Source organism: Chenopodium quinoa, unplaced genomic scaffold, assembly GCF_001683475.1.
Source record: "Chenopodium quinoa cultivar QQ74 unplaced genomic scaffold, ASM168347v1, whole genome shotgun sequence".
NCBI lineage: Eukaryota > Viridiplantae > Streptophyta > Magnoliopsida > Caryophyllales > Amaranthaceae > Chenopodium > Chenopodium quinoa.
The window spans coordinates 1007-71425 of record NW_018743431.1 but is presented as its reverse complement, the minus strand read 5'-3'; the positions used below and the strand labels follow the sequence as shown (position 1 = coordinate 71425).

At 33.5% G+C, this 70419-nt stretch overlaps 6 protein-coding genes and 1 pseudogene across 6 annotated transcripts; 3 read left to right on the top strand and 4 right to left on the bottom strand.

Annotated features, from left to right (window-relative positions):
• Positions 1-4421: 4421 nt before the first annotated feature.
• LOC110739074 (proline-rich protein 1-like) lies at positions 4422-5253 on the bottom strand. Its single transcript, XM_021919526.1, has 2 exons — positions 4959-5253; positions 4422-4735 (listed from the first exon to the last, which is right to left on the bottom strand). The coding sequence occupies exons 1-2, from the start codon at positions 5251-5253 to the stop codon at positions 4422-4424; spliced, it is 609 nt and encodes a 202-aa protein (XP_021775218.1).
• A 14762-nt stretch (positions 5254-20015) lies between these two features.
• LOC110739078 (ethylene-responsive transcription factor ERF071-like) lies at positions 20016-21427 on the top strand. Its single transcript, XM_021919531.1, has 2 exons — positions 20016-20342; positions 20453-21427. Exons 1-2 carry the CDS (start codon positions 20180-20182, stop codon positions 21196-21198), a joined length of 909 nt encoding a protein of 302 aa, XP_021775223.1. The 5' UTR covers positions 20016-20179; the 3' UTR covers positions 21199-21427.
• A 5150-nt stretch (positions 21428-26577) lies between these two features.
• Positions 26578-28790, top strand: LOC110739073 (subtilisin-like protease SBT1.5). The gene is made up of 3 exons (XM_021919525.1): positions 26578-27129; positions 27173-28544; positions 28600-28790. Exons 1-3 carry the CDS (start codon positions 26578-26580, stop codon positions 28788-28790), a joined length of 2115 nt encoding a protein of 704 aa, XP_021775217.1.
• Positions 28791-31881: 3091 nt separating this feature from the next.
• LOC110739077 (60S ribosomal protein L19-3-like) lies at positions 31882-33931 on the top strand. The gene is made up of 5 exons (XM_021919530.1): positions 31882-32092; positions 32659-32781; positions 33073-33386; positions 33489-33559; positions 33665-33931. Exons 1-5 carry the CDS (start codon positions 31981-31983, stop codon positions 33684-33686), a joined length of 642 nt encoding a protein of 213 aa, XP_021775222.1. The 5' UTR covers positions 31882-31980; the 3' UTR covers positions 33687-33931.
• A 1426-nt stretch (positions 33932-35357) lies between these two features.
• On the bottom strand, positions 35358-45332 carry LOC110739076 (probable ethylene response sensor 1). Its single transcript, XM_021919529.1, has 6 exons — positions 44899-45332; positions 38642-39566; positions 37204-37506; positions 36851-37117; positions 36469-36581; positions 35358-35675 (listed from the first exon to the last, which is right to left on the bottom strand). Exons 2-6 carry the CDS (start codon positions 39542-39544, stop codon positions 35570-35572), a joined length of 1692 nt encoding a protein of 563 aa, XP_021775221.1. The 5' UTR covers positions 39545-39566; positions 44899-45332; the 3' UTR covers positions 35358-35569.
• A 7037-nt stretch (positions 45333-52369) lies between these two features.
• LOC110739075 (replication factor C subunit 2-like) lies at positions 52370-62127 on the bottom strand. The gene is made up of 12 exons (XM_021919528.1): positions 61405-62127; positions 61241-61319; positions 61039-61118; positions 60070-60192; positions 59817-59886; positions 59672-59745; positions 58100-58220; positions 57945-58007; positions 54678-54737; positions 53605-53730; positions 53433-53516; positions 52370-52677 (listed from the first exon to the last, which is right to left on the bottom strand). The coding sequence occupies exons 1-12, from the start codon at positions 61446-61448 to the stop codon at positions 52579-52581; spliced, it is 1023 nt and encodes a 340-aa protein (XP_021775220.1). The 5' UTR covers positions 61449-62127; the 3' UTR covers positions 52370-52578.
• Positions 62128-68810: 6683 nt separating this feature from the next.
• LOC110739079 overlaps positions 68811-70419 on the bottom strand; it is a 1939-nt pseudogene continuing 330 nt past the window's right edge.

Here is a 70419-nt window from a genome sequence, read left to right as displayed (position 1 = left end):
CTAATGGGAGGGATTTCTGGATTTTGTATTCCCTTCTCTTTTCTCACGCCTCTCCTCCTCCCTTTGTTCCTTTCGGATTTTGGTATAACGGTTTGAGCAACAAATGAATTTGTGTTCATGGTCAAATTTGACCCTAAAAATTCCAGATCTAGAGTTTTCATGGTCAAATTTGACCCTGAAAATTCCAGATCTAGAGTTTTCATGGTCAAATTTGACCATATAACCCCAAAGAGGAAGAAAATTTTGGCTAAGGTGCGTTGTTTTTTCTGAAAATGTAGTTTTGTTTTAATATATTTTCGATTTTTGTTGTTTTATTTCGTTTTTATTCAAAATTTGTTTGAGTTTTTTTCGAATTTCGTTGATTTTAAGTAGTTTTTGTTGGTTTTGTTCCATTTTTAGGGTGGGTGAAGGGTGTTTTCGTTGATTTTGTTTTCGAATTTGCTTGTTTATGATGTTTAAGATTTTCGTTCAATTTGTTCGAATTTTTAGGGTGGAATCGAATTTCCTGATTTTGTTCGAATTTCACTGAGTTTGTTTGACTTTAATGTTTTTTCTGGGTTTGTTGGAATTTTATTTTTTTCTGGGTTTGTTCGATTTTTTTTTTTGAGTTTGTTCGAATTTAATTTTTTCTGAGTTTGTTCGAATTTATGTTTTTTCTGAGTTTTTTTGAATTTAATTTTTTTTGGGTTTGTTCGAATCTAATTTTTTTTTTTCTGAGTTTAATCTAAATTTAATTTTATTCTAAGTTTGTTCGAATTAATTTTTTTTTTTTTTAAGTTTGTGGTTTTTTTTTCCGTTTGATTTTTGGTTTGTTTTGTTATTTGGTTTTTGTTTGATTTTCGGTTTGATTTGTGATTTGAATTTGGTTGTTTTTTTTTTCTAAAACCTGAATTTTGTTATTTGTTTTTGGGCTGATTAAATTTCGATTTGATTTAGATCTATTGGGTTTCGTATATGGTTGATTTCTACTGGGTTTATTTAATTATTTTTTTTGATAAAAAAAACCTGCAGGGTTCATTTGTGTACAATTTTTTTTTTTAATTACCTTTAGCGACCGCCTATAGCCGTCGCAAAACTCAATTTTTGCGACTGCCTGTAATCGTCTCAAAATTCTGTTTTTGTGACCGCTAATATGCCGGGCGTAATTAATAGCATTTGCGACCGTTTTCTTAACGGTCGTTGAAAATAGTAAAAACAGTCGCAAAAAATCTGCGACCGTCAAACGGTCGTAATATTGTTTTTTTGCGACCAAGAGAATAACGACCACCATGTTACAAACGTTGACGATCGCAATTATTTTTTGCGACCGTTTTTTGCTATTTTGCGACTGTTTAAGGCGGTCGCAATTTGGTCGAATTTTAGTAGTGTTTCAGTCCAAAAATTATATTACTACCAAATTGATTTCAATCTAAATATAGGACAAAAAAATCTATACTACAACCGAATAATAATAAGTAAAAATTACATTTTACAAGCCAAAATTACTACTCAAATAACATATTACAAACAAATGGTACTATAAAACTATTATTTAACTTCATGATTTTTTTTAACTTATTAATTGAAAAGCTTTAGAAAAAAATCAAAAAATTAGTTGCACACATATAAAGATATAAATAGAAGCAAGAAAAAAAGAAAAAAAAAAGGAGATAACTTGAGAGACCGGTTATAAAAGATAATCACTCTCTTTAAATATAAACAATCAAGAGTAAGAGCATGTTCTCATTGACTGAACTCAGCTGAACTGAACTGAACTGAGCTGAGCTGAACTAAACTGAACTGAAGTGGAATGAATATTTTATAAGAGAAGGAAATTAGGAGTTGAACTGAACTGAACTGAACTGAACTGAGCTGAACTGAACTGAAGTGAGCTGAATTGAACTGAACTGAACTGAACTGAACTGAATTGAATTTCAACGTAAGAGAACATGCCCTAAGTCTTGTATGGAGATAGCCACACGATGTGGTCACATTGATTAATAAGAATAATCCTTATTTATGTATATTAGATACCCTATTTATTCATAAGTGTAAAGTAACTCCAATTCATGATATGAGTAATATCTCAACTAATTTAGAAATGGTAATCTTATTTGTTTATTCGAGTAATCCCTATTTTTCGTGTTAAAAGTTGAAAGCTGATTCCACTTTTGTAAGAGGGTAACCCCTTTTTTCATTTAAGTAACCCACATACAAACTTCAAGATAACCCCGTTTTATCATCATCGTAACCCTTATTACTTAATTAATTGTCTTATTGTGAAGTGGTCATACCATGTGGCTAGCCACATATAAGACTTCTTGAACAATAAAAAAGACCGATTATTATAGTTGATCGGTCTCTTTAATATTACAGAGCTAGCTTCACGCTCAGTAACGTAGCAGTATCAAAGAGACTCATTATCTATAATAACCAGTTTTTTTTTTCAAAGGTTGAACTTCATTTTTTTTAACCGATGATGCACGTACGTACATCTAGAGCTGTGCATCGGTCCAAAACCGGATCGGAACTTGAAATTGACTTTTTTTGGGGACCGGACGGTAATCAATCTGTCCGCCCTGTTTATTCCGGTCCCATCTGGTTCTGGACCGGAATAGACCTTTGTTTTTTTTTTTTTTTTGCATTTTAGTATCTTAATATATACATACATTTTTAACGTCTTGTTTTTGTTTGCGTTCTTTCCTATTTTGCACCTAGAATTTATAAATTACAACTTTTGTACCTAAATTTTTTAGAAGAATAAACATTAAATTTATATTTTTATCCAAAAATTAAAAAAATACACTTTTCAGTCCATTTCGGTTCGGACCATAATATTTCCGGTTTTTACCCGAACCGGACCGAAAACCCGGAATCGCAAATTTGTGAGGACCGAAGACCAACCCGGAATCCCCCGATCCGGTCCCGGTCGGTTTTCCGGTCTAGGTCCATTTATGATTTATGCACACCCCTACGTACACCAATGTGCACACACATAGATCCGCCAATGCCAACATAGCATAATTTTGAATAATTACTCTCCTAAATGACTAATATCAAAACTAATAAAATTGATACCTTAATTTGCTAAAAAGGCAGACTAAGCAAGGAACTTCTTGAATAGCTGCTTAACTTAGCTAAGCTATAAGCATTAAGCAACACCATTCCCAAATCTTTTGACAAAAGAAAAAGCACAAGAAAGACATTGCCTAGACAGCCAGAGGATTTCTTTAATCACATTTCCAAATGCGTTATGTTGCCTTTCTCGTTGGTAAAGTTATACTATGTAATGAGTTATAAATTACGGAGTGCGTTCCTTCAAAAAAAAAAAAAAAAAAAAAAAAATTACGGAGTGCGAGTAGTATTGTTTAACCCAAGACTAAGGTGTTGTTCACTTAATCTTATTTTGGTTGAAACGAAATTACTTAAGTGAATATTTTTGCTAAACTTAAATATTTTTATTGAACTGGATTTAATTTTGGTAATCTATAATTTGTAAAACTAATTCAATAGTAACGTTAGTTAAGCATTTTAAATAAATATTAACCATGGTTAATTTTTTTAAAAAGGGAGAGAAAAGAAAAATGCCTAAAACACACGTATTAAAAAAAAAAAAAAAAAAAAAAAAAAGGGTTGGCTTATAATCGAGGAAAGAGAGGGTCAGCGGGGCCAAGCTAGGGAAGGGAAGGAGAGGGTCGTCGGCTACAGCTGGCAGGGTTGGGGGGGCTCACAGTGGGTTGAAGTTACGGTGGCTGGGGTTTTAATTTTTAACTTAATTATATAATAGGGTTATATTAGTCATTATGCCTTTAGGCTTTAGTTAACAAGGATTAGCTTCTAATTATAATTGCATATTTATATCATTAATATCACCGTTGAATTAGAAATGGTAATTAGCTAGTGAGTACCAAAGACAATTTCAAAACCTTATTAGAGAGTACCACTGAGAATTTCCCTATTATTTCTACAGGCGTAAACTTATTTTACTGAAGTAAAATTATATATATTCAACTCTAGTTTATTTCTTCTCTTCTTCTCACTCATCAAATACTCAAAGTTGATATTAAATAACCTTCAAACTTAAGAAAACTACTTCTCTCTACGTAACAATATATCTGATTTTGATACAACATAACTCAATTATTCTCAATAATCAGAATTAAATGACAGTTTTGATGCTACAAAAGAAAGATTTATCTCTTTTTCTCCCAAATATCACCCAATAACATTCAAACTACACTTATATTAACTAATTTAACAATCATCCCAGTTATGGCGATTGATGATCAATTAAACATAAAAGAAAATTTAAAGGTCAAAGACCAAAGAGAAATTAAAAGGGCTACTTTTGAACAACCCTATTTGGTAAAACATAAATTAAATAAGGTTAAATTAAAAGACCAAAGAGGAAAGAGCTTCAATTCCTCTCAACCCAATTACTATTACTTTGAGGATAATTTGAAGACAAAAGGTGCAACAGAGTAGATGATAGCATTGTCCGAAAGGCGTCTAGGTTTGGAAGGATGAGCACCAGAAAGGCCATCGTTAGTATCAGTTGGGACATTGCAGTCACAGTAATCGGCGGGTTCATTAAGGAACACCCTGCAGCTGCCGAGGGTGTAGCCTGGAGGTGTGTAATTGGCTAAATTGATAAGGAAGTAACCCTTTTTATCTGTGACTGGTGTCTTTACTGAGAAAGGTGCCTTTTCATCTCCATATTTGTCCTTTAACATGCATGTAACCCTTGCTGTTGCCCCTGTAATGAATTGTCGTACATATTAATGGTCAAAGTAAAGTATTGACATATGTGTTGATCAAAGTGTTGTGATTATTATGAAATAAACGGAGTATTCTTTTTTCTTTCTCATCACCCTATAGTTATTTCTTGCTATAGTTGTGAATTCGTAGAAAAATTTGTGATATTAATGGCAATACAAAAGATTATGCTATCAATTGCTATGCATGAGACTATATATTACCTTGCATGGGAATCAAATCCTTGGATTCTCTACAATAGATCATTCCTTGAATATTTATAGCATCATCACTTTTTTCAAGGGGTTTGTATGAATGTAGGCTATGACCAGACTTGTAACTTGGAGCATTTTCTTCCGGTTCGTAAGTCTCTAAGCTACGCCCAGCCTTGTAGGATGAACGATCATCGGATCGGTACGGCTTCAGGCTACGGCCGGACCTGTATTCTGCTGAAGCAATGCTTAGTAAGGCAAAAACAACAATGGTTGCTAATAAGAAGAAATGAGAACAATAAGCCATTTATTTTTTTTTTCAATTTTGTTTTATTTTTTAAGTTCCACTTCTTATATTATGCCTCCTTTATATTTATAACATCATTTAAGCTTATCTATTTCAATATTTCTTTAGCTTCGTGCGGTAAGTCGATCGCACGTTTGCTGCCGATGAGACTTTAAGATTTGCACCGCACTAATAAAATTGAATTGGTGTATATTTTGACAAAATGATCAATTAAATATTTGTTATATTTGTTTTGCTTACTTTAGTCAAATTAAATTAATAGCATTTAATTATGTTCATGTACTCCGTAGTTGTGCATTGTTATTAACCTTTGACTTAGCACTATATTTATTGTTTGAGTATTAAATGGTTATATCCTAAGGTAATCCTACTCGTACTAGTCTAAGGACTCATTATTGTCCATTCATATTTTATTATTACTATATATATATACATACTAAAAGGCTCACAAGACCCAAATAAGCCAAATACACTAATAGGACTCATTATTGTCCATTCATATTTTATTATTACTATATATATATACTAGTTTTGTGCCCCGTGCGATGCCTGAGTTGTTTATTGAAGATAAAATTTTAATCTATATGTCAAAATTTTAATTTTATCATTGATACAAAATTAGTTAGGAATTGATGTGCTTTTATGACGATTTGATATATTTAATCGAAAAATTTTTAACAAAATTATAATTCAATTTGTACCTCTGAAATATTGGTATTTTATTGAAAATAAAACTTTAAACTAACAATTTTATCCTAAAATTATATCCAAATAGAATTTTAAATTAACTTTTAAAACGTCTGTTTAAATCTATCCAACATGGCGCGACACTTGGCGAAAAGTTGAAACGCCAAGTGTCGATGCCTCGTGACCTGGCTAAAAGTTTAGCTTTATATATTAGTTATATGATATACACAACGCATATAAATATACTCGGACATGGTAAAAGGAGGTCACTCTTATCATCTAAGAAGACCAAGTATCTCTCTAAATATATTAAAATTATACATTGTTTGACGCCTAATTTAAGCGTTAGAGGATTCACCCTCGGCTAAGGGTTATCTTACAGGTTTACTATTTGAAATCATAATAAAATGTAATTAAATAAAATCAATATAAAATGTAATTTTGAGAAGTATATTTTTTTTTTGGTTTTTATTTTTTTTATTTGGTAAACTTGAGAAGTATGGGTATAAAATTATTACAATTTGCTAAATATTTCTATTAAAGAGCCAAATTTGACAGCTTTTTTTTTTTGTCTATACTATCTCCTTTGAATCACTGAATGTATAACCCTCTTTTATTTTTAGGAAAAATTAGAAATAATGATCCCAACTTTCATCAATTTTGGTAGAATAATCCCAACTTTAAATTATACTGGAGTAATTCGAACTTTGGGGGTCTTTTTTTTCTTCAATCTCAAACCGGTTAACAAAATTCAATGACCTACTATTACAGGTTATGTGCTACGTGTCAAGTTAAAATTGGTCCAAAAAAAAATAAAAAAATTAATTTTTTTTTTTTTTGAAAAAAAAAAAACCAGAAAGCCCTTATCCTCTAGATGACCACTGTAACCACCACCACCTGCCATCGCCGCCCGCGCATACCCCTCCCTTCCTTTGCCCCAACAGTGTACCGCTTTCCCCTCGAACCTCATGTGCCTTCGTTGCGACCCACCTCCACCCCTAATCCCCTCTTTTCCCAATTTGGATTTCCGCCCTCCATAACTGGAACTCCCTTTAAACCCCTCCAACCATTCGAAACACACTCAAAACCCCTCCTCCACTCTCGAAACCCCCGACAACCACTTCCTCACCGTCAAAAACCCTAGCCGCTAGGGTTTTGGGGTAAGTGGAGTGGTGGTTGGAAGTTTTCAAAACGGGGGATGGATGGGTTTTATATGTGGTTATGTGGGGGGGGGGGGTTGGGGGGGACTGTGGCTTAGGAGAAGCGCCAGAGCGGAGAGTCTAGTGGTGGGGGAGGGACGACGGGCCAGTTAGCGAGGTGGCGGGTTGCCAGAGTTCTAAGGGTGGTTGAGGTTTTGCCTGTTTTTTTTTTTATATTTTTTAACCAATTACTTTGCAACACGTGTCATTTTAACAAACAAAAAAAAATTAACTCATTAAACCGGTAACTGGTATTTGGGATTGAAGAAAAAAAACAAGACCCCCCAAAGTTCGGATTATTCCAGTATAATCCAAAGTTGGGATTATTCTACCAAAATTGACAGAAGTTGGGATTATTATTTCTAATTTTTCCTTATTTTTATTTATTTATTTATTTATTTTTACCAAAATCACATCAATTCTTCCATTAAATCATTTTGAAACAAAACTAGTATAAAATATATTTCCTTACTGTATAACTAAGGTCCAATTCATTTTACCTTATTTTTGCTAGACTGAAATTATTTTTTACTATGTTGAAATTATTTTTATTGAAATGGAATTATATTTTCTGAACTTAAATTAGTTTTACTGAATTAAAATTATTTTTGCTAAACTGAAATTATTTTTGTTGATTTTATGTTATATTTCTTTCTAAAAGCTAAGTTATTGATTATTACTTAACTAAACTTATTTTTACTTAACTAAACTTATTTTTGAATTTAAATTAATTATACTGAACTCAAATTAAATATTAATTTTGTAAAGTGAAGTTAATAAGGTGTAAATATGATCAGTCCGCACAAAATATAAATAAAGAAAAATATTACACAAAATTGTCAATACGTCAATTTAAAGATAAATTTTTTTAAAAAAGATTAATAATTCTATCCTATATATAAAGTGAAAGGGGGTTTTAGATAGGGGTGGCAAAAACTGACCCGACCCGAAAACCCGACCCGAACCCGACCCGAAAACAGCGGGTTAGGGTTGAGAATTTCGACACGAAAACTTAAATGGGTTGACACGAACCCGACCCGAAATTAAATGGGTTAGGTTAAGGTTGAAAATTTCAACCCGAAAATGACCCACGTAACCCGAAATTATTTTCGGGTCAAAATCAAGTCGGGTCAACCCGAACCCGACCTTATAACCCGAAAAAGTCTTTTTAAAAAAAATATATATATATGGCATTATTATGGCCCAACCAACTAACCAAGCCCAACTGCCCATTGCCCAAGCCCAAAAGGAACTATAAAACACTAAAACCCTAAAATTTTCATCAGCTGATCAGCCGTTTTCATCATTTCATCTTTTTTCATTTTCTCTCTCCTCAAACAGTCAAACCTCAGTTCTTTCTCTCGTCACTCCTCTAATCCTCTTCTTCTGTCTTCTTCACTGAGTTCACTCCTCTTCTTCTGTCTTCTAATCTTCTTCTCTGAATTCTGTCTTCTTCTGTTTCAAAGGTAATTTCTTGTTAATTTGTTTTCGTTTCGTTTCGTTTTGTGTTTTTGTTTTGTTTTCGTTTATTTTCTGAAGTTCTTCTTTCGTTTTTTTTTCGATTTTTGCTTTCGATCTCCAGTTCTCCATCTTCAAAGCTTCCTCTCCTTCAAGTCGTCAAAACTCAAAACTCAAGGTAATTTTCTGTTCTTGTTGTCCTGGTTTCGTTTCTTTTTTTTGTTTTTTTTTTAAATACAGTATTTTCGTTTTTTTAAATACAGTTTTTGATTTTTGATTTTTGCTTTCGAATTTTCGGTCTCTGTAAGAATTTTCGAATTTTTGCTTTCGAATTTTTGCTTTCGGATTTTCGAATATTCGTTTTTTTAATTTCCACTGTTGATTTGTTTTTTTTTTACGGGAAAGGGTAGATCTGTAACTCTGTAAGACCATCTGTTGCTGATTTGTTGTTTGACGGGAAAGGGTATTTTGCATGTGAATTTTTTTTTTATTTTTAGTTTTGATTTATTTTGTTGTTCACATAATTCTGATTTATATTGTTGTTCATGTAATTTTTAATTTATACTGTTGTTCTTGTTCATATAATTTATGATTTTTAGGTTTAATTTATATTGTTCATATAATTTGAGTGCTTTTGTACATGTAATAATCTATTAATCTGTATGTTTGAGTCTTTTTGTATATGAAGATGCTGATGTTCATATCAGTTGTAGTGTATATGTAGATATACTGATCAAGTGGTTACATGTAATTATTACTTACTTGTGTGTAAGGCTGATTAGATGTGTAATTTAATGTATTAAACTTTTAATGCTCTTTTTGATAGTGGTCTTTAGCTTTTACTCATATTAGTGCCTTAGTGGTCTTGTAGAGTTATACACTTATACTTAATATAGTGTTAATTTAATTTTTATTTTAATCTACTTCATATAATAAGATATTCACACAGAAAGTTAGTACCTTGATTGCAACTCACGACATTTGAGTCGATCACATTTTTAGTTCTTAAGAAGGTACGATATTAATCAATAAGACTTCTGATCTTGTGAGCAATCTGAGCATGGAGTATGGATATTAGATATTCTTGCATTTAACTTCCTTTTTAATTTCAATCTCCATATCTTTCATGTCAAGTTTGTATCTTTTTCTTTATGTGTTTCTAATTATATCTTTTACTAATTACTATTAGATCAGGTTTTGTCTCTTGTTTTAAATGTTTTATTTTGTTATAATTTTTGGCAGAAATAATGGACACCCATGTTCACCAGCTTTCTTCCGGGGAAGAGGAGGAGATTGACTCTACAATAAAAGACAAAGGAAAGGGTAAAAACCAGAACACTTCTTCTGATAAACCTCGTTTGATTCTTACTGGTAAGAAACGTCCACGTCGTCTTTCTTCTGGTGTTTGGGTGCATTTTGAGTTTTTAGATGAGCCTGATGAAAATGGTAATCTGATTTGCAAATGTAAAAAAGTGTGGTTTACGTTTTAATGGTGATAGTAAGAATGGAACTGGGAATCTTCATCGTCATTTGAAAAATTGTAAACAAAGGTCTTTTAGGGATGTTGGTCAAATGATATTAGAGAAAACATCCTCTGGTTTAGGAAATAGATTGCCTGATTTTGATGCTGGTTATTTCCGTGAATTATTGTCTATTGCTATTGTGGAGCATGATATGCCATTTCAGTTTGTAGAGTTCAAGGGTTTTTAGGAGATGTTTTAATTATTTGCATCCTGATTTCAAACCTGTCACTCGAAACACTATCAAATATGATGTGCTTAAGATGTATAAAAGAGAGAAAGAGAAATTAAAAGCGGTTTTGGGCTCAACTTGTAGTAGAATTGCATTGACTTCTGATTGTTGGACTTCTTTAACCACCGATGGTTATATATCATTAACAGCTCATTATGTTGACAATTCTTGGTGTTTGCAAAAAAAGATCTTGAACTTTTCTTACATTGGTCCTCCCCATACAGGAATTCATTTATGTGATCATGTGTATGGTTTGTTAAAGTAATGGGGTATTCAGAAAAATATTTTTTCAATTACATTAGATAATGCTTCTTCAAATGATGTTTTTGCTGAAAATCTAAAAGGGGAACTTGAGTTGATTAATGGTGGGGAATTTTTTCATGTAAGGTGTTGTGCTCACATTCTTAATTTAATTGTTCAAGATGGTTTAAAAGAGATTGATGCGGCTGTGTATAAGATTAGAGAGAGTGCCAAGTATTGTAAGAGTTCACAAGGTAGGAAACAAAGGTTTTTAAGTTGTGTAGCACATGTTGAAATTCAATCTACTAGAATTTTACAACAAGATGTTCCTACTAGATGGAATTCAACTTACATGATGCTTGATTGTGCTTTGTATTTTAAAAAAGCTTTAATTCATTTTCAAAAAGTTGATGCCAATTATGTGCATTGTCCTTCTGCGGAAGAATGGGGTAGAATTGAGAAAATATGCAAGTTTTTGAAAGTTTTCCATGATGTCACACTTGCCTTTTCCGGGACCAAATATCCAACTTCCAATCTCTACTTTCATAGAGTCTTGCAGGTTAGGTTGTTGTTACAAAATGAAATGAAAAGTTCAGATCTTTTTATGCAAAAAATGGCTTGTAAGATGTATGAGAAATTTGGAAAATATTGGTCAGAATTTAGTACATTTATGGCTGTTGCTGTGGTGTTGGATCCACGATATAAGTTGCAATGTGTCAATTGGGGTTACATGAGGATATATGGTCAGCATAGTATTGAATACGAGCTTGAGTTCTCTAAGGTTAAGGATGCTCTACGGAGGTTATACGAGGCTTATGAATCTACTCATTCTTCATCAAGCAAAGCTATTCCCACTACTAATGCTTCCAATGAAGCTTCTGATGATTTTATGATGGTAAACAAACTTTCTGATGCATTGACCTATATTGCAAGTGAAACAAATGCCAAGTTTTAATGATTGAGTAGCAAATCCTTATATAACTCAGCAGCTTTTAGTTTGCATCTTTATTTATAATCTGATTTTTATTTTCTGATTTTTTGTGTCATCTAATCTGATTTTTATTTTCTGATTTTTATAATCTGATTTATATTTTCTGATTTTTTGTGTCATCTAATCTGATTTTTATTTTCTGATGTAATCTAAATCTTGGTATATAGGATTTTGATAGTTTCTCTCAAGAGCAATCAAGTGTGGCAATCAAATCTGAAATTGATATGTATTATGAGGAGCCACTTATCCCTCGAGGCACCAACCTTGATATTTTGTCTTATTGGAGAACTTGTTCGGTCCGCTATCCTGTATTAGCTAAAATTGCTAAGGATGTTCTTGCTGTCCCCGTATCAACCGTGGCCTCCGAATCAGCTTTTAGTACTGGAAGTCGGGTGCTTGATTGTTATAGAAGTTCTTTAAAATCAGAAACGGTGGAAGCTATCATTTGCTTAAGGGATTGGGCCTTTGGGGAAGGTAATAAATGATTTTTTATACAAGTAATGAAGTAATACAATACTTCTAACTTTTATTTTTAGTACATGTCATACATTATTGATTGTAATTTGCTATTGTTTTTCTTGTAGCAAATATGGATCCTCAAATGGAAATGCTATGTGGATCAGTTATGAAGCTTAAGGTGGAGGACAACAACGACAATCATGACACACCACGTTCCTCGCCCGAACTTGAACAATTTGATGAGAATGCTTCTTCGAACATTGTTTGATCATTTCTGATTTTTTAAAAAAACATTTATTTCTTTTTAATTGTGGTTTGTAATTTGTTTAAGACTAATTTTGTTATGTAATAGTTAATTAGGTATTTAGACTTGTTAGACTTTATTTGGTTTTCTACTTTTCTTAAAATCTTTAAGTTTGGAAATCATGTTTGAAAACATTAGGTAAAAATAAAAACAGGTTCTTGGTACAAAATCAGGCTGAAAAAAAAACAAGTTCTTGGTACAAAATACATTCTGTTAATTGGTACAAAATCAGGCTGAAAAATCAGGTTATTAAAGTCAAAAAGAAAATTTAAAAAAAAAAAATAAAAAAATCAGGTCAAATCAGGTCGTTTTCAGGTTGACCCGAACCTGAAAATATCAGGTTCAGGTTGGGGTTTTCAACCCGAAAACTTAAATGGATCAGGTTCAGGTTAGGATTTAGCTGACACGAAACCCGAAAACCCGAACACGAACCCGACCTGACCTGATCCGTTTGCCACCCCTAGTTTTAGATGATAAATTTCACTTTCCCAAAATAATCCTTTCAGCTTATTTTTTTAGAAAAAAAAAAGAACTACCATCCTTAAAAAAAACTACTATGTTTTCTTTTTTAATTTTATTTTAAGAAAGTCAAATATTTAGCGTACATAACATCATCATCATATTTTTTTAATAACATATTTTTTATAATATTTTATTAACAATTTTAAAACCCACTAATATTTTTAAATTAGTATTAAGGAGATTATATTATGGAATAAAAATCGAGCTTGTATATTACTTATATTTCATGTGTGCGTCTCTTAGCTTGTAGAATTAAAACTAGAATGACGCATTAACTAAAAATAATTAAAAATGGTTTTATCTTTCAAAATTAAATAGAAAAGTACGATATAATAATTAAGTTTAGATCAATCTAATTTAATTTTATCAAAATAACCATCTAAGTGATTTTTTTTTTCTAAAAATGATAGTCCTTACATAATTGTTATCCTTATCTAAAAAAAACTATTTGCTAGGTGTAGACACCCATTTGTGTCTCCCCAAAACCAAACCCAGTGATGAGTACCTTTCACGTCGAATCATAATCGAATGAAACGAAAGTGTGGAAAGGTCTAGTGTTGCGGAAAGTTTTAATTTCCTTTCTCTTCTCTCTGTTTTTGAAAACTTATTTTAAAAAAACAGTCAATCCAGTTTGGTTGGTCCATGATATGGGTCCAATAGTAGTGTAGTTGGATGGGGCTTGCAAAGACCTTTCCAACCCAATTCCGATGAATATTGAGGAAGTTATGGCCAATTTACTAAACTAGACCCGGTTTAAGCTTTATGTACGATCCAATGATCTAGGGGAGGGCCTAATATGATCATTCCTAATGCAATTAGGAATGGTTTTAGTCTTCTAGATTCTTCTAGAAGGTTCTTTTCATTCCTAATTCAATTAGCATTGATAAATTGGCTTTTGTTGACTTTTCAGAGTTTTAATTAAAATCAAATAGCATTTTCGAGGAAATTATATTATTTTATCCTCCAGTACGGTAAACTTATCGGATTTTCGAAAAACGCGTTGGAATCAGGCTTGGCGCCTAACCCCAGGCCTTGGCGCCTGGAACCAGATCTGGCGCCTGGCGCTGGTGTTGGTGCATGGCGCTGGTGTTGGTGCCTAGCGCCAGCTAGCCAGGGTTGGCGCCAGCCCTGTTTTCTGAGCGTCAGACTCTGTTTGTTAATTTATCTTTTTGGCTGATTTTCTCTATAAATATCGTATTAAAAACTCCGTTTTCATTCATCATCTACATCTATCATTCACCAACTCTCATCAAGATTTCCTTGATTATTCTCTCTCTCTTTTCTAAACTTTGTTTTCACATACAAAATTCCGCATTCACAAGATCTAGAAACACCTAGCCATATTCGAAGTTGCCTTCGCCCTAGACGTGAAAGGTTTAATTTCTGAGGGTTTGGTCCCAAATCTCTCTTTCAATTATTTAATTTAATTGTTTGTTTATTATTTTCTTTGAAGTTACTAACGTGTGTATTTTGTTATTAGAAAGAGGTACGAGGCATCAAAGTAAGTACTTTAATTGATTAATTGATATTATGATGTAGAAATCATGTTTATATTGTTATTATGATATTCCTAGTATCATGTCTAGGGTATTTTTAATATTAAATATGGTTGTTACGATGCTTCCTATATTCTTCCTAATATTTATGATTGTTAGTATCATGTTAGGGCTAAAGATTTGATTTTTATTGCTTAGTGACATGCTAGGGTTTGTTATTAATCTTGTTAGTATCATGCCTAGGATCTTGCTATTTTTATTATGCTTTAATATTAACATGAACATGATTATGATTATAATTGTTATAATTTATGATGATTATGAATATTATTATTATTATTATTATTATTATTATTATTATTATTATTATTATTTTGATGATAATTATTTCAATTATTATTCATGATAATGATTATTTATTATGTTGCTTGATGCTATTTATTGTTATTGCTTGATCACGCCTTTTATGCTTGTTTCAAGGGAATTGGTACTTGTAATCACGCTTGATAAGATAATTAATAATCTTGTTTAGGGTTAATTGTGATTATAAATTCAAGTGATCGCCAATAATAGATTTATTTGTGCATTAAATTCAACCAACATAGATTAAACAGGTTTAGGATAATCCTATTGATTGCATGTTAGTCAGAAAGCGCACATGAATACGATCAGAATAAAGTAGAGGCCTATTATTAGGGCAAGTTCAATCTCTTTTAGGTTGGATTTGTACCTTCATCCTCGAACCCTTATTTGGTTCATGACCTTATGGAGTTGACGATCTCTTGGATCGTTAAGGGGTGTAACCTTCACCTCGTGAACGGTTTACAAGTTCCTAAAAAACTTGTTGGCGACTCTTTTGCTCTATCTTCTTCCCTTTTGGACGCCATCGTACTTTAGTGTATGATCACAGTGGGGTTCAAGCTAGTGAAATTTAAAGGGTTGAAATTATTCCCTACACTAGGCTAAGGGCCTGTTCTGATACGATTATTTTCAATTCAGTTTAGCTCTAATAAGTTCAGTTCAGTTCAGCTCTAATAAGTTCAGTTCAGTTCAGTTCATTTCAGCTCTTAATTTCCTTCTCTTATAAAATATTCATTTCAATTCAGTTCAGTTCAGCTCTAATTAGTTTAGTTCAATTCAGTTCAGTTCAACTCTAATAAGTTTAGTTCAGTTCAGCTCTAATCAATTCAGTTCACTTCAGCTCATTTCAGTCAATAAGAACAGGCCCTAAGCGTGCTACAAAATCGGCTAAGTAAAGAGATTTTCAATGTGTAATCGATTTCTTGAGGTGAGAATTACAAATTCTTAAATAGACCTGGTTCACACTAATTTGTTGTGGGTCATCAACATTAGATACAATATAATTGTTTTATTAATAAAAAGGTTACTAAATTAAAATAAAGGTTAAAGTTATAAGAGGTTAATTTTTTTAATGAAAATTTTAATATAATGGTGAGTATGCATAATAAAGACCACTATGTTAAAATTAGGTCACTATTTAATATAATGTTGTTTAAGTTCATAATAACATTAAAGGTCACACAAGTTTTAAAAAAGGTTAATATGTTAAAAATAAGGTTAATATATTAAAATTAGGGGCCATACATGTTGAATATAATGTCAGTTACGTGTGTATAAATCCTAGATCCACAATAACATTATTGTGGAACAGGTTCACGCAAATTTTGTGGGTAAAAATTACAAATAAATAATTTGTACAAGAGAATAGGATGACGCACATATTTATATGCATCCAAGCTCCTACCCTAAGATTCTTGAGAATTTCTAATCTTGTGAAAGAGAGGGTTTTTGATAACTACCACTTTCTACTAATCAAATTTACTCATAATTTTTAATGTCACTGATTAATTTTTACTACTAATAACTTATGTAACCATTTATCCAAATAATACCATTTATATTAAGATTTTTTTGATTGAAACTCCTGGGTTTTCACTACAAGAAAATTGTCTTTTCTTAGCGATTGTACATTCGCTACAATATACAAGTATGTTTGTGAAATAATTAAGGAAATCGTATCATTTTATAATGGAAAACATAATAATACATATCCACACTATTTTTGCACATTTATAAAATTATGAGAAATCGTATCATTTACAATCGCTAGTAAATCCCAAAAATCAATACAAAAAGCCTTTTCTACACTAGATATATAAATATTATTTGACAAATAATACATAAAATATGTCATAGTTTTTTGGTGAAACATTTAATATAAGAGTTTGAGGTTACGTGTTCGAATCTTGTAAAGATCATATGTAAGTTTTTCGTATCGATTATTGAGGCCAACCCCAGCGATACTGAAAACCACTACTAAAGGCTAAGCCAACGGGGGATGAAAACCACTACTAAAGGCTAAGGCAACGGGGGATATCGTATCGAATGACCATTCGTTTGGAAAGCTTTTTGTTGCAATTACAATCGATACTAAAGGTTAAAATAATCGCTACGAAAAAGTTATTTTCTTGTAGTGTTTTGACAACAAATGCACACCAAACTAACGCTCTGCTTCTCACCAGAATGGAGAGATTAGTGGAGGAGTTTGGCAAATATAGCAAATGTATCTACGCAACCCCTGTATAGAAGGAGAAACACAACTCGTCCAAGTGGACTACTCCACCAGAATGCTGCATTAAAATTAATATTGATGCAAGTCTAGGGTTTGAAGGTTGGGTGGGCTTGGGGACCGTAGCTCGAAATCACAGAGGAGATGTTTTTTTCGCAGAAACAAGGAGAATCAGAGCTACGTGACCTCTGGAAATTGCTGAAGGCAAAGCTCTTGCGATGGCAATCAGGTTGGCGATACATTATGGCTATAAGGACGATGTTATCTTGGAGTCGGATTGCCAAGTATTAATTAATCGCCTCTCAAAAACAGTGGTTTTCTTCTCTGATTTTGATAGTGTCTTGTTTTATGGATAAGTTGTAATTTTAGTAGCTGTAAGTGGTGGTCTCATGTTAAGAGAGGTGGGAATAATGTCGCTCACCATCTGGCAAAAGTAGTACCGTTTGGGGTTGAACAAGCTTGGATCAATCATTGTCCTATGGAGGTTTCTCCCTATGTACTCTCGGACACTTTGACCCTCGATTAATAAATTACTCGGTGCTCGTTCCTCAAAAAAAAAAAAAATTCATTATTTTTCTACAACAATTTTGATAAAATTTTGTTCATTATTGGATATTTTATTATTATTTTTTTTATTATTATTGTTGGAGTTTATGTTATTTTGTTTTGGTTTTATGTTTGATATTCAATCAAATGCACATGCCTCCAACATCAAATTATTATACTATCCTTTCTTACTATCACTTGTTAGTTGTTACTATGATTTTCAATTAACTATCATACTTAATGAAATGAAGAGTTTTGGAAGTAGGAAAAGTGCTTAATTTACCAATGAACCAATGCTAAATATGCTTTCTAAACTTTATATAATGGAAATCAAACAAACCACTTTACCTATTCTATGGTTTACAAGTGTACAAGCTAATAAGTTAACACTACAACTACTTCGTTCCAAGTTCCAATCCGGATATTTTACTAGGCCTTCATCGTTCTAGAATTCTCCTTTCTACAAGGCGCTGTTATTCATGAGCTTTCTCTACAAATAAATTCTTCTACTCGTAGTCTCCTATGTATATAGCCATGCGCCCATGGCTGCAAGCTAGTAGGTTCAGTGGCGGATTTAGGATTTTAAAGGTGCTGGGTCACTGTCACCTATCGATCATCATCCATCGACCGCATACCGGAGATGGATGAATTTTGTGATAGAGGATGATTTTGTGGAGGAGAATGATGCATATTGGGACTAAAGAAATTTATTATATCATATGTTTTTTTTATGAAAATTAAGTCACAATTTCAATTTAATTACAAAATCCAATATTGTCAAAAATAGATTAATTTAATCTTTTTGCAACTTGCCTATTCAATACCCAAGTTAATATTTTTTTTACAAAAAAAAAAAAAAAAAAAAAATTATACAAACATAATATTTACAACACAAATTAGCTTAGAAAAACCACTTAATGTAATGTCTTAACAACACAAAACATAATGCTGCTACAATGAATTAAATGCTCGAACTCAAGACCTGTGTGGCTTAGTGGCTATGCCCCTGCTTATTAGGCTTTGCCACAATCCTTCCCATCGCTATGCTACAAGTTTGTATTGTTAAGTTATAACCAAAAATAATCTTTATACCTTATTTTTGTGCCATTTTCTTTTTTAAAAAAAAAAGATTTTTTTTTTTGCTAGGTTAAGTGACCCAGCAGGACCAAGGCTGGGTCCGCCATTGAGTAGGTCGGCCACTTTTCCATCATTACCAAGTATGCCATTATTGGGCTTGAATTCATATTTCCATTTGTTTAGTGTCCACTTTTATTTCAATTATTAAACTATATAGTCATAACAAAATTATCTACTATGCAATTTTAATTATTGGTTTGTGTATTCGGGTACACAATGCACATTATGCATCTAATGAATATAATTTAAGTCCAAATTCAAAATTCATAAAAAGTTAAAACAAATAAACATGAACTTTAAATAAACATACGATCAAAAAATGAGTGAATTTGAACTACAAAATCGATCAACTAAGATCATGTAATTAATTTGATTCCAAAGTTATCTCTCGCCTCTCCTGTCCTCTTATCTCCCCATCTCTTCTATGATTTCTCCAAAATTTTGGTCGTTTAAGACTTTAGGTCGGAAATAGTCTAATTTCTTTCCCCTTAATTTTATTTAGTTTTGCTTAGGTTTCAATAAATCTACACAAGTAGTGTAAATATTCGTCCGTCTCCCTATGGTGGAGTCGTTGGTTTTTGTTAGTTTAGGGCTTGTTTGGCATCAGTTTTGGTTTTCAATTTCCTTTTTTTGAAAACCAAAAAAGGAAACAAGAAAAAGGTGTTTTCACTTTTTCTGTTGTCAGTTTTCAAAATTATCATAATTTTAATAACTTTATATAATTTTTTATTCATTATGGGACACATATCATATACTTTTAGAAAACAAAAAACAGAAAACCACAACAATGTCAAACGAACCCTTAGTTGTTTGTTTATGTTTAGGATTTGTTTGTGTGTTAGGGTTCATAAAAAAAAAAAGTAATCATCTTTTTCCCTATTATCAGTTCTTTAGTAAAGATTTGTTTAGGATTGTAACAATTGTCAAATTTTCAAATACGCTCAGGCGAATCAGATGTGAATCATCCTTACGGCTACAACAAAATATTAGACCGTAAAGATTGTATATTCTAACGATAGTATGTGAGAGATATACCACAATGCAACATCTTTTCAACGATCGTAGCTTTAATGAAGAAAACCCTAATTTAATTCAATTTTAGGTATTTGTTAATTTAGATCAGATTGCTTTGATTCCAAAGCACATATCTAATAAACTCCGTACCATGAAACGTTTCGAGGTAACACGGTGATACCAAAAGATAAATTGGCCGCCGCAAAAGACCAATTGAAAGTTGCTAGTCATACATCATAGTACTCGTACAGTCGTACTAAAGAAATGGAAAAAGGGTGAAGTATCATACTTCGAAACCTCCTTTGTTCAGCTGTCTCCAACTCACTTATTATTTTATCTTTTCACCGCCATTATAAATACCATTCTTTTCCTCTTACTTCCCCTCATATTTACATTTCATTTCATAACATTTTTATTCAAAAAAAACCAACAAAATTATTACCTCATACAAAAACAAATTACTCGTATTTCTTAGCTCTCAAAAGTCAAAACATTAATCTTTTACATTAATCCCTTTTATTTTTGTTGAAAATGTGTGGAGGTGCAATATTAGCTGATTTAATCCCACGAAATAAGGGCAGATTTAATTCTGGTTCAGATTTCTGGCCTAGTAATTTCATCTCAACTTCATCAGACAACTTCACCAAACAAGTTTCCTATCGTCCTCCTAAAAGGCCACTTTCCTCCTCTTCAGGTACTCGTCCTTCTATCCTTTTTTAATATCATAAAAAAACAAGCGTTGATTGGTGTTATTAATGTATTTAAATCACGTATTGATCGGTTGTAATTAATTTTGTTGGACAGGTGGCAGTGTGCAACAAGAAAAGCGGCCGAAAAAACAGAGGAAGACCCAATACAGGGGAATTCGACAACGACCATGGGGTAAATGGGCAGCGGAAATTCGCGACCCTAGAAAAGGCGTTCGTGTTTGGCTTGGTACTTTCAACACTCCTGAAGAAGCTGCTCGTGCTTACGATAAAGAAGCTCGAAAAATCCGTGGTAAAAAAGCTAAGGTTAATTTCCCTAATGAAGATGAACAACATCTTACTAACAACGTTCCGCTAAACAACTACGATTACAACTACAATCCTCGCTCTTTTCAAACTCAGCAACAACAACAGTTTAACAACTGTGTTTCTGAAAGCCAAACAATCGATTACATGTCGTTCGATTACTTGAACGGAAACCAGCAGTTTTCGTCAGATGGGTTGGAATCAAGTATAGAGAGATCAACTGGGTATGGTTTAGAATCTGCTTACAATGCTTCAAATTTGGTATCAAATACGACAACGCTTGATTCGGATGAAGTTGTGCCGGTGCCGAAAGCGGAGATTGCGGTGGTGGGAGAGGAGGAGGAGAATGAAGTGCAAAAGTTGTCTGAAGAGTTAATGGCTTATGAAAATTACATGAAATTTTATGAAATTCCATATTTGGATGGTCAATCTGCGACTGTTCAGCCGTCGTTGGGTGGTTGTCAAGAGGGAAATGCTACTTTGGAGCTTTGGAATTTTGATGATGATGCTACTGTTCTCTCTGCTGCTTCTACTTGAACATTTGATTATTTAATTTTGTGTTAAGGATGATAATTATTGCCTTGTAATTGTAATTATCTGATTTTAATAAGTGATTTAACTTTTATTTGTGAAATTTAATTGAAAAGAAAATTGTAATTTTCCTTTTTTGTTGGTAGTTTTAGTCTACTAGACTACTATGATGTATTGTTTCAACTTTTAAGGTTTAAAATTTCTGTAATCGAAGTGTTTTCTACTCCCTCTTTTACTTGACCTGTCTCTTTTATCACGTTAATCAATGTAAAACTTTAGCGATCAATAATTTTAATTCTTCATAATTAAAATTATAAGTGTTTGTATATTACGATAGTATTTATTAAGACGAATTAAAAAAAGATATCATATGAATATATTTTTCCATACATATCATTTACAAAAGACGGTCAAAGAAGGGGTGATAAATAGTGCAAAAAGTCAAAGCGGGTCAAGTAAAAAAGAACGGAGAAAGTATATTTTTATGTTACCACTTGACATTTATCTTTCACTGCACGACAGGTTGAATTTAATAATATGATTGGTTGAATTAAAAATTATACTTATTTATACTTCAATCACCTAATTTAGAAATGGTAATCAACAACATGATTTATTTCATATTGAATTCATGATTCATGAAGATGCTTCATCTGATCAGCCATGAGGTAGTGACGTATTTTTCATCAACGTAGTTTTATTCTAGGATTGATGCAATAATGATTTTTTCCTTTCGTCATTTTATTATTTTTTTTGACAAATTTGTCATTGATTTTTTGATTAAATATTTTTGAGTTACTTTAATTATTTAGTTTGTAACACTAACCCTATTATTTATAAATACTACCTCCGTTAAATATTATGTGCAACTTTGAAATATTTTATAATCTCACAAATAATATTTCAAAGTTGCGCATAATATTTAACGGAGGTAGTACAAGAATAGATAGATTTTGTGTAATAATATATACTTTGTAATGTGTAATACACTTCGTGTACCTTTAATCAATTATTATTGTCTATTGATTTAATTTGACTAATCGTTTTTTAAGCTATATTTGGATGGGTCTAACATTCTAATGTTGATTGAATCGATTGAATTGCGGTCAAATTAATAATGAATGATGTTTGAGGGGGAAAAATCTTCATTCTTAAGAAATTTACGCAATAAGTTAAGAGCTTTATAAGTCAAATCATATGGTGCAAATAAAAAAGGATCGAAAAAGTATACATGAAGGGGTTATGTTTCAGTATAAAGTTATTATACGACGTGTTTGACTTCAATTCTAGCTTAATCATTTTCCTTTTTCCAAATGCAATATTTCTAGTAAAATGTTAAAGTAGTTCAATGAACGTGCGTGGTCGTTGAATGTTGAACACGTAGAATGCAGTGGCGGAGCCAGGATTTGTAATCCGGGGGGACAATTTTTAGATGTTTAATAATCGACAATAATTATAAGAAAAAAGAAATTGATCACATAAATTGTTTAATATATATTTTGAAATCGCTTATGAGATATGACAATTATTCTTATATGGTGAAAGAGGAGTTGTTAAAAAATTAATTGCATATTAAGAAATTTATTAACCAAATTTTTTTTTTTATGCTGGTAAACCCCAATTTTAAGGTATGTAATCCTTAATAATCGATAAATATGATTTATCAAATGATAAGCATTTACACAAATTGATAGTAGATGTAAAGGGATTTGGGTTACATTTTAAAAAAATAATAATAATAAATAAATAAACTTTCTTTGACTAAAAATAAAATTGGAAACTTAGTTCCAAACAAGCTATAAAAAAAATAGAATTTAGGCACACATAATTAGAGAGATAAAAAAATACGGAGACATGTGTTCATTACAAATAGTTAATAACACATTAGTAATCACTATCAACAAGGCGATACTTGATTAAACAGTTAAATGAGAGTAATTAGAGGTTTGAAGACTTATAATACTTTGTATATATAAATTACATACTATATAATGAAATTTAAAAACCAGTAAAAAAAAAAAATGGCAAATCCAAAAACAAGAAAAAGAAGTTAAATAGGAGCACTTTGTATAAACTATAAAATGAAATAAAAATAAAGTCCAAAAATAGCAAAAAGAAACAAAAAAAATGATCGGGTAAAGAATCGAACCTAGGATCAAAGAGAAATACAAGCTTTACTCAAGCCCATCAACCACCAGACCAAATGTTGTCTTTGTTATATAAGGTATACATGTAAGGTATTTATTCTTATTTACAGCATTTATTTAAGCTAACATAAATTAAATTTTTTTTTGGAAAAAATGGGGGGACAACCGTCCCCCCTTGTTCCTACATGGCTCCGCCCCTGGTAGAATGCGATGCATGGTTGCATATTGGCGAAGCAAGTTGCAAGTGCTGTTCCCAGGTGCGCTCATAGTTTTGGAATTACGTCTTTGTGGGCGCTCACAGACTCACAGTTTCTAGCTTGTGTTATAAGCCTCTGACTGTCTTGTTTTCAACTTTAATTTGTTCATATTACTCAAATTAAGTCTCTTTTTGGCAATTTAATTGCAGTCTCATGTTATTGTACCTGTCAATCATGTTGCTTTGAACATCTCATACTTGCTTCATTTACGTTAGAACAAAGATGAATAGATTAATGAAATTATTATTTCCGAGTAATCAAAGTGTAGCACTAGCATAGTAATCATGCATGGACTATATGTTATTTGTGTATTCGGAGAAGTTTTGGTTGAAAGTTGGATGAGGCCGTAGGGTTGTGCTTGTGCAAGCCTATGGACCATGCATGTTATAAGATTTTTGTGTTAGGTTCAAGCAAATTGTACCTAAAACAAATCAAAAAAATGTTGTGATGTGCTAGGTTCGTGTCGATATTTTATAATAAATGGAGTTTATACGTAGTACAGTCCACACATGTCAAACCGTGCACGCATGCATGTAGGCTCGCTTTATATACATATATTTTTTAAGGGAGCTCACATGTATGACACGGTTCGACACAATATTAAATCAAGCAGAGTCAACTTATTATGCTTGTGCCAAAATTACTAAGCCGTTTGGTTGGGGGTATTCAAACAAAGGGAAAGGGAATCAACTACCATGAATCCCTTTGTTGATGTTTGATAGACAAAATCAATCATTCCCTTTATCCCTCTCATTACCCCATTTTCCTCTACTCTCATTCCCCTCCCCCCCCCCCCAAAGTATCACTCAAACCCCCAAAATCCTCTTCAGCCAACTACCTTGACCAACTTTCTAACTACCTTGACACCCTTGAAAACACCAACCGACCACCAACACCACGCCCAACCACCGCAACTATCACCTAACCACCGAAACTACCGCCCCATACGCCTACAAAATCACCGCTCAGACGCCAAAAAACCGTCGGCGTGTTGACGCCACCACCCAGCCACCACCGAAACTACCCAAATCCATCGGAAAAAAATACAATCTTCCCCCAAACTACCCAACTTCACTCGAAAAAACCCTCAACCACCACATTCACTACCAATTACCCACGAAAATCATCACACCCACCACAAAAACCACCACAAAAACCACCAAAAAAACCCTAACATCTCAATAAGAAACCATAACCACCCCATAAACAACCTCCAATTACCCAAAAAAACAACACATAACACTCTAAAAACATACAACCTTCTAGATCTACCAAAATATTACCTATAAAAAGAGAGAGGGATGAAATCCACCTTTACCCATGGAGTTGGTGTGGCGGACTGGCGGTAGATGAGGGAGGGGTGGCGGTGTTGCAGGGAAAGGGGAGTAGCGTCGCCGGAAGAGAGGTTGGGGGCCAATGAAGGGGGGTGGGGCCGTGGGCGAGCTCTGCGCCGCAGGGGGTCGGAGGTGGGATCGGAGTTGGTTGTTGCCCTTGTTGGCTGTGCAATTATTTTCAAATTTCATTCCATTCTTTTGAAGTAAACAAAAAACCTATAATAAATGAGGGAATTGCTTTCCATTCCCACTATTTCCCTTTCTTTTAATCATTCTCTTTTCCCTTTGCGAACCAAACGGCCCCTAAAGATTATGTACATGTAAGGTTCATGATATGGCTCACTGAAGTGCTCCTCATGCCTTGCTAAAGCTAGCTAGCTTGTGCCCCAATTAGACCATTTTCATGGCATGTATGACTGACCCTTATGCTGCTTTGGGCCTTTAGCCCATATCCAACTATAGTTTTGACAATAATATTTATTAGGATCAGTCAAATGCAGGTGAACCTACATATATGAATCAATTATATATACAAGTCTAACATATTATACTAATTTGTTCGAAAGTATCGCATTGCCGGATTGCCCTAACTTTCTCATTGTGAAAGATTATTCACCTTTAATTTATTTTGATTCTATCAAACTTTTTTTTCCCGGTCGATCTAATATGATGAAAACTTGTTTACAAACCTACTTAACATGTGTGATAATGTAGGTTCCTTCCCTAATACATCATCCACACCAACAAAACTAGTAATTTTTTTACGAGTCTTTTAAATAATCCATTGTAATTACTCGTATAAAGTTTTTTTTTTTTTTCACATTGAATTGTTGATGTAGCTTTGCAGCTACTTCTATATACTTCGTAGTTGAGGAGTGAGGAGATGGAGAGATGATTCTTGATGGGGGTTCGACTCCTCACAACCCCCTATTCATATAATAAGGTGGGAGGCCCTCTCCCGTATTTTATTGTTTAAAAAAATAAAATAAAAAAATACTTCGTAGTTACTTTCTCAGTAAACAATTGCAATAGAGAAAGCATAGCAGGGGAAGTGGACTAGTCACTAGTGGAGAAACGTGAAGAAGAAGGTGGTAAAGAATCTTAAGATACTAGTTCTTCGTGCAACAAACATGGTAAGAGTGCTGTTTGTCATTCCACAAAATTAACAACTACAACAAACTCCATTCAACATTTATGTAATGATGCCATCTGATCATTGTGCAACTATTTGTCTCAATTCCACAATTTAAGTAAATTGAGCCATTATTTGCACTCACAAACTACTATCCCATGACACGATACCCAGTAAAACCAATTGATAATACATTTTGCGCATCAACCCATTAATTCTATTCAAATATGATCATAATGTATAAAATATTCACATTATTCATCTACCTTCAAATATCAATGGAACAATAATTGCCTTTTTTTAATCAAGCAAGGATTTCCTTTTATGTAACTAGCTTGTAAAATCCTCCCATATTCTCATGCGGAAATGTGGTGGAGTCATTACACACTCTAATTTTAATTAACTTTAAATTAATTCTATTGACGTTGATTAATTTTCTTAAACTCTTCGTAGTAGTATATAAATGCATGAAAACATCACATATGATCTTATCCTCTCAAACCCAAAATTTTACAATGTCTCGCATTTTTTCAATTATCTTTCTTACACTCTTTCTTTCCTTACGTTACACCTCGGCAGTACAAAACCATAATCTTCATAGTAGTAACCAAGATAAACAAATTTACATTATTAGTATCCAAAACAACTTAAAACCCAATACATTTTCCAATGTTGAGGATTGGTACAAGTCCATTCTTAGTAGAATCAATTCTAATCCCAGTGATTCCTTGCTTCATGTTTACAACACCGTTTTCCATGGCTTCTCGGCCCGGCTTAGGGCCGAGCATGCCGACTCATTAAGAGCTCAAGTTGAAGTCATTTCTATCATTCCAGACATAGTCTACCAACCTCAAATAACAAGATCACCTCACTTCCTTGGCCTTGACTCGTACCATACCCCGCTAGGGTTGCTAAAGGACTCCAACTTGGGGTCTAACGTCGTGGTTGGAGTCATTGACACGGGTATCAAGCCCGAGCACCCGAGCTTTGACGACAAAGGGATGGACAAGGTACCAGATCGCTTCAAGGGTGTATGTGATGGAGGGGTGGACTTCCCATCTTCCTATGTAACAAAAAAACTTGTTGGCGTACGATATTTCAATAGTGCAGCACGTAAAGGCGATCCTTTATCAGCTCGAGACGATTTCGGGCATGGGACTCATACGGCCTCCACAATTGCAGGCCGTACGAGTTCCAAAAAATGTCTCCTTCATTGGGTACGCAGAAGGCCAAGCCACGGGGATAGCTCCCATGGCAAGGCTATCTATCTACAAGACGTGTTGGACGTTCGGGTGCACTGGGTCGGACGTACTAGCTGCCATGGATAAAGCCGTGGAGGACGACGTGGATGTCATCTCCCTCTCCTTAGGCCCCGTCGCGTCACGTGATTACACCACAGACCCTATTGCAATAGGCGCATTTGGTGCATTTCAAAAGGGGGTGTTTGTCTCAGTTGCAGCTGGAAATAGTGGACCTTTACCTGGACAAATTTCGGCTTCCGCCCCGTGGTACATCTCCGTCGGGGCTAGCACCATCGATAGAACATTCCCTGCTGATGTCATCCTTGACAATGGTGATGTTCTTTCAGGCAGCTCTCTCTACACAGGGGATCCACTACCAAAGAATAAAACATACCCTTTGGTACATTTTACATCTGATTATTCTATGGAACAATGTATGCCGGGGTCATTAGACAGTGTTGACGTAAAGGGTAAAATCGTAATTTGCTCACCAGGGCTAATCAACAAAGTTGAGAAAGGGGTGGTTGTGGGTAAAGCTGGTGGAGTGGGAGTTATTGTAGCTCTAAATGATCCTACATTAGGCGAAAACGATACACAAAAAAGCGACCCGTATACGATACCCGGATTAACCATACCTATTGGAGCAACTACAAAACTTTTGGATGATATCAGTAAGAAGAAGGTGAAAGAAGGGACCATTGTGTGTCGAGGGACACAAATAGGCGAAAAACCGGCTCCGGTGGTTGCCTCGTTTTCGTCTCGAGGACCAAATAATGTGTCTAAGTATGTACTAAAGCCTGACGTGATCGCGCCAGGGGTTGATATACTGGCTGCCTGGCCTGAAGGCGTACCGCCTTCTAGGTTGGAAGAGGACCAAAGGGTTACTCAGTATAATATCGCGTCAGGCACGTCTATGTCTTGCCCTCATGTCTCGGGTTTAGCCGCCTTGCTCAAGAGTGCTCACCCTGATTGGAACCCGGCTATGATCAAGTCCGCCTTGATGACCACGGCGTATATTGGTTACCATGAGATGAGCAAGATGGCTCAAAATCAAGATCAGGCGTCTTCTTATTGGGCTACTGGTGCAGGACATGTGAACCCCGAAAAGGCGAATGATCCCGGGCTAGTGTATGATATCAGTGAGGATGATTTCATTCAAAATCTATGTGCTTCAGGGTACAATGCGACTGAAATGAAGATCGTTGTGAAAAAATCAATTATCTGCGATGAAAAAATCGATGGTTAAGGAGTGGGACTTGAACTACCCTGCCTTGGTTGTGCCATCTGATGTTGAAGGTAAAGTGTTTAACAGGACTTTAACAAGTGTGAACGCTACTGCATCAACGTATACCGCGAAAGTTTCGAGTCCTGCAGGATTTAATGTGACTGTTAATCCTCCTGAATTAAGTTTCAAGAAGATTTGGGATAAGCAAAGTTTTTTCTGTTACAATTTCGGCAGTGAAAGATCAAGGAATCACGCTAAATGAACAAACTTCTAGTTCAGTCACTTGGACTGATGGCAAACGTAGTGTAACCATACCTTTGATTATGGTATGAATATAGTATAATGTTTGTAGTTTATCAAAAATAATTATGTATTAAGTTTGTATAAGTATTACATATGGAATATATTATTGATATTATTAGTTTAATTATGATGGACTAACCGAGTACTCTGATCCACTAATTGTTGGTTTTGAGAGAAAAATGCAGAGAATTATTTGAAAGTTAATTTGATAAAATTAATTCACCTGAAATCTGATTAGCTTTGACTTGAAATTTATGACTCATTATAAACTTTAAAATGATGCAAAGCAATAATTAAAAATTAACTAGACTTGAGTGACTGATACTGAATTTGCCTAAAATCAATTTGACTTTGCATTGATACTTAACAATTAGTATTAATAATTAACCATGCCCAATTCGATAATTAAACAAAGTTGACCTGCTTCCTTTTCATTATTCTTTTAAATTTTGATCTTTGACATGGTTGTGATGTCAGAAAAATATTTACTTCGTAAGAAATAAAAATACAAAAACACACTTACATATTAATGAAAAAGTAAGATAGGAGAGGGTTGGAGTATATTTACTTTAATTTACTTTGATCCTAATCATATTCCCAACTCGTATCGGGTAAAAAAATATATTTGTTTTACACTTACTTCACTTACCAGTCTCCCGTCATTATCCTACGTACCCTCATTGACCACATATGATCATATCTCAAATACCCTATTTTGTAATTAGTAAATAACTCGTTATATTAAGTGTTGCGGGTTGTATTAGCGAGGGGTGAGCAAAAAATCAGGATATCTTGAATCGGAACCGAAATCTGTTAGGAACCGCAGGTTTCAGAACCATAACCTGTACAAGAGGTTCCGGTTCCGGGTAGCAAACTGGAAAACCTGTTGTAATAGGTTCCGGTTCTCAATTTTTTGGAATTGGAACCTGTAGGGTACCCTGTACCTGATAAAAGTATCACTTAATTTCAAATTATACACTAATTCTTTACTCAATTTTTAAATAATAAATATCAAAATTACAATTATAAAAATATATATATTAATACAGGGTACCCTGAATCGGAACCGGTCCGGTTCCCAATTTCCAGGAACCTGTTCAACAGGTTCCGGTTCCGGTTCTCATTTTGAGGAACCTGTTGCAACAGGTTCCGGTTCCGGTTCCTGGAATTTTTCAGGGTATCCTGTTATGCTCACCCCTAGTATTAGCCGATTTTACAAACTAGTTGCATTATTAGATGTTTTGAATATCTGATTTTAATAGTTGTTTTGTAATTATCGAATAAATAGTTATTATAAACTAATTGCCTTAGAGTAGATTGTAGATTTTATTAACTTGTTCATTATACTTTGTATATCTCTTGACTAGCTAATTGTATTATTTGTTTTTTTTTGTTTTGAAAAAAAAAATTGTCTAGTATATTTAACTGTTGGGAGGGGGGAAGCTGCACTAGGCAACTAGTATAGGGGAATGTTGTCATGGTGTTTTAAGTCCTTCATCACTTCTTTTTTGAACATCTTGTTTTAATTTTTTTTTTAATGGTATCCATCTCATTACGTGGGACCTGTTCTCTTCAGCTTATTTTCAGTTCAATTCAGTTCCTAATTTCCTTCTCTCATAAAATATTCAGTCCAGCCCAGTTCAGTTCAATTCAGCTCGGCCCAGTTCAGTTCAATTAAGTTAAGCTCAATTCAGTAAATCAGAACAGGCTCGTGGTTCCTATTTCTACTTTTCTATTTAACTCACCCACCTAAAACTTTATGCCGGTCAAATTGATACTTTTTAAAAAGGGTAGAGGACTAGAGAGACCATTTGTTAAGAACCCAAATCTCATAAAAAGTACAAAAGAACTCTTATGAATAGTGTGATGACTTTTTTACCCTTAAAATTGCTTATTTACCCATATACCCTTTTATGTCATATTAACTCTTATGCTTCCGTATTTATTTCTCTATGTTTCTTTAGTCTTTCTTCCCTTCCAACTTTCAACATTTTCCTCTCTTTTAAACCCCCCTTTCTCTCTCCTTCCTCATGTACTTCCCTACTCTCTTTCTCTCCTTCATTAAAGCAAATGAGCCCTCCATTAAAGCACCTACCGAGTTAAGCCACATGAAGAAGAGGAAGAGGAAAAGGAGAAGGAGGAGGAGAAAATTGTTGAATTTAATGGCAAAACTATTTAATGTGAAAATAATCCTCTTCAAAGGGTGGGGAAATAGTCCGGATATAACCCACTTTGTTACTATTTTCTTTAAAACAAACAAACACACACACACACACAAACCCACTGAATTTAATTACCTAATCATCTAATTAGACATTTTTCTTTTGAATGTTTTTTCGTTAAATTTTTAGTTGTAACATTTTAACTTTCACGCTTGTCAATACATAATTTCAATCTCTTGTATCTCTAATTATAGACATATAAATAATCTAAAGATTAAATATTGAAAACACATATATAAATCGAAATGTTGAATCTAATACGATCCCACATGACTATTTTGTGCAACAAAAAAAGTCAATAAAAATAAAGATCAATTATTAAAAAAAAATGAAAAATGCATATATTTTCAAGTGTTGCAACTAAAAGTGACGGATGATATATAATTGTATTTTATAACTCACAACAAAAGTCATATTACACCATAAAAAACTTACAACTAAAAAGTGAATAGTGTTTATATATTTTCAAGTGTTACATTTTTGTACCTATGCAAGGGTATGATTATCAACAATTTATTTCATGTATATGCGTTCAAAAGCCTACCCAATAAGTTTAGTGTGTTATGACAAGCTATTACAACTCGACCATAAACATCGATTATGCTTAGGCTCCCCTAGTAGAGATAAAAGTTGACCCTAAATACATGAGGTAGATATTACAAGAATTGGACCCCATATTTTAGAAACCATAGGACCTCTAATGAAAAAAAAACTGAACGAATCAATCCAATCAATATTTAAACAAAGCCATAAAAAAAAGCCCAACCCAAAAACCCAATAAATAAAGAAAATGGGTAAACCCCTAATCCCCAAAACCCTAGCTCTAAAAACTGGTGATATTTAAGCCTCCACTTCCTCCATTTCCCATCTTCTAGCAGCTCCCACCACAGAGAGAGTGAGAGGAGAGAGAAACTCGCAGCAACAACAATGGTGTCTTTGAAGCTTCAAAAGCGGCTCGCCGCTGATATCCTCAAGTGCGGTCGTGGCAAGGTTTGGCTTGATCCTAATGAAGGCAATGAAATTTCCATGGCTAACTCTCGTACGTTCCTTCTCTCTCTTTATCCTTTGATTTCGATTGCTTTTCGTTTTTTCTTTTCAATCGATTGTTAGATTTTGTAATTTTTTGATGATTATCTGAATTAGAACCCTAGAAATTGTTGCAATGGTTATATTTAGCGCTTTTTATGTGATTTTTTCTGGAAAATGGTGATCTTTTGATGTATCTTCGATCGAATTGTAGGAAGTTTTATGATGAGATTATAATTACTTTATTAAATTTATTGATCGATTTTGTTAGTGCTTAATTGTTACAGTTTCTAATCTAGAACTTGAAATTTGAACATATGAGCTTTGCAAATGACGAATTTTTCTGCGTAAATTGGTTTTTAGTTTGAAGGAGGTATCTAGTTTTATCAATTGAAGTTATATATGTCTTATTATGCAATTTATACTGCTCTATGCTAGTAATTATTTTGCGAAATTAATTGGCATTGATATGGCTTTTATTATGCAATTGAAGATTTTTTGCTGTTTGATTTTTTTATATGGTTTTGTTTGTTGTTAGATGTGGCTGAATAGGTATTTATGTTTGATTGATTTGTTCAGGTCAAAACATCAGAAAGTTGGTTAAGGATGGTTTCATTATCAGGAAGCCTACCAAGATTCATTCAAGGTCTCGTGCTCGTCGTATGATGGAGGCAAAGAGGAAGGGTCGTCACTCAGGACACGGTATGCATATCATCAACCTGGATAGTGTTTTTGTCAAATTTTCTGCTGTTAAAGTTTGTTGGTGTGTATAATGAGTATTAAAGTTCCTCTCAATAAGTAGATTAGTTACAGGAATCAGAAGTGAAACCGTGATCACTTGAGAAGCATTCGACATATCTTGTGATCTTATCGGTCAAGTGTGTCTGCCCTGTTGGCATTTGAAAGAATGAGAACCATTTAGTTGATAATTGAGCTAAAGGTGATGATACTATTTAACTATGTGATGTTAAGCGTGATTTTGGTTCATTTTAGGTAAGCGTAAGGGTACCAGGGAGGCAAGGCTTCCAACCAAGATTTTGTGGATGAGGAGGTTGAGAGTTCTCAGGAGGTTGCTCCGTAAGTACCGAGAGTCAAAGAAAATTGACAAGCACATGTACCATGACATGTACATGAAGGTGAAGGGTAATGTGTTCAAAAACAAGCGTGTATTGATGGAAAGCATCCACAAGACCAAGGCTGAGAAGGCAAGAGACAAGACCTTGTCTGACCAATTTGAGGCTAAGCGTGCCAAGAACAAGGCTAGCAGGGAGAGGAAGTTGGCCCGAAGAGAGGAGCGTTTGGCTCTGGTAAATTCATATGCAAAATACACTCTTATATCTGATAAGAATTTTATGCAACTTATTTGAGATTTCTTGCTAGTTTATAATTTATGGTGTTCGTTTTTTCAGGGACCAAATGCTGAAGCACCCAAACAACCTGAAGCTGCTGCCGCTCCAGCAGCTGCTCCTAAGCCAACACAGTAAGTTGATTGTTGCAATATGTTTTCAAGAGTTTCTGTAATTGTACTAACAATTTGTTTCCAATTTATGTTAGATTATCTAACTCGAGACCTAATGTTTTACAGGGCCAAGAAAGCAAAGAAGTGAAGTGATAGTTTCAAGACCTGATGAGGAAACTTAGGGTGGTCTGTGGACCTTGTTATTTTGTTAGCATAGTATCTTTTTTTGCAGCTAATATGTTTTGTGGATCTTGTTATGTTATGACTGAGATAGAGTTGCTTGATAATCCTGATACTCAGGTTGAAATGTATTACTTTCTTTTCACATCTTAAATTGGTTTCATGTTATCAGCTGTTCAGGGTATATGATTTGGAGCGTCGTTTCTATTGCTATATACGTAGTAACTGGTAAATCTCAGGGAAATCCATATGGCTGTAACTATACCCTATGCAAAATATAGTGCGACTATACAAGCAATACTTTTGTCAAAGCTAAATCCTGTGATGAAAGTAAACTGCAGATCTATGATTATGGCTTGCTGTGTAGTTGTAGAATTTTAACTTTAGAGTAGGTCTTCTATAATATTTACATCTGTTTTTTTTACTGAGAAGGCATATTACAATAATTTCTGAAATTATTAAAAGTGATGTTTACAATAATTTCTGAAATTATTAAAAGTGATGTAAAGTAATAGGGGATGTTTGGTGGTGGTAATTCAGAAAGACAAATGTAACTAAAAAGTCATAGACTACTGCCATGGTGTTTACCCTACTCTGGTCTCTAAACCCTTGAACCAATATTGACTACCGCCATGGTGTTCATCCTTGCCGTAAACCTTGACAACCGGGGCTGCTACCAGATGTACAAGCCAACACTTCTAGTTGTTAGTCACCACTCCAGTCATCATAACCTTAATAGATCTCGTAACGATTAGCTTCATTATCTCAACCCAATTACCATCATTGTAGGCGGTAAGATGTCACATCAAAAACCCATAATTACCCGATCTCCAAGTGGTAACTGTGGAGCCGTTATGGATGAATTTGACCATGTAAGCCTTATCGCAATGGTTTTGGATGTGATGACGAGTGTTGGTGGTGGTGGATTTTGATGTCGATGATGTAGCATCTTGCTGGATGTATGATAGATGGTAACAGTGGTGGTTGCAGAGACGGACGATAGTTGTAGTAGAGGACGTGTGGTAGTGAGGAAGGAGACTAGGGAAAATTTAGGAAGAAGGGCGTTTTTTCACTTGCACCAAACACCATCAAGGACAATAACACTCCTTTCCTTGGGTGGATGGGCTTATAGCAAAAAATGTTGGGATAAGTGTTGGGAGGGTGATTTCAAGAGGTCAAATGGGGTGGAGGCCGTGCCTATGGTGGATTGAAAAAGGCGGTGTTGTTGGTATGGCCATGTGTGGTGAAATGAAACAATCAAACACGATCAAAGTGATGGCTGTAGTTAGTTGGTTAAAGAGGAGTTTCCAAGGGTGAGTTGTAGAGGTAAGTGGGAAAAATGTAGGGTAAATGGAATGTATTTGAATATAATGCCAAAAGAATCAAGGTGGTACGGAGTAGATGATTATTTTTTTATAATTTAGAAAAGTATGAAAAAAGTTGCAGCTAAATTTACGTGGATTAAACTCGTTTTTATTAGGCAAGGCGTCATCAAAAATCATCATCTGTTGTTTGTTTCATCTTTCCAAATTTTGATCATTTATTGCTGCCTTGATAGTAGTTTCTCACATTCAAACCTTTAAAAACATTGTGGTTATTAAAAATAAAAAAATAAATCAAGAAAAACAAAATCCAAGGATTGATGAGTTTCAATCATTTATTTATAATAATATTCCACAAATAATGTGGTTTGATAAAAATCTGAACACTGAATAATTTAAAGCTGTAAAATGGCCATCCAGCCATTTATTTGTAGTATTTGTAAGCACTTAATCACGTTCTTAAACCTTCGTGACCAATATGACTGTTTCTAAGCATTTTGTCAGCCTTCTTGACCAAGATCATGCATGATCAATCTGAATCAAACACTCCAAGTGCCACGATGATAGTAGCCGTGCAACCTTTGCCTAAACCATCACTCTCAACCCATATCTCACCACCCATGGCATCGACTAACCTGAATCCATAACCATAGCAATAGTTTATGTTAGAAAAGATTTTAAGAGTTTAAGAGGTCGTTCCTCCAATTTTAGAAATTGCAACACTTTGACTAACATGTTTGCCAACATACAACTTTAATGACTAATATTGTTTATAATCTATTAGCAATAAGTTATAATGAGTTCATACTAATTCAAGATTTTAATTGATAACTTTTAAAATGAGTGGTATACTGGAATAAGTTTGTACACAAACTTTTAAAAAAATCGGGTGTACAATAATTATTGTACATCCATTTTAAATCTCTCTTAAAGTGATCAAAAGTTACCCCTAAAATGAATAAAAGTTACCCTAATATGTATAAAAATAACCCAATACAAATAAAAATAATCTACCTTTTATTGGTAAAGAATCACATTTTAAATGACTAAAATTCAATTATTAGTGATTGAAAGTAATTTTATCACCCTTATAAAAATTTTCTTGTTCGATTTATAAAAAAAATCATACATTAAAGTTACCCCAAAAAAGACAAAAAGTTACCCTAAATTGGCTTAAAGTTACCTCTATACTGCTCGATGTACACTAATATTAGTGTAAACCGGATGTGTACAAAAGTTTTTTGAAGTTTGTATATGAATACAAAAGTCAAAATGTTGTACAAGTAATTATTTTGAATCAGACGAAGCATATGACAACGATGAGTATGGCGACATGTAAATATGTAATCTCCCAGCAACTCTCATCAAGGTGCCTTTAATTAAACCCAAAAAAGTCATGGCAGAAAAATTAAAGTTTAAAGATGGTACCATTTGCAAATGGGAAGCCCATGTAAGACACTAGAATGTCGATTAGAAGTGTTTGGAAGATCAAACAGGCTTGGTATATCTTTTGGGTCGATCCCACAACCAGAATCTTCAACCTGCAGCTTAAATATGTTAGCATAGGACTAAGAATGTTTCTAACTTTGTGTAAATACAATATTAGCATAGAATATTCAAGTCCTTCAGCCTTCACTTAATAAGTTAGATATGTAAAAGACCTTTCAAGTTTCTAGACTGAGTTCAAGATTTGCAAATAATGTACCTTCCTATAATAAAAGCTGCTTCTAAAAAAGAAAAAGACTAGACAAACAAGACGTAAACTCAACACATGCCATGTCACATATCCATGACTAGTAAAAATAAATACCTGCACTTTCAAGTAAAAATGAGTGTCACTTGATACCAAAAGGAATTTAGAAGGCCGCCAGGCTCTACGAGGGTTGGGTTTTACCACAGATGCTTTTACTAATATATGACCCTCCTTAGTGAATTTCACAGCATTACCCATTACAATCAGAATAACTTGCATTAGCCTTTCTATGTCCCCCAAAGCTTTGACAGGCAAATCAGGGGCTAAAACAAGAGAGAGTGATAATTTTTTCACTTCTGCTGCAACCTTTATGACGTTAAAAACCTGAGACAAAAAAAATTGCATTACATTTCACTGGTGTAGATATTCAGTAAACTTGAAATCCAAAATGCACAGCTTTAATAGAACACCTGCTTTATGACCTCCGAAAGGTGGAAAGCCCTAATATTCAAAACAAGCATACCATCTTTCTCATTTTGTAACAGTGTTTCCACAGAAAAGATGACAGATGTATTATCTTGAAGAAAAGATGACACATCACACAGAGGTATTTCCATTGGATTGAAATTTTCAGTCTTATAATCATCAGGATTGTGGAGAGCTTTCATGATGCCCCATAAACCCACCTCCTTACAAGAAAGTTGCTCCTTAAGATGATACCTTGCCATAAATGAATCTTCGATAGTTGAAGCATGACCAAGTGCAACTGATACCTGAGACAGCACAAGAAATTGGAATCCTATGATCAAATTTCAGCTTTCTGGATCCACAAGAATGATCAAAATTCAGTAAGCATACAAGCCATGATGCCTGGAACGTGAACTGTTTGATGGAGATAGAAAAACGTAGAACGTGGTAGCCTGACAGGGTGGGTAGCTATTACTACTTAAAGAGTCAAATATTGTTGCCTGTATATTGTGTTAGTGAGCTAGCAAGAGAGACTCTGGACTGTGTTTAAGCACATGTTTGGTATAAATTCGGGAAATGAAAACATGGTAAGGAATGAAACATACAAGAGGGGAAAGGATGATGTTAAGATTGTTGGCTGTTACCATACTAGTTGTTTCATATAGCTAAGTCCCTTTGTATCAAATTAAGGATTACGAAATGTAACCATTTTGTTACAATAGGGTTTGAAAAGAGTAACAAATGGGTGGTAAGACTGGTAACAGTAGGTAATGGATACGGTTCAATGATTTTGTTTGACAATGAATCACCATACCAAAAAAGTGGTTAGACTTAAAAATTATTACTGGTAAAATATCATTACATAAACTGACACACGTATAGTATCTAATGAGTCTTTTAGAAGTCTAATTACCAATATACTTCCCATTCACCAGTCTTCTCACAGGGTAGGCAATTGAAATGCTGACAGTGCATGAAACAAAGCACGGAAATAATAAAGACATAACGAGTTGAAAGAAACGATATTGACCATATAATAAACACATTATTTAAAAAATCATTTTAATAGAACTAAGTATTAGGTGTATCATGCCTCAGCCTAACAAGGGTTTGCAGAAGAGGGAAAACTAGTTCTACAAAGTAAAAGAACAATTACCACTGAAAAACTTGCAAAAATACCATGTTTCTGTATAGATCCCAAATATAAGATAGATAACCACTTAGAGTAGAACTTATGAAAGCATGACCAAATACAATCTCACATGTGTGAAGACTTGCAGTACCATGGGTTTATAATAAGAATCAGTGAATGGATATTTGAAAGAATTGGAACCAACAAACTGCTTATGAAACTAGGCTGTCTACTGCAAAATTTTACTTACTACTCACAGTAAAAGATAACGAGCACAAAACAAAAGAGAAGCATAGATAATCACCAACCTGTTTTACAACAGCTCCCAGAAGTTCCAGTTCATACTTACGGAACTTCCTGATATTATCTGGAGGGAGAACCAGAACCATCACTGCATAGCTCATCACACAAGCATTAAGTGAGTCATCCGATTCAGAGAATGAAAGAGGTACTCTTATGGCCACAGCCTCAAACTTCATGGCTCTCTTGGTGCATTTATTTGCCCTCACCAAGGGACAGGTGTACGGTATCCTCACGGCCCCAACAGCATTAATGATTTTGGAAACAAAAGGAAGGTTCATAGGCACAACAGAACCAACAGAATATACGTGGTTCAAAGAGTGAGAAAGCTGCAGGCTTTTATTAGTGTGCGATGGAAACCAAAATGAACATTCCTCCAAGTCGAAAATCTTTCCCAGCCCAACAAGAGTTGACTCAACAATGTCGTACCCGTAAACGGTGCTTCGAATAACATCTATTAGGTTTACAATGGATCTTCTTGTTGCTACTTTACGAAGCAGAAGGCTTTTTTTTCTACTGAGATCATCAACCCTGTTCTCGAGAAGATGTACATTTTCTCTTATTCTTAAAAATTTTGGTGTCACAAAATACATAACCACAACTGTCAACCATGATGCCACAGCAGCACAAACTTGCACAATCTTTATCACCAAAGCAGAAGTTTCTGAGTACTTATAGTACCGAGAGTATCTCCACAAGTCAGTCAAATAACTTACCCCACAGAGAATGGAGAAAGTTCCAAAATAAATGATTGCCAATTTGCTAGGAAAAACTTTATACATTCGGATGAAATAGATAAGTTCCAATGGAATAACAAAGTGCATAAATGCGGTTGATGCATCACAAAAATGCTGAAGTTGCACCATAAAGTCGTCAGTTGACCATTCATCAATGCAATTACTGTACTTCATTGCTACAAAAGGGCCACTGAACCTGAAAATTTGTGGGAGTGGGGATTCGTAAGTATCACAAGACTCACATCATCCAGAAGAAAAAAAAATTACCAGAAAGAAAGGACTAAGGAATAGAATTACATATATAAATGATATATGTGAAACCAAATCACTTGTTCTTTGCAGTGGATGACTAAGTATGTAAACAAAGCTGAAATATATTCGTATAAATTGTATTGATAATGGGTATGGCCAGATTGACCACAGCTCTTGGCTAGATAGCTGCCTTTCTGTGACTAGCCATTTTATAAAATCCATACCCGAGTAATGTTGGACCTTAATGTCAATTTTGATTCCTAACACCTTAATCTTTCTTTAAAAAATGTTATATGCTTGATACACAAGATTATATATCAAAAAAATAGTGATGAGTTTGTATGTAATTTACTTAGAACGCCCTATGCAAACATCAACAGCCCAAAATGAAGTGTCAAAGTGTCCTACTCCAACTCATATCTGAGTCTCAAGGATTTGACACGAGTTCTTGACGTGAATGAAAAGTCTGGGTCACATAAGTATCATCTACATCTATCTAGAAGTGTGAGCATGAGTAAAACTTGAAAATGCCAGTTAACATATATTACCATAAACAATAGCATAAGAATTCCCAAAGAAAAAACATTCAAATAAATAAACCTCTTCCTTTGTTCAGATACCAGATAGATCCAAAAAAAAGAACCCTCATGTATACACGAAATGTTGATCTATATATAGAGTTCATAATTTCATATTAGATAGACTTAGGGCCTGTTCTGATACGATTATTTTCAGTTCAGTTCAGTTCAGCTCTAATAAGTTCAGTTCATTTCAGTTCAGCTCTAATAAGTTCACTTCAGTTAAGTTCAGCTCCTAATTTCTTTCTCTTATAAAATATTCATTTCAGTTCAGCTCTAATAAGTTCAGTTCAGTTCAGCTCTAATCAGTTCAGTTCAGTTCAGTTCAGTCAATGAGAACAGGCCCTTAGGCCTTGTTCCGATTTACTGAAAACAACTGAATTGATTGGGGCTGAACTGAACTGAAATAAATTGTTTATGGGAAAAGGAAATTAGGAACTGAACTGATTGGAGCTAAGCTAAACTGAAATTAAGCTCAACAGAACAGGCCCTTAGATTACTAGTATTAATTTCCAAATCTATCCCATAAATCAGGTTTCTGGTATAGAAGACATATTTTTCGGCTCCAATTTACTTTGCCTTCAATAAAACTAGTTGAAAACTATCTGCCATTATGAAGTGTGATCTCACAATCCAACTCAAACACCCTCACAAGTTATTACAAGTTCAGTACAACCTAAAAAGACAAAATGTATTGTTCATCCTTACACACATAAACTTGTAATGATTGCATCAGATTAAAAATAATTAGAGCCAGTATGGACATCAAATCAAAAAACCAGAACTAAACCAATATGTTCAGTTGACAGCACTATAACTAATCAGAAAATTCTTCTGACCAAAACACATGTATGCAATTTGCTCTTCATATTCTAATACACTCTGTTATTTTATTGATGCACCCACATTCCTTTTTGAGATATTTTCATTTGATGTACCACTTCTACCTGATTCTATTTTTGGCACACAACTTAACATCTCATCCCCCTTATCCCACAATATTTACACCTTTTCACTCTTTTAGTTAATTTACCTTTTTTTTTTATGCCCACCAACCTTTTACTCCATCTCTCTTGCTTTATTAATCTTTTTCTACATTCACTCGCTTCTGGTTAACAAGAGTTTCCGTAATTGGTTACAAAAAAAAAAAAAAAAAAAAAAAATATGAAGTATGATAGTTTCTATAGCTTGAACAATATATGACACATGCATATAATGTTTTCCCCTCGACATTAGAGTTTCCTATCACCATTTTCCCTTCACAAAACCTAGCAAATATGAAGAGAGCTCATTCTTCATAAATTCTATTTCCAAAATGCTAACAACTAGTGCAGTGATCGAATTGTATTGACTTTATACATATATCTAAACAACTTATATTCCTCTTTAAGAAAATCAAATCATTTAAGCATGAAGCAATAAATTCAACCTTTAACAAGTAATAAAGATTAATCCAAATAAAAAATTATAGTTAAAAAAACAGGGAAAAAGGTTGTCATCCATATCCACATATATTAATCTTGCATAGGATACTGTTAAAACTAGCAAAACGCTTGGTGGGGTATGGTTATATCGGATTCGGGTCATTTCCAACTTCCAAGTTGAGACTTCTTATGTTGTGGGTTAACAACCCTTCACCACAACCAAAAAATTTTAGTTATGGGTCAGCTAGTAGTAGAATTAAGGGTGTTTTCATCTTTATATATGGCAAAGTTAAATGTTCATTTTTAGATTAGTTTTTAAAACAAAGATACTCTTTCCATTCCCAAAAGTTCTCTAAGAATGTATGGAAAAAATTAGTAGCTATAAGAAAACTGTGAATAAAGTAAGAGAGATGGGTAAAACGATTGGGGTGTAAGCAAAAAAATTGATAAAGCAAAAGAGTGCAAAAGGGTGTAAATAGTATGAGACAGATAAGACAGATGGGCTAAGATAGTAGAAGGGGTTTTCCAATAAAGGGATAAACTAGAAGTGAGTCTAAGTTTGTAAAACGGCTCAAAGTGACTAAGCAAGTCGAACTGTTAAAAACAAAGGAAGTATATATAAAATGAATGTATTAATGATACTAATAATTAGAGCAAAATATTTGAACAATGAGTTTACAATTACCAAGTACAATGATTATCAAAATGCAAGTATAAAAGAATGGAGCAACAACCCAAAAATTAACATCCTAACTCATCCTTATTAAACAAGAGGACATGAAAATACAATACGTAGTACAATCATTTTTATTGCACTTATTTAGTTTTGTAACTCGCCTTTTTCCCCAAATATAAGCTCCATTTACCCAAAATTTGTCCATACATAAAAGTCTCATTTCACCATTATATATATGTTTATTTTAGATTCACCTTCCTAAAACCATCTGAAAAGGCAAATTACACTTTTATTTGGGGACAAAGGGACAAGATTGTTTCGTGGGAGTCTGAGAAGTTCTTATTCTACAAATTCTACCACGGAACCCAACGAGTAAAATTGGTCTTGCTGATATTCAATTTTTAGAGTTTGGTCATATATAGATTTTATATCCTTAATTTGTGTTCAAACCCAATTTTATAGGATCAATTTTTTAATCAAGCAAGAATCTACAAGGCTTAGAAAAGATGTTGCATGATGTGTAAATCAATCTCTCACACAATAAAAGGCCGGTAAAGGCGGAAATTGATTATAAGCACATACTTTTAATAAACAATAATAAATCAATATCAATCTCTCCAACCATGGCATGATTTAGAGAGATCTAGATGTATGCAACCTTTATCCAATCTAGTTTAAACTGGTGAAGCTATTTCCAAAATATTTTTGGGCACGAAAAGTAACATGTAGATGATAATTATCGATTCTTTAGAGCATTAATCATGGATTATTATCAACGATTATAAAAATTGAAACATTCATATGTTATACAAGAATGATAATAGAAAATAATAGCAAAAGGCAAAAGGAGTCATACTTACAAACAAGAAAACTTGATGGTGATGCACAAGCAAGGCTAGACTTCTTATCAAATAACTTCAATATCCTAAGCTTATACAATATAAATAATAGAGAGGGAAATGCAAGTGTACAATAATTGATTATGGTTTCAATTAATTACGTTTTTACTTTTTCATTTAATAGGATATTAGGTGAAGCTGCTCAAAGCGCCTTTAAATTAAATATAATTATACCCCAAGGCTTTTGGTGTGAACCCACATATATATTTCCATAATAGATTCATACCTATTAGGTAAAAAATTTCAATAATTATAGAAACATATAACTATACATTGGAACAAAATCAACTAAAATTCCAATCACAAAAGTTTATAAGAATAATTTCTATGGACCTTGTACAAATATACACACAAAATAATTTTGAAGAAATTTGATGGGGGAAAGGGAAGGGGGCATCATATAATCATACATTTTATTGCACTTCAAATGTACCAAATGGAAATAACGTTTACATAGAATGATCAGCAACCTTTTTACCAATTTTATGGAAAAGGATCATCTTAAAAACATTCCCCTTTTCTTTTCATTTTCCATGAAAAGGGCTTTGTTATTAGGTTCTGGGGCTCACTACTAAGAAAATTCTAGGTTCTATCCCAAGAGATTAAGGATGATTGGAAATTAGAATTTGTAAATTAGCATGGAAATCTACTTCATCCATCCCAATATAGCTTATACATTTGGATATTCATGATCCTTAAGGCACGTTTTTTACTATTAAATTTTTTTAATTAAACATTAATATCAACTATACAATATCAATAATCTAAAATTACACATAAATAAAAATCTGACAAGATTGAATTGATAAAAGTATAGTACTTCCTCCGTTCTATTAGTAATGCAACAAGGATGAAATTACGCATCCCAAAACACATTTTATATACTAAATACTAATAATTGTGTAAGAGTAAAAATTATAAAAAGTTATATTGTGAAAGTATTTTATGAGACGAATCCAACAAGATTCCACATTACTATATTTTGCTTAATGTATAAATCATATCATATGGTCAAACAAAAGTGATGAATAGTGTAACAAGTCCATTGTTGCAATATTAATAGAACGGAGGAAGTATAATTTATTTATCAGTTCAAAAGTACAACCAAAGTACATGATTTTTTAATTTGAAAAGTTTAATAGCAACTATTTGAAATGTATTAGTATGTGCTGTACTAAATCCCTATATGTCACAAACTCACAATGCTCCCATAGAGAAAGAATAAAAATTTAAGGAGTACGTTATCAACAATTTCTGTTTTCGCCTGTTGCATAATGTACACTTTCACTTTATTCCGTTTTTGGCAAATCCTTTTTACTGTGATACCCCTCGTACCCAACAATATTTATTAGACTGAAAAAGTTCAATTTGAGTTGTTTTTGTTTGTCCCAAATTTACCTCTAACATTGTCTCATTCTACCTTTGTTTCATTCTACCTTCCACTCTAGCTTAAAGTTGTCAACTATTGCTCAATCTAATCCATCTTTAGAACCTTGTCCTAACACCCATGATCCTATAGATTTTATAACTAACAGATAAATAGATAAAATGATTCCCCTTTGAAACCTTATGCACAAGAGATTCATATCCATGAGTAAAGACATCATATATGCACCTCTGTCTTAGTGCATTCAAAAACCAGAACTCAGACAAAAGAAATGTTAGAAAATATAAACTTAAAAAGCAGAGTATTTCAAACCTTTTCAGTTAAAGTCTTAGGCATAATCAGCTCTTAGCATACTTTCCCTCAATGAAATGTTCTTGCATAGAAGCTGCCTTTCCAGGGGATGATTTTGCCTCCCTAGCAGCAATATCATACTTCCATCACCATAACTCTGCTTCTTATGTAGACCGAGCTTGTTCTTGAAGAACAGCCAGACTTGCTTCAGCAGTGCTGCCCCTAGACTCAAAAGCAGCTGCCTGCAGAAACGTCATATCCTTCAGTTTTCTGCTTTGATAAGGCATCTTCATATTTCCTTTTCCATTCAAAGGATTTCTAGTTGGTTACATCCAATGTTTTGAATAAGCTAGCACATACCTAAAGTTACTTTTATGACCCAATTCTCTTCACCTTAATAAAATAATTACAATTCAATAAAAATAATTTCAATTTAATAAAAATAGTTTTTAATTACTAAACTCAGTAACTTTAAAGAACAAATATAATAGAGAATGAGTAAAAATAAGTTTTAGTTCGGTATAATTAATTTAAGTTCAGAAAAAATAATTACAATTAGAAAAAATAATTATAGTTCAACAAAAATAATCTGAATTGTACAGGGCCTAAGATAAGTTAGTATCTGAGTTCATATGATAAATCTTTATATGTTTGGGACTTTTGCTTTTCACTAGCTTCTAATTTCTCGGTGAAAAGGCCAGCTTATCTTCACTGGCACTTCAATGTCAAGGCACATCGCTCCAAACCATTCTGATCATGTTGTTTATTATTGTCAGATATTGGACCTTCCAATCTGGAAAAATTGCACACAATTAGATAAAACATTATGGCAGAAGAAGAAATTATCATACTCCAAATCAAAATTTCAAAATGAACATTTCTGTAGGAAAACAGCCTTCCTATTTTTTTCATAGGACCATGACACGGTGCTTCATACTCAGACAAAAGATCACCTGCCAAAACAAATGCACTTTAACTTTTTGTCCTAAATGAGCTGCCCCATCACTACCAGCACATTATGCATGAAGCATTGGAAACTCGGAATCAATAACTTGTGCAAATTTAAATTATTTTACATAAGTCATGATAATTAAAAAAAGATCAGGCTTGGTACTGTTAATGTTGTGATTGTTGGGCCATCCAAAGTTCCAAACAATCATCTGGGAGGGGATAGATAATTGAAGTAACTACTGTATTTCAACAATGCACATGATGCATAGGTGTTGAGACCTCCCTCCCTCCTCCTCCCCCTCCCCCCCCCCCCCAAAAAAAAAAAAAAAAAAAATTGATAAGAAGCATTTTGAAAATTTAAACTAAGTTCCACAAAGAAATTTGGTTTCTTTGATCAAATTTAATTATTTAAGCAATAACAACTGACACCAGGGATGATGAAACAAAAAAAAAAAGCTATAACATCTGAAAAACTATGCAAATAAATCGTTCATTAACAAACTTGAAATAGCTCCTAAAGAAGCATTGAAGCTATTTTTAAATCCTCTTGTTTCCCTCTTTCCAAAATCATGCTTCAATTCCTTACAACATACATCCTTCACAAAGATACGCAAATATAATTTCCCTTTAACCTGAATATTTTATATGAACAATTGGTTAATATTTTCAACCTTAGACTTTACTTGATCGATTAACTCATTAAGCAATCGTTACTCAATTTGTTGTGAAGTGATCCCATGGCTAACAAGTCTCACATTCTTGCAACTACAAAAACAAAACATTATGCTTGAACAACACCAACATTCCTATCTACCATTTCCTACGAAACCCATGCAATAAACTCACAATTATTTCACAATCATATATGGATTAGTGCAGAGAGAAGCTATCTTCAATTGAACATTGAGGGTAAAGAGCTGGTTGTTCGAGGGGTCGTGTTCTAATTGCTCGTAATTCAGTATAAGATAATTCAACCGAAAACTAGTTCGTCTGAAATAGTGTGTTAACAATAATACCGGGAAAGGTCACACACATGTATGAAATTGTTGTTTGTATTCAATTGCTAAAAATGGAATACAAACAACAATTTTCGCACTCATTTACATAAATTTGCAAAGAAATGATAATATTAATCAACCAAAAACAATTAATTTTATTTTTTTTTATACAGTTCTTTGTTATTGCCCCCAAAATTCCTCATTATCATTATAATTTATAAATTCACCAAGCTTAAAAGAAAGCAAAAACATACTACGAAGAATTAATCAAATTTAAAAGCAATGCAAATAATAAAAGCTCACAAAATACGAAATTTAAACAAAAATAAAATTAACTTCGGAAGAATTAAGGTATAAGAAAACGATTATATACCTAGCGAGTAACTGATTTCAAATTCTGAAAAAGTTTGATCCTTCATTTCTCAATTTAGGAAAAGAGGGAGTACGCTCTCTTTCCTTCCTTACCAGTGGTTTTATTTTTTTAATTTGGGACTGGTTTTGTTAACGAACCTCAATGGGATTTGTTAAACATCGCCCACAAATTACTACATAAAGCCCACAAAATTCACTTGGTTTCCCAAAATTGCCCTTGACCTTAAAAAAAAAAAAAACACTCACACTCTCATCACTCACACTCTCATTGCTCATCTTCTTTCAACCTCTCTAAAAAAAAAAAAAATAACGGCAATGTCGAGGCGGCAAGGCAAGGAAGTGGCGGCGGCGGCGGAGGGAAGGATGTCCCAAGGTGGAAAGGTATATTTTGTTTAAAAAAAAAAAAAAAAAAAGGGGGAAAACCGCCGTGAACGCGGTGGGGCGCCCTGGCTGGACGCCCAGCCGGCGGTGGTGGCGCCAGATGCAGACGCCGCCACCAGTTGGCTGGCGCCTGGGCTGGACGCCACCGCCACGGTTGTGGCGTTTAGTCTAAGCGCCGCAGCCGTGGCAGTGGCGTCCAGCCCAAACGCCAGCCAACTGGTGGCGGCGTCTGCATCTGGCGCCACCACCGCCGGCTGGGCGTCCAGCCAGGGCGCCCCCCCCCCCCAATTTTTTTTTTTTTTTTTTAAATTTTTTTAAAAAATTGTTTTTAATTTTTTTTTTTTTTTTTTTTTTTTTTTGTAATATAATTTTGAATTGTTTTTATATTTTGTTGTTTATTTTTATAAATTTTTTCAATTTCGTTGTATGTTTTCTACGTTTATATTTTGTTTACTATTATTTGTTTGTTTTTAGTGTATTTGATTTGCGATGATGATTATTTACCCAATCAATCGCCTGTTGAGCTTCTTCGAATGGACCATCATGTCCAAATATCTCACTGTAATCATTTTCGTCTCCACCATATTCCTGCATCAATTATATATTACAATAAATACATTTAACGGATAATACATTTAATTTCTATATTTCCACATAATTAACACAAAAAAAAACATAATTATATATAATCAAACTTAATTTTTATAAAAACCCAATTCGAATTTTCAAACTAAATTTAAAAATATACCATTTCGAATTTTCAAATTTAATTTTAAAAAAACCTATTTCGAATTTTCAAATTTAATTTACAAAAAACCCATTTCGAATTTTTTTAAAAAATCATTTTCGATTTTTTATTTTCACAAAAAAATTAAATAAAAAACAACAACAAAATCAAAAAGGAAAAAATAAAATTTAATTATTAAAGGTGGCGTCTGCCAGGGCTGCCACACCCACTGGACTGGCGCCTGGCAGGGCCACCTCACCCAGTGGAGTGGCGTCTGCCCAGGACGCCAGTCCGGTGGTCTGGGCGTCTGGGCTGGACGCCACTCTGGTGGTCTGGGCGTCTAGCCTGGACGCCACTCTGGTGGTTCTGGCGTCCGGCTTGGACGTCCAGGCTACGGTTTGGGCGTCCACCCTAGGCGCCGTAGCCACTACGACGGTAAACCGTGAATTTTAGCGGTCACTTACCTCGTTTTCCGTCGACGACGACGTACCTTCGGCGTCCCCCACATCTCCGGCCTGCCATCCGGTCTCCCCCGACGAGCCAATACGGCTCCACATTTTTTACACCGAGATTATCTCAATTTTAGCAAAAGGGCATAATGGTCAAATCATAACATATTTGTGGGCTTTATATGGTAATTTGTGGGCGATGTTTAGCGTTTCACACCTTAATACCTTATACATGTTCGGGTTAGAACTTACAATAGCCTAGAGATGTGGATACGCATTCGGCGAGTGAAAATAGTATAGTGCACCCGGGCGCATGGTGCACCCAGAAACAACATTAGGCTTATTTTAAAGAATATGAAAAAAAAAACATACGAGTGTTTGAAAAAGAACATGCTAGTATTTGAAAAAGAACATGCATAATAGTGTTCAACACAAGAACATGTTTGTGTTTAACAAAGAACATGGCCTCCGAAAAGAACATTAGGCATATTTTAAAGAACATGTTAGTGTTTGAAAAAGAACAAGCCAGTGTTTGAAAAAAACATGCTAGTATTTGAAAAAGAACATGCATAATAGTGTTCAACAAAAGAACATGATTGTTTTTGACAAAGAATATGACCTCCGAAAAGAACATGGAATAAAAAGAACATGTTTGAAAAAGAACAAGCTAGTGTTTGAAAAATTAACCTTGCTTGGTTATCTTCCAGTTGACTTCAATTCATTACTATTCTTCTTTCTCCTCTAATTGTTCTTTTGAACAGCTTGTACTTTATACCTTTAAATTTTATTTTTTTAAAAAAAAAAAACCCAAATTCACAAAATTAAACACTTTGACTTTAAAATTATTGACGAAAAACAATTTGCATGTACAAAATTTATACTTACATTTTACTTGAATCCACCATTTGTTTAAGTTTGAAGGTTGATAAGTTCAATATTTTTCTTGGGTTTCACTTTGAAGATGAACAATTTTGCTATTTTGAATTTTTTTTGAAAAATAGAAAAAGATAGAGAGAAAAGTTATGGAGAGAGAAAATGAGTACTTTGGAAATGATTTTTACCCAAATTCATTAAAATTCTTAAATGAAAACGATGGTGTAAAGGAGAGTAAAAATTGGCAGCAAGAAAGAGAGTGATAGGAAGGGAAAGAGGAGTGAGAAATTGCAGGAGAAGAGAGTGATGGATTTGCAGTTGCAAGAAAATAAAAACATGTTCATTTTTTACCCATGTTCTTTTAAATATACTAAATGTTCTTTTGGGTGCACCATGCGCATGGTGCACCTGGGTGCACCAACCACAAATTATTCGGCAAGGTCGGGTCAATTTCTAGGATGCAGGGACACTTCATCCAACTGTCGTGTCTGTGTCGGACATCGTGTCAGACACCGACATCGACACTCGTGGGACACACGACGATACGTCTTAGATCGTATCCTATAAATTATTACTAAAACAAAAGTTGTTGACATCATCATTGTCCACGTGTCGCTTTCTCGATAATAATTTAAGTAAACTAAAATAAGGTAACTATTAAATAACTAGGTTAGAACCCGTGCATCTGCGAATCTGCGATGCACGATTTATATAAAGTCTATTTTAAATTTGTATATTTTAAAAATAAATCATTATTATATATGAATATAAATAAGAATTAGGCACATTTTGTAATTTTAAAATTTTTTATTTTAATCAAAATTATGATATAATATCTGTTCAACGTTGTCTAATTCATATTTCAATGTAGGAAGTCTTTTATTAGTGTGCTATTTAAAATTGTTTCAATTTCTTACAATATATTGATAGATTTTAATTATAATGTAGAAGCTTCCAATATTTAAATTTCATAAATGTTAAATATGATATTGAGGGATAACTCAAGTGGCTAGAGCTTTCCTTCCGATTCTGGAATGACAAATATATGGTCAAATTCTTTTTAAAAATATATAAAATGAATTGTAACATTTCGTATATGTGTCCCTTATTTTGAGATAGACGTTTTCCCGTATTTGTTTCATACCCGTATCCGTGTCAGTACTTGTACTTGTGCAACCTAGGTCAATTCTATTTTGAGGTTGATTCATAATTTTTTTGTTTATTTAAACTATTTTAAATGTATCTCTTTTACTTTTTTTATATGAGTAATAAATTATTAATGGTCAAAGTTAAATCTCAGCAAATATGTCAATCGAATTGATGTAAAAAAAAATGAAAGGAAAATAAAAAGAAAAAGAAAAAGGGAGTACTAATATGTCCTTACAAGTTAAAATCTTAATCGAATTTTTTTGAGTTGATCGGGTCATTTTTTGACACGTCTAGGAAGGCATGTTTGTCCAATGTCCTCCTATAATTTCACAAAAAACTTCTTAATGTTATAATCATTAATAATCAACCAATAACTTACTAAAACAGACACCGGAGGTGACTCGTGTCATATCCTGATGCTTTTTTTCCCTCCAAAATTCTTCTTCCTTTTTAGCAAAAAAATTTTTTTTAAAATATTTGTATAATACAATTATAATAATATTTATTCAAACCTTTTATATTATCTTTGTAATAATTATTTTCCTTTTTATCTGATGTTTTTTAATTCCTCCATACATATTTGACTAAAATCTTAGTCCAACTCTTTTAATTGATTCATATTATTGATATTAATAAAATTACTTTAACTTGATTATTATTAGATTTTGTTAAAAAAAAAAGTACAGTAATATACTTCATAATAAAAATGATTCATTTTTTTTTTTTGAAGCAAAATGATTCATTTAATTGATATTAATGAAATTACTTTAAAATAAACATGACTTAAATCTTTAAGCATGTTTTGCGTGCGGCGTAACCTTTATAACACTGACCACCTTGTAATTTTTTTAATCTAATTCATGAAATTATATATTAATCTTTTGTTTTGCCTTTTAATATAGATTATAACTATATAATATAGATTATAACTATATGTTTTATCAAATTTTATTTGTTAAATTTAATTACTTTTTTTTAAAAAAAATAAAATTGACTTACCGTGCATGGCTAGTACGTATCAAAAAGACTAACATGAATGAATTAATATTACCACCAAAAATTGTCAAAAGGTGCCACCCACCCCCTCGTGCTCGATTATGTTGTCACCCTAAACATAATCCTCGATTAGACATAACTACGTGATGTTATCTATCAAGTAAACAATGTTCATATATATAAGAGTCTATAAGTCTATAAATTCCACATAATCATCGCGAAATATTAAATATAAGAGAGTTTGACATATAAAGCTTTCTATTTCAAACATCTTAAAAATCAGTTATTATCATGTACTAAAAAATAGTTTTTTCTTTTTTTCAAATTTAGATTTTTTTTTTCCTTTGGGGGGGGGGGGGGGGTGGGGTTTGGAAAGGATAAGTGCCTTACTTAGGCAGAACCTCTCATAGGTCCTTCCGACCCGGGTTAATGGACTAGGCACTTTGAAAGTGGGGAGGAAATAGGAAAGGTAAGGGAATTCCCACCCCAAGGCCTAAAATGCCTCTAGTGGAGTTTGATCCCACAATCTCTAAATTGTGAGATGCAAATTATCCTACTAGACTAAGCTATTCTTGGTATACACAAGGATAAGGATATTCAAACCAACCTCTTATATAAAGGATGATTATTTAGATTATATATCAATTTTTCACAAGTCCTTTGTAGTCAAATTTAGATTGTTGCCCAAAAATTTTAACAGGAAGATACGAGGCAAGAATCTTTCTATCATGATGTCTCAAAAAATTCCATCTGACTTTCATTTCATACATCAGAAACTTCACTGTATACTATGAAGCCAACAGGTCTAATTGGAGAAATCTTGAGCCATGTTACAGAAAGCGCGCATGATGTTACCAGCAACATCTAGCAACTGCAAATACTCGTCTGCTCCATCAACAAGACACTACAAAACATACCACATTAAGGTTTACCGTTATATGTCATATTAACATAAACCACAAGGTAAATGCTCAAGATAAGGTGAAATTAAAAATAAATTATCATTTGACATTCAGAAATCTATACCCACAAATTGATATAAATGCTCATACATTACGAGTCAACCAAAAAGCCTGGACTACAACATATCATCCCCCCTCCTCTAATGTTGATTTTCTGGTTAATTTAGTTTTCAGTTAAGTTCTCTAATGTTAGTTCAGACAGAAATATAGCTAGATCTGGACAATTAACTGAGTTAATAAGCATTAAAAGTTTACAACTAATGGCAGAATGTTTCATCAAATAAGCAATTATCAGTCACTACTAGTACTGCTTGTCATACATTATTCTTTTCATCTAATTATTATTTATTAATTACAGATATATTTTCATGTATAATAGAATCTGCAAATGAGTTTTTTTTTTTTTTTTTTAATTTATTTTGGACAATATTGCCTCCAATTTCTATTGACCCCCAAGTTAAATTTTCTAAGACGTGTCCCTACTGCGTATGAAAGGTTAAAAATCAGCGGCAAGAAAGGAGCAGAAAAGGGAATCCCTACTACATTCAGACTTCAGATACAGGGAAATGCATATAGATTTCAGATTCAGAATCAGAAGTTGGTAAGGCACACCAAATGAGAGTCCCACACAAAGGCATGAACATATATGACATGAATCGGAGTCATTCCAGCAACAGAAAACTATATGCAAACTAACCTTGTCTGTTTCACCTAATTTTTTGAAAATCCTTGCCTTGTGCTCATCTGACAAATCATCAGCTTCCACGATGATATCAAATAACTGGAAAAATCACACAATTTGAAGTCGCGTGTCATGGAAAACACTTAACAGACAAAGAAGTTGCGAATGAAGTTGAACGATATGCAACCTGAGAGATCATCTGGGAAACTGGATAGCCTTCTGAAATGACATTATTCACTGCTTTGTCAGCCAAATCAAAGTTACCACTCTTGCAAGCAGCCAACAAATACTGCACAACTTCCTCTGGTATGACCTTTCAACACAAAAGAAAACTATTTAGGCATGAAAACAGTTAAAAATATGTTGTTTGGACAATGTAAGCATGCTGAATGTCCTGTAGAGTGTTGAGTAGAAAATATGATTCCAATTAAAAGAATTATATTTTGATGCAGAAGAGAGAAGATGATCCTTCTTGCTAAAATAAATGGCAATTGACAACCTATTATTTTCTCACTCTGTTTCAAAATAAACGCCCCACTTTGATTGGGCATATATGCCATGCAAAGCATTAACCAATACTTCCTCCGTTTCTTTTTAGTTGACACGTTTCTTTAGTTACATTTGCCTATGCACAAATTCAATCATTAATATCTTTAATTAATGATAAGCAAAAAATATAAAAAGTTGATATTTTGAAAATACATATTGTGACGAATCTAACAAGATCTCACATGACTGTATTTTTCATTACATATAAAGCACAAAACACAGTCAAAGGGGAGTGTGAATAGTGCTAAAGTCAAAACGTGTCAACTAAAAAAAACCGGAGGTATTATTATTTTTTTAATCATCAATAAGTATAAATTATAAAAAGTTGATATTCACTAACATTAGTCAAAGTGGATTATGTGAATAGTGCAAAAAAGTCAAAATGGGACATTTATATTGAAACAAGGGGAGTAGATTTCATACTCTATGCAAAATTAGTATTAGGCATGATGAAAAGTTGGAATACAGTTTGACTGATGAAGAGCTGCCATAATGCTACTAATTCAAGAAAATATATCATTGAAATGTTGGCATTTGTTTCAAGATAGAGGGAATAATGAGTAATTGAACTACTCAAACAGTCATTTACAGACTACAGCTGGCTGTACAAAACTAATCTATTCATTAATTTAACAGAAGCAGTAGCATGGAATGATTAAGTTTCAATAATAAATTCATCAAAGGGGAAAAAATATATTCCATACAGCTTACCCCAGACACACTAATTAAGTCCTTGGAGGATATGGATGATCCATATAAGCGAGCAGCTCCCTGTCACATAGAAATTCAGTCAATTAAAAGAAAGATTAGTCATTCCAATATAAAGTTACTGAAATCTGCACTTGACTCCAACATCATTCTATCAGAATTTAAGATTTATTGCACTAATGCTTATTTCTTTCAACAAGACCTGCAGAAAAATTCTACTACACAATTTTGAGGGTTTTCACTTTTTAGCAAACCATTTTTTTGCTTTCTAGGCCTGTTTCTCTACATCAAATACTTGAGCAAAAAAATATGATTGCAAGTGCTACAAATGACCAATTCATTTATTCCCAGAAAGACAAACCAAATGCCATAAAGGTGTCCTTTCAAGGGTAGTGTGGAGGTGGAGAACCAGGACATATAGCAGCTGGAAGCTACAAAAGGTAATTACTATACCATCATATAAACAAAGAGCCAGCAACTTACCGAACACAACGAAGAATGTCAACTATATAAGAATATCAGCTGTTAAAGACTCTTTAAACAATGAAATTAAAAGTAAAAAAGCATGCACTGAGAGGGCATTTCATTAGGGCATCCCATGAAATTTCTCAAATATCAAAGAATGGGTAAAAAGTATATAATTGATAACTAGTTTAGATCATAAATAATGGATGCAACAGCCTTCTATAATTCTGTGTAAACCAAACACAGTTATTTACTAACCAAATTGCTTAAAGATCCCATTAAATAAAATTTGTGGAAGGGGATCACCTAAACACCATCCTTTCAAATCACCAAAAATTACCCAAAAAACATATTCCACGTATGTGTAGCCACCTCATAATGCAAGAAAACACAATTCCACATCTTGCAACTTTTAATGCACAAATTAACATCAGGCAAACTGTTCTAGTGTAGTGGTGTTCAAAGTCAGACTCTTTAAACAAGGTCACATGAAGGCTTCAACTATATTAGGAACCTTAAATATTAAGAAAATGTCAAAAATGAGTAAAATGGAGAGACTTCCATAAGTGACTAGAGACTCCCAAATAGAAATCCAGACAAATCCCACAATCATATTAGAGAAGCATAAGACTTTCAACACATCCATAGTACTACCTCTGTGCTTTTATTCTTTTATCTTCTCACTAACTCTAGCAAGTGGATCCTTTTTAGAATTTTGGGTAGGAAAGTTGGTAGACATTGGTGTTATTATACAGTATCATGTGGACCATGTGGTGGTTTAAGGAGGGATGAAAGGAAATTTTTCTTTTTTAAAAAAATCTAAAATGCAAAATAAGAAGTTTTTTTTTTTTTTAAAAAAAAAAAACTGCTATCTTATTAGAAAATCCAATAGATTAAGAGCTTAAATGGAAATAAAGGAGAGAATAGATACTACTACTTCTATAATCCTAATTCATCTCCTGGGCCAACAATTCAGATGATCTAAAAGAAAGCTAACAGCAAGCATCACTGACCCATTTCCATAAATTAAAAATGGAACGTTATCAAAAGATTTATGGTCCAACTTATAGATGACACCCTAATTACTCCAGCTAGGCAGCTAGAAACGTCATTGCTCAAGCGTCATTAGACACAAGGGTAGCAATGCAACATCAAAATATTGTTTATCCACTTCATAGACTGTTGATGCTAGTATTAAGAACATGATTCACACCACAAGTTGAAAAAGATCTACTCCCTCCATTCTTTTTTAGCTGACACAATTCTTTTTGATATCTCTAATTATCAATAAGTCAAAAGTTATAACAAAATTGATACAATGAAAGTATACATTGAGATGGTTCTAACAAGATCGCTTATGACTGTTATACAATGACTATAAATCACAACACCTGGTCAATATAGAGTTGGTAAAATAGTGTCAAAAGTAACAAAAAGTGTCAACCAAAAAAGAATGGAGGAAGTATGTAACAATATAATAGAGGATTTTAAAATTTAATATTTGAGGTTATTATTCCAAGGAAGACATCTAAACTAGCTAAACAAGTCCCTTCCAAGAACCCTAGATAAAACCTACAAGTCAATTTGATAGATCTCAGATTATTGGAGCTCTTCTTTATAACTAAATCCCCGTCTGCAATAATAGGAAACTAGAAGGTGCATAAAGCATCAAAGTAATAAGATGTCAAAAAGGTAAACATTATGAGCATTACTCTAGTACTATCCCCATGTGTGACTTTGGGTTTATTTGCAAATGATATACTATCAAGCTGGATATTTGCAATCTTATCTTGAGCAAGCCTTGGATATGTACTAATGATTCTTTTCTGACCATAATTTTATCCTGGAGATGGAAAAAAATTCTTAGTTGCAGCACCAGCACAGTATAAATCCATATCCACCAACATAATGTTGTTTAGGGGATGAACAAGTAGTTTTGCCTTGCCCTTTAATAAGTCAGACTGTCAGAGATTCATAGTATATGTAATATGTTTCTATATTGATGAACCATAGATTCAAGATCACACCAAATTCTTTAGACACTGTTTTGTCCTTTACTTGTGTAATAATTAGGTTTCTCCCTGATAAATTTTCCTTGTATTAAAATTTAAAACACTGTCATGGAAAAAAAGGCAACATCTGTTATTGTCCCATTCATTTTTTTAAGGTAAGGAAAAGGACCTTTTTTAGTACAATATTTGCAGGTTAGACACTTTGAGAGTGAGGAAGAGTAAGAGATCCCCAACCTCAAGGTGCCTCTAGTGGAGATTGAACCCCCAACCTCAAAGTTGGAAGGTGCAATGTTCTCACTAGACCAAGCTAGGTTTGGTTCTAATTGCTAATCATGGGCAAAAACAAAATAGGCAATACCTTTATGGAAGTATTCTTCAAGACAAAATAATTTCACACTGTTTTACACTGACAATAAATATTATTTTTAAAACAAATTTTTACAGTTGAAAATTTCAATGGACAGATTGGAGTATCATCTAAATAATCTAGGAAGTGTCTTATCTCTTGTATTTCTGTTTGGTTTCTTTTATACATTAATGTGGACTAAGCTTTATTCAACTGTACAATGACATGCTAACAAGTAATAAGCATGTATCTAATTAAGTGTAAGCTTTAGATTTTAAAACACAAATATAACACATGCCGCACACACATGTGCAGACACATGCTCACTTGAAAGGGAGGATATGAGACATCACAAGCCCTCATATAGATTGATGCATTTATAGCATGCACGTGTATTGACAAGTTAATTTATGTAATTGTAGGAAAAAGGTAAGCATTTTCAATTACCTGCAAGTATGTAATGGCCCGACGAAGATCACCTTGTGAAATGGAACTCAACGTAGTAAGTGCCTACATAAATAACAGATCCTATAATCAATGTTGAGTTAACAGATAAAGAAGTCAAACTACAAAAGTACAAATTACAGGATACTGGTAGATACCTGAGAATCCAGATTGATGCCTTCTTCTCCACATATATGCAAAATTCGACTTTTCATTATGCCTTCCGGAAGTGGTTTAAATCTAAACTTGGCACACCTTGAAGCCAGAGGCTCTATGATCCTGCAATCACCATAGTAGGATCTTGTTATTAAGTTCAAATAATGCAGAATCATTCACATGTATCCTCTCCCAACATCAGCTCAATAAGTAACATTTATAATCCCAAGAGTGGACCAGTGGAAAACAGTTGCTCCCTTCTAACTATCTTCATAAGCATCATGCACTAGTGCATATAGGACCTTCCCTACAGGCTCTAGTTTCTAGACTACAGCTGAATAACTTTTCCTCACAAAGGCGTAGCTCTATAACTAATGTCAGAACCATAATAGGCTTCTTCCTCCAGTCCCATCCAATGGAAGAGCTACTTCTTCTATGGAAATAGAAGCTACAAAAGACCAGTTAGACTTAAATTCATTCGAGGTATGGTGATAAGAAGATTAAGAACAGTGGAATATTTCTTTTCATCAGACACGTGAATATGCTCTAACTTATTCTCCAATAGGATTGGTCCACGAAATTAGGAAGATGATGAATAAACTATATAAACATATACTTACTCTGTTATTTTTTACAAGTAGTTGACAATCTTGACATCACTTTTAACACTATTTACATATAGTACTTAGACTATTCATGAGGGATCTTGTTAGATTTGTATTGTTGTATACTTTTAAGAATATTAACATGTTATAATGTTTACTTGTTGACAATTAAAGATATTAATGGTTGAAGTTTTACATTGCCAAATGTGATAGAATTAAAATTGAAAAACTAAAAATGGAGCAGAGGATATAATAAGATTGACAACCAAGAATCTCTAAATAAATGAATAAGAAAAATATTGAAGTTGATTATATGAATGAGCAACAAAAGACAATATAACCTATAGTTAGGGTTCATTATTATTTAGCATTTAGCGGTCTTAACACATAGGAAAAACAAAAACATAACCTATTCAGCTGTTTCTTACGGTGTTACCCAAATTACCTGCTTCGGTTGGGAAAAGAGGGGGGGGGGGGCAAAAGATTTATATATATATATATATATATATATATATATATATATATATATATATATTATATTTATTTATTAAAAACAGATAACAGAAGAAACAAGTTAATAGACAGTGATAGGTAAACAGTTAAACATGAAGAAGCCTCTATTACAGAACATAGATGAAGTAAACTAATATGAAAGTTATGGGTCAGTCATGAAGCAATATGAAATTGAAGTGAACCATTATTGACTACCCACATACCAGAGAGGTCTCGTGCAGTAAACAGATAAAACTAATAGTACAAAGAGACTAATCTATGAAAAGCACACCTTGGATCTGCCCAAACTGAGCCTGACATTACACACTACTTGAACCTCTACAACAAATATAACTTATAGTACAAAGAGAGCAATCTATGAAAAGTAAACGAGTAAAAAATGCAGCGAGATTTTACAGAGAATACCAGAACATATAATTATAATATGACACGAATAGACTTGAGCACTTGACCCACCTGCTAATATAATTACAGATGAAAAAGAATCTTGTAACTTTGGAGTAAGTTTCCATTGTTCGACGCAATGCATTCTGCACAGAACAATGATAGTGAGAAACATCATGCAATAGGTTTATAAAATAAACTGAATACGAAATCACACCTGAGCATCTTCTGTCATGGAATCTGCCTCGTCTAGAATGATAATTTTATAAGGTGGGCAAGGATAACCCCTACAATGTTTCAATTAGAAAATCAGGCATGTCTTAAAACATAAAAGTACATACATGACTGCATGAGAGAGAGAGAGAGAGAGAGAGAGAGAGAGAGAGAGAGAGAGAGAGAGAGAGAGAGAGAGAGAGAGAGAATGCAACAAAATCAAGAAATCCATTTAAGCTCATGGTCCAATTCTTTACCCTGCTCGTTGTGCAGAACCTACAGCAACCGCAGCAAAATTTTTTATTTTGGTACGAACAACATTGATGCCACGATCATCACTAGCATTCAACTCAAGCACCCTGGACTTGTAAAGTTCGGGCCTGTAAAATGCAAAGCAACATTAGTCCAACTATTCAAGCAATCGACAGTGAATACTCCAATTGGATATTAGAATTATAATCACAAGGATGTGCCTCTCATTTCAAACTAATCACTATATTATCTTGTGAGATAGAACAAAAGCATTGAACAACAAGTTCCTGTATTCTATTCAAGTATCATGGCCAGAGTTGTTCTTTTAGATTGGGGATTATCACCCTATAGTTTTATACAAAATACAACATTGCAAAATAATGCTACTAAACTATCAAGTTGCCTTAACCATTTAACTTCCATGCCTAAAATGTTATTGGCGTCAAGCCAATCCACATTCCAAAAAAAGAGAACACGACCTCAATCAAGTTAATATTATTTATTTTATTCTTATAGTAGGGACCATAAGGTCCCTAACCCGACCTAAACTATCACGGTTTTCTAGGTCCAGTATATGCAGGTCAGGCACTTGGGAGTAGAGGGGAGGGTAAGAAAATCCCTACCCCAAGCACCCTGACATGGTAGGATTCGAACTCCAAACCCCTAAGATCGAAGGTGAGCTCCTTACCAAGTGATCCAACACTTTTTTGGTAGCTGAACACTTGAACACTAATATGCCTAAACAAACTCTTTTTTCCAATACTCGTTTAGTACATGCAACTAATAATACTTAAAATAAATCACTCAAAAAGATAAAAAAAATCATTAAAATGGGAGCAAAAAAAAATCAAATTTAATGTACATCTTAAATACTTAAACCTAAAATAACTTCATTCATCCAATCATATAATAAAATAATCAATCTTCCAAGAATTTCAACAATCTTTTGTGAAATTTAGCAAAATACTCCATACCCAAAAAGCTGATGAGCAATGGCAAGAGCAGTGGTGGTTTTTCCGGTACCAGGTGGACCATAGAATAGCATGTGAGGACACTACAATAACCCAAAAAAATCCAAAAAATAATAAAAAAATGGGTAAATTAATTATAGGGTTTTTTATATAAATAGTGAAAACAAAATTCAACAATAAAAATTAAAAATTGAAATTAAATTACATTGGTGGTTTCGAGGGTGTTGGTAAGAACTCGAATCACTTCATCTTGGTGTGCAACATCCTTCACTTGCTTCGGCCGACTGAAATTAATTTACAGAAATTAAAAAAATTCAGATTTTGTATAAAATGGAAGTAAAGAGAATAAAGTGGAGAAAATTTGCTTACTATTTTTCAACCCAAGGTTGAGAGCTCTGTAACAATGGCGCCATTTTCTTGTCTCTGCGCAACTCTTTCTCTCTCCTTCGTTCTCTTTTCCCGCTTTTTATTTGGAGTAATGAACTACTCGTAATCACTAAACTAGCAAACAAATTGGAGGAGAAAATAGAAGTACAAGTTCTCAAGAGGGTTTTTAAATCTTTTCACAAATGTCGTCGGGGTAAAATTGTCATTTAAATACTTTTGGAGTTGGGGGACGATAAAAGGGGCGTTTCGAGGAAGTTAACTCGTTATTCTCTCTTATTAATGGTGGAGTTTGGAAATTCTTTATCAATGGAGGTCGAGGATGACAAACACTTATCATTTGAGGATCATAGGTGAAGCTAGTTTAGGCGATATATTTATATAAAAATTTGAAAAACTTACAAAGATTTTGAATATTCTTCCATACAAAGAGATACTTCGAAAAGCTTAGCACAAGAGAATAGTACGAGTACAAAAAAAACAAAAACAAAACAAAACAAAAAAAGAAAAAAAGATTTCTTAAGAAGAATTTGCTTGTATTAGAGTCGTAAAAGTACAATCTTACTGTGTTAATGATATTTTAATCTTTGCATCAACTTTGACATTTATATCCTTGCCTTTTGTGATATTTATATAATACATTTGTTTCTTTTTATTTGTAACAAACGAATATTTTACATTTCACATAAAGTACCCCTTGTTGCAAAAAAAAAAAAAAAAAAAAAAAAAAAAAAAAAAAAAAGGAAATCCTCAATGGTACTCTTCAACTTTTTATTCTTTTCAATAGTAAACATCAAAAAATCAAATTTTCTTTGATAATCACCTATTTGTAAAAGTAATTCAATGGTAACATTAAGGAATTTGGAAAAATATTAACCATGGTTAATGTTTTAAAAGGGAGGGAAAAAGAAAATGTCTATAATACCCTTTTTTAACAAAAACCCACCACCCACTTCTTCCCCCGTAACCCCTGCCCGCCAGCTAATTCCCCTGCTTCCGGCAGGCGCTGGCTGCGCCCACCAAGATCCTATTGTCGCCGCAACCCCTAAACCACCTAACCCCGAACAACCCAGCAGTGAACCCCTTTCGCATCTCCTTTCCGCGTGTTGAACCACCTATCCCTTCCTATAAACCCTTCTCTCACCCCCCACGAAACCCCCAATAACCATCAACCTACCTTTGAAAAACCCTAACCCGCCCTCCTCCGCCATCGCTGGGGTTCTTGTTGTGGTTTTTCGTGGGTTGAGATGATTTTTCGAAGGGAGGGGTTGTTTTTAGAGAGTTTAGGGATTCGTGGGGATAGGGAAGGGCTGGTGGTTCGTGGGCGCCGGAGCCGGAGGTATGGGCGCGATCGGAAACAGGGTGGTATGGGCCTGGCTAGGCGTGTGGTGGCCTACGGTTGTCTGGCCGTGCTGGAGAAAGAGTGGTTGGTGTTTTTTTTTTTAATAATTAAATTGTTAAAAAATAAAAGAAAAAACTAATTTTCAAGGATATAATAGTCACTTCGCCTTTAGTCAACTATGATCAGGCTTATTATTGTAGGTTAATCTTGTTGTTTCAAAGAATACTACAAGAAGGGGGGATGAATTGTAGTATGAGAGTTTAGCCAAACTTTTTGCGGAATTAAAACTAAGTAAGCTAAAGGAACAGAAAGATTAACTAAAGGAACTAAAAGATGCGAGAGAGATTTTTACATGGAAAACTCCTTGGCCCTAACAAGGAGAAAAATCACGACCACTTGAGATTTTGGGAAAAGAATCTTCACTAGAATAGGGCAAATGGTCCTATTACAAACTAAAGACTCAAACTTCAAGCTCCTCAACGAACTTGAACCTCGAGGAAGAAGTCACCCAACTTGTCACTCTTCTCTTCTCTTTCTCTCTTCTCTTCTCTTTCTCTCTTCTCTTTCTCATACACAGAAGTTTACTCAAACTTTCCCATTCCCCAAATTACAACTCGAAAGAAAAATAAACTCTAGTATAAGAACATTAAGAACACTCTGTATTACTTATGTGGAATTGACACTTGACTCGAATTAAAAACTAGAAAACTTATGTGAGCAAGGGTGAGTTTTTTCATCTGAAATCAACAGCTATTTATAGACCAAAATTCGTTTAGGAAAAACTTTTTTGTGCAGCAAATCCATTACGCCACTACTCCAACCCACTAAGAAGATCATGTTCCTAAAATTAAGAAAACATGAACTCCTCAATGTGCAAGACCATGACTTGAAGAAAATCATGGGGAGTAGGCCGCAAGTTTTTAGAGATCATGGAAGATTTTATTTGCAAAAGATATTTTCGAAAATTAGAAATAAAATAAAATCTTTTTAGTTAAGAAAAAGATATTCGTTTAAAACTTAACAGTTTTCCTAAAAACTAGCATGCACAATTTTATCTTTTTAGACCAATTCCACACAGCTTTTTCGAGTGTAACTAATTTCTTATACTTACATAAATCCTAAAATATAAAAATATATTTAGTCTTCATGTTTCTCTGATGAAGCTTCTACTCCGAGGCTTCTGTTCCTTGGAAGGAACTTCTCTTCTCTGGTGAGGCTTCTTCTCTTAAGCTTTTGTTCCATGAGGGGAACCTTCTCTTCTCAAGTCTTCATTTCTGAAGCACGAGTTTTTGTAAAGGAGCTCTTCTTTATGGATAGCTCTGTTTCTTGCTTTCCTGTTCCTCATGGTAGCTTTGCATGACATTTAATTCTCCTAGTCATTGCATCTGACCACACACTTAAACAATCAAGCTCTTATTAGTATGTAAGCAAGTGAGGTTGTGTCATCATCAAAATAATTAAGTCCAACAAATCTCATTAATGTCACCATTTAATTAGTAACACAAATAGGTGATTTCCAAATAGAATTTGATTTTTTGATTTTATCATTGAGAAAAATAAAAAGCTTAAGAGTACCATTGAATTTTTTTTTTTTAAAAAAAAAAGAAATAGTAATAGTAATAAAAAAAAAATAAACAATTGAAAATCACTATTCTTTTGGTTTCGGTCACTAATCTCTCTTTTATTGTAGACATAATTCATAAATTGCTCCTCAACAATTAAGTAAATCATTTATATAATTATAGAGTGATTATTTAACCACAACCTTTCAAAAGCCAAATTCTCAAATCTCATGCATTTGAGTTTTTTTTTTTTTTTTTTTTTTTTTTTTTTTTTTTTTTTTTAATTTTTTATTTTTAAATGTGTTGTTGTTATAACATCCAATTAAATAACTTCCAGTTCATTTTTTTTTCTAATAACTTCCCCATCTTATACACCGTGCATTAACATGGATACAATCTAGTTAGGATTAATAGTGGAATATGATGGGTATAACTATGAAAGAGGAATTGAGGTAGTGTTGATTGTGAAAAGCATACAAGGTGGTATAAAAAGAGAAGAAACAAATATGAAGTAAGAGAAAATATATGAATTATAATTGCTTTCATATTTTATGGATGTATATATATACAGGGGAGGGATCTGGTGAGAACACCTATATATGTGAGAACACTATACTTATGTGAGAACACTTCAAAATTTAGAACATTAGAAGAACTTTTTAGAACATACGCAACATCTTTTAGACATCCTCGTTTCTAATAATGCATGAACCCTAGGCATGATGTAAGAAAAGGGTCCCTTACATGACCAAAAAAAATTTTTTTTGCAATAAATGTAAATAAAAGACAAACAAAAATAATGTTTTTATTTAAAGAAGTAGTCTTAATCCACAATAAAAACTTTGCGAAAATATCAAAAATAAATTTGCTCCTAATAAATCCTAACAAGTCGCTGAAGCCATGAAATTCATTGGAAGCAACCGATAATAAGAAGATCAGAGTAGAATATTTGGTGATAGATAAACTATTTTTGCTGCTAATTATCTTGTTCAATATCATAACGGTTGCCATAATATTAATTAGCCAAAATTAAAGGGGGTGAATTTCGGTAATTGAAGGATATGTGAAGTGGAGTAATTGGAAAATTTTGTATTTTGGGAGCTATTATTCATGGAAATTGAAGAATAAGGAGATGAAAAGGTGAAAAAACATTGAAAACTCCACCTAATTGATTGATTTGACAGCTAAGTAATTAATGTCAATTGCTAAATATGTAGAGTAATTAATACTCCCTCCGTTTCATAATGTTAGTCCCGTATACTATTTTGGGCATTTTAAAAAGTTCTACCCATATTTGAATATATTTCATTTATGACTTGATTTTTTTTTTTTTTACTTTAATTGATTGTGGATTGATAACATGACTCTAAGTAGGGAAATTTTTACCTTAAATTATGCAATTATGACTTGTGCTTTCCTAATGAAAAAATAAAAAAAGTTAAATAAGGTAAACTAATTATGAAATCTGTTATATTTTAATGTTAGATTCCAAATAAATTTGTTTTCTTATTTTATGTGATTGATTCCATATGAGACTAATATTATGAAACGGAGGGAGTAACTATCTTTAGCTTAGTTTTGTATGGTTTTGCTAGGCAAATTACACGCAAAGACTTTTCAAACAAAGCCCATATAAGCTAAAGTATTTACAAATTGTTTTATTTTTTTTAATTTTGGGCCCCCTTTTGGCGTGGGTCGTAGGTGATCGCACCCACGGCCTACCCTCAGGTCGGGCCTGCTTTTAGAACATCATACTTAATGTAGCATAGCTTTTTAAAACAATATGCAACTTTAGAACCTAGACTCAATGATTCTTAATATATGTAATATTTGTTAGACAAATGAATTTAGATTTTCAAAATATACTTTTATTTAGAGCGTGATATTCAAATTTTAAGACATTGAACTCAAAAAAACAAAATTTGAACATATGCAATATTTTTTAGAACATATATAGCATATTTTAGAACATATGTAACATTTTTTAGAACATACTTAAATTTTTTAGACCATAAGATGTGATTATAGAACACGAATAGAAATTCGATTTTTACAACAAATTGATTCGAAATCAGTTTATTCTTGATTTCCAATGTAATATAAAACAAGTTAATTGTTGTTTTGTTTCTTAAATTCAAAAAAGGTTCCTTGAAATAAATTTCAACTATGTATAGTTGCCCAACTTGATTTATTTGGATGAAAAAAAAAATTGATTTCACATATTAAACTATCAATTAAGCTTGGTTTACCTAAGATTAAGCTGCAAAACTTGAATTTTTGATTACAATTGTGCAAAAGTTGATACAATACACACAAATTCTTGATCATGCGGTGGTGGTGGTTGTGGTGGGAGAGGAGTGAGAGTGGGTGGCCATGATGGCAGCAAGAAGAGAAAGAGTGTTGGTGGTAGAGGTGGCGGCAAAAAGGCTATAAACATGTGATGGTGGTAATGGAGGAGAGACTGGATAGTGGTGGTGAGGAGAGGAGAGGAGAGAGAATGTTGAGGTTGAAGATAGTAGATTGAGTTTAATTTTGAAACATCAACTTTAACATTTTTTTTATCACAAACGTGGGGATAGGAGAGAGAGTGGTGGCGCGGCGGCAATGGTGAAGCCGTGAGACATGAGACAGTGGCAGTGGTGGGTGTTGGGGAGAGGAGAGAGAATGTTAGGTTGAAGATGATGAGTTTAGTTTATTTTCAGAACATCTACCTTAACATATTAGAATATAGGTGTGTTTCACATACAAAGTGTACTCACATAAGAGATGTGTTCTCTCTCTCTCTCTCTTTCTCTCTCTCTCTCTCTCTCTCTCACACACACACACACACACACATAAAACAATATAAAACTTAGGGGTTGCCACACATTTTTTTTTTCCGATTGTAAGCCCTAAATTCTTCTTTAATCTAATGTTTCTAGACAATAAAGTACCAACAGTATGGAGATTATAGTCAATAATTCCTCCATGTAAGGTTTAGTCAGTTCCCTCACGGTGGGATTTTTAGTAGTATTTGTTTGTTTTTCGTGAGTGCAGGGATACAAATTTAGATTCGTAAATTTGTGGAATTGCGGGTATATTGATATAGAGGTGCAAATTTAGATTTAGAAAATTCGTCTAGTAAATTTGCCGATCTTGATGACCAATCAAGTTTTATCACCTTTATGACTTTACATTAATGGAGTTCCGTCAAGAACGATGCGAAGACATCTAAAATTATTCATAAGTGATGTCATTAGTTTAGGGGTGTTTAATACTTGGACTGTGAATTTAGATCTCTTAAGGAATGATTGTCAATGCCGAATGACTATTATTATTTAATGAAATCACCCCTCCCTATCCAAAAAAAAATTTACTCCGTATTTTCTTATCTTTTAAGTTCAATAATCTAACTTTTTATTAACAACAAATGGTTAATTTTGAACGAAAAGATCGGATGTTAATGAGGAATCAAAAAGTGTGATGTCCTAAAAGATGAAAATTTTGAAATGTTAGATCCTACTTTTACGCTTAACTCTACTAAAAGTGTATGGATTAGTTAACTTAGTTGTCGTTTTGAGTAGCTTTATGGCAGCTTAAGTGGCATTATGAAAGGAGAGTAATAGAGTATATGGGGTTTATGCTCCTATCATTAACACTACTTGAGGTTCTTTGCAGCAATTCATGCAAAATATTGGAGTTTGCCGACAAAATTTAAGGGTTGTTAGAATTAACAGAGAAAAAGTATATTGGAGAGAGAAAAGAAAGAGGGTTTAAATTTGAGTACGTGACCCTCACATGAAGGGGTCAACTCCGGAAAACAGGGCCAATGACTCAATGCCTAGAAACCAGGGTAAATGGATATCTCGCAAAAAAAAATCTGGTTTTACATGTCATTTATTTTTTTAAAAAAGTTTTAAAAAGCAACTTCGGACAAATTTTCCAAGTTATATAAATGACCAAAGTTTTGCATTAGCAAAAGCAAAGCTCCAAATAGCGCAATTATGTACTACTAGCATGTCAGGAAAAAAAAAAAGTTCATGGAGAGCGATTCCTTTTATATCCCTACTTTTTTCTTACTATGGCCAGAAGAGGTTTAAAATGTACAAACAGCCAAGTGCATTCATCATGAATCAACCAAATAGCTGAATCAAGTATCAGAAAATGACCAAGAAACAAATGATATACATAGCAGAGCTCTAACAATGAGTCGTAACAGATGGAAAAAAAAAAATTAATTCTCTCAATCCTAATAAGGGTAGATATAGTCCAATACTAGTAGTTATTGGCTACTCTCCCCTCCCTCTTTCCAAAACCCTCGCCTTTTGACTAAGAAATGATACGAAGATGGAGTTTTTAACTTCATGTTTCAGCACAAGTGGTTGCTGCAACCAGCATTTTAAATGCTGAAGCTCAATTTTATGAATGTGAAGCTGCTGTTCCCAGTCCTCCATTTAGCATCTTGGTAATCCACCCTCTCTTCCCTGTCAAATTAAGAGTATATTGGTGTTTAGCAGTTGTGTGCCGCAATAGTCTTTATCTTCTAGTATTTTCTTGTACTGTGTAACTACTGGTAGAGACAGAAGCGCAGCAGGCAAGAAAAGCATCAGAAACTTCTTTCATAATATGGGAAGTTTGAATTGATGCCATCATCGTCTTTGAACATTTGATTGCTTAAATACTCGGTACTCCCTTGTTCTCCATGAACTTCAATTCCAACCTGTTGGACTAAGGCATCACTTGGATTTTTGCACAACCCAAGTTTGACCAGGAATGTTGCTACAGTTCCCTTGTCTTGGCCTTCGCTTTCAATCCAAATTTGACCACATGAGATTTACAAACCTGTTTCATCCATAGTTAGACCAGGGAGAAAAAATAACATATAGACGTACAACATTGCAGTGAACCAAAAGGTATCCAAAATTTAAGACTCAAGGTATGCAGAACCTAGATTGGACAAAAAGGCTAAAGGGCTTACCGTTTGCAAATAGCAAGTCCAAGTCCAACACCAGTACTATTTCGGTTGAACTGAGTAAATTTATTGAATAGCAGAGGAAGATCCTGTGGGTTAATACCACATCCTGAATCTTTAACCTGTAAAAGTGTCAGATTTAGTACCAATCAGTGACAGCTGAGTAGTAACAAGATCCAAAGATGCCTTTTCCACTTTCCATAAATAGAGAAGTACATTTAGAGACTACTATTTAATTAAAAAAAAAATTTCAACAGATGATATTGATCACTATTCACTACAAAAATCAATTTAATCTGTAACAATAGATTTGACATTTGATACACTTAAATCAGATACTCAGCCATCAATTGAAAATCAATCATAATCAGTATAAATCAGATCTATTAATATAAATCAGCAAAAGCAGTAATAATTAACTCAGTTCAGTTTTTCAGGTAAAAAGAAAGAAGGCCTTAGTTGCAGGTGCAACTGCATCAAGTATATCTTTAATATATGAAGCATTATATATACTATGGTAGTAAAACAAACGAAAAAAAACAAGTAAAATTTTTTTTACAAAAATAAAAGGGGAGGGCAGGGGGTGGCGGGAGGAGCATGTTGTAGCAAAGTAAAGTCAAAAATGATTTACAAGTGTGTAACCAACCTGCACTCTCAAGTAGAAGTGACCTTCACCCGAGACAGGGTAAAATTCAGAAGCTCGCCAATCTCTCAAAGATTCTGCTCTAGCAACAGATGCAGTCACTGAAATATAACCTTCTTTTGTAAATTTTACAGCATTTCCAACAACATTTAAAATTGTTTGCATCAGCCGCTTTTCATCACCAAAGGCACAGATAGGCACCTCCGGAGCTAAGCCCAAATGTCAAGGACAGCTTCTTTATGGATGCAATAGGCTTTATCAAATGAATAACCTACAGCACCAGAAGAAAAAAAAAATTCTGTTGGATTAAAAGAGCATCATAAGCTAGATATCAAAATTCCTTAAGATGAATGAGTAGAATCCAAACAAAAGCTATCAGAAGTTACAGAATTACCTCTCTGAAAACCCCATGAAGATTGAAGGTGGTAGTGTCTAGCTCTAAGCTACCATCTTCTAATTTGGAAAGATCAAGCACATCACTGATCAATGTCGACAACAGGTT

Coding starts and splice junctions, on each gene's coding strand:
- LOC110739074 (XM_021919526.1), bottom strand. CDS start 5,253: ATGGCTTATTGTTCTCATTTCTTCTTATTAGCAACCATTGTTGTTTTT. Junction 4,736..4,958: donor GGATTTGATTCCCATGCAAG/GTAATATATAGT, acceptor AATTCATTACAG/GGGCAACAGCAAGGGTTACA.
- LOC110739077 (XM_021919530.1), top strand. CDS start 31,981: ATGGTGTCTTTGAAGCTTCAAAAGCGGCTCGCCGCTGATATCCTCAAG. Junction 32,093..32,658: donor AATTTCCATGGCTAACTCTC/GTACGTTCCTTC, acceptor TGATTTGTTCAG/GTCAAAACATCAGAAAGTTG. Junction 33,560..33,664: donor GCTGCTCCTAAGCCAACACA/GTAAGTTGATTG, acceptor AATGTTTTACAG/GGCCAAGAAAGCAAAGAAGT.
- LOC110739075 (XM_021919528.1), bottom strand. CDS start 61,448: ATGGCGCCATTGTTACAGAGCTCTCAACCTTGGGTTGAAAAATA. Junction 59,746..59,816: donor CCATGACAGAAGATGCTCAG/GTGTGATTTCGT, acceptor TGTTCTGTGCAG/AATGCATTGCGTCGAACAAT. Junction 52,678..53,432: donor AATTAGGTGAAACAGACAAG/GTTAGTTTGCAT, acceptor TATGTTTTGTAG/TGTCTTGTTGATGGAGCAGA.
- LOC110739076 (XM_021919529.1), bottom strand. CDS start 39,544: ATGAAGTACAGTAATTGCATTGATGAATGGTCAACTGACGACTTTATG. Junction 37,507..38,641: donor TGGGAGCTGTTGTAAAACAG/GTTGGTGATTAT, acceptor GTGCTGTCTCAG/GTATCAGTTGCACTTGGTCA. Junction 35,676..36,468: donor GGGCTTCCCATTTGCAAATG/GTACCATCTTTA, acceptor TTATGGATTCAG/GTTAGTCGATGCCATGGGTG.
- LOC110739078 (XM_021919531.1), top strand. CDS start 20,180: ATGTGTGGAGGTGCAATATTAGCTGATTTAATCCCACGAAATAAGGGC. Junction 20,343..20,452: donor GCCACTTTCCTCCTCTTCAG/GTACTCGTCCTT, acceptor TTTGTTGGACAG/GTGGCAGTGTGCAACAAGAA.
- LOC110739073 (XM_021919525.1), top strand. CDS start 26,578: ATGTCTCGCATTTTTTCAATTATCTTTCTTACACTCTTTCTTTCCTTA. Junction 27,130..27,172: donor TGGACTTCCCATCTTCCTAT/GTAACAAAAAAA, acceptor TCAATAGTGCAG/CACGTAAAGGCGATCCTTTA. Junction 28,545..28,599: donor CTGCGATGAAAAAATCGATG/GTTAAGGAGTGG, acceptor CTGATGTTGAAG/GTAAAGTGTTTAACAGGACT.